Source organism: Nerophis ophidion, linkage group LG01 (genome assembly GCF_033978795.1).
Source record: "Nerophis ophidion isolate RoL-2023_Sa linkage group LG01, RoL_Noph_v1.0, whole genome shotgun sequence".
Taxonomy (NCBI): Eukaryota; Metazoa; Chordata; class Actinopteri; order Syngnathiformes; family Syngnathidae; genus Nerophis; species Nerophis ophidion.
Genome location: NC_084611.1, coordinates 29,738,842 through 29,810,930, shown reverse-complemented (window position 1 = coordinate 29,810,930; position 72,089 = coordinate 29,738,842). Strand labels below are relative to the sequence as shown.

General features: G+C 40.0%; 2 protein-coding genes and 1 long non-coding RNA gene across 6 annotated transcripts in view; 2 read left to right on the top strand and 1 right to left on the bottom strand.

The window, feature by feature from the left end:
• LOC133568150 (uncharacterized) overlaps window positions 1-5,484 on the top strand; it is a 23,544-nt gene extending 18,060 nt beyond the window's left edge. The window contains exons 2-3 of the long non-coding RNA XR_009809544.1: window positions 5,144-5,188; window positions 5,404-5,484. This is a non-coding gene — a long non-coding RNA (uncharacterized LOC133568150). The remainder of the gene's footprint in view (window positions 1-5,143; window positions 5,189-5,403) is intronic.
• A 13,537-nt stretch (window positions 5,485-19,021) lies between these two features.
• On the bottom strand, window positions 19,022-57,512 carry hsd17b3 (hydroxysteroid (17-beta) dehydrogenase 3). 3 transcript variants are annotated; one of them, XM_061900470.1, is made up of 11 exons: window positions 57,269-57,512; window positions 39,071-39,117; window positions 33,017-33,092; window positions 32,840-32,947; window positions 27,700-27,767; window positions 27,393-27,437; window positions 26,249-26,283; window positions 25,904-25,985; window positions 22,034-22,099; window positions 19,419-19,568; window positions 19,022-19,338 (listed from the first exon to the last, which is right to left on the bottom strand). In XM_061900470.1, the coding sequence occupies exons 1-11, from the start codon at window positions 57,306-57,308 to the stop codon at window positions 19,213-19,215; spliced, it is 843 nt and encodes a 280-aa protein (XP_061756454.1). In that variant the 5' UTR covers window positions 57,309-57,512; the 3' UTR covers window positions 19,022-19,212. The 3 variants fall into 3 exon arrangements, with proteins under 3 accessions (XP_061756454.1, XP_061756437.1, XP_061756446.1); XM_061900453.1 differs by having other exon boundaries at window positions 57,155-57,508; XM_061900462.1 differs by lacking the exon at window positions 27,393-27,437 and having other exon boundaries at window positions 57,155-57,509.
• Window positions 57,513-67,555: 10,043 nt separating this feature from the next.
• The window catches only part of ipo11 (importin 11), a 240,467-nt gene continuing 235,933 nt past the window's right edge, over window positions 67,556-72,089 (top strand). For both annotated transcript variants that reach the window (XM_061900443.1, XM_061900433.1), the window contains exon 1: window positions 67,556-67,701. The gene's annotated coding sequence lies outside the window, so the exon portion shown is untranslated. The remainder of the gene's footprint in view (window positions 67,702-72,089) is intronic.

The following is a 72,089-nucleotide window of genomic DNA, read 5'->3' as shown; positions in this document are numbered from 1 at the left end:
CCTCTATATGACTGAAATATTGTCGGTTCTAAGGGCCAATAGCAAAAATGCAAAACAAATATCCGTTATATGACAGGAGCATTGTTGTTTTGTAGGATCTACTGCAAAAATATAAGACTAAGATCCTCACTATGACAGAAACATTGTTGTTTTGCAGGACCCACTGCACAAATTCAAGACAAAGAACCTCTGTATGACTGAAATATTGTCGGTTTTAAAGACCAATTGCAAAAATGCAAAACAAATATTCCCTTTAATGACAGGAACATTGTTGTTTTGTAGGATCTACTGCAAAAATGTAACACTAAGGTCCTCGCTATGACAGAAACATTGTTGTTTTGCAGGACCGACTGCACAAATTCAAGACAAAGATCTTCTGTATGACTGAAATATTGTCGGTTTTAAGGACCAATTGCAAAAATGCAAAACAAATATTCTCTATATGACAGGAACATTGTTGTTTTGTAGGATCTACTGCAAAAATGTAACACTAAGGTCCTCGCTATGACAGAAACACTGTTGTTTTGCAGGACCCATTTCAAAAATTCAAGACAAAGATCCTCTGCAAGACTGAAATATTGTTAGTTTAAAGGACCCATTGCAAAAATGCAAAACAATTGTCCTTTATATGACAGGAACATTGTTGTTTTGTAGGATTTACTGCAAAAATTTAAGACTTACGTCCTCGCTATGTAAAAAATTCAAGACAAGATCCTCTGTATGACTGAAATATTGTTGGTTTTAAGGACCAAATGCAAAAATGAAAAATAAATATTCTTAATATGACAGGAACATTGTTGTTTTGTAGGATCTACTGCAAAAATGTAAGACTAAGGTCCTCGCTATGACAGAAACATTTTTGTTTTGCAAGACCCACTGCAAAAATTCTAGACAAAGATTCTCTATGACTGAAATATTGTCGGTTTTAAGGATCAATTGCAAAAATGCAAAACCAATATATTCTTTATATGACAGGAACATTGTTGTTTTGTAGGATCTACTGCAAACATGTAAGACTAAGGTCCTCGCTATGACAGAAACATTGTTGTTTGGCAGGACCCACTGCAAAAATTCAACACAAAGATCCTCTATATGACTGAAATATTGTCGGTTATATGGACCAATTGCAAAAATGCAAAACAAATATCCTTTCTATGACAGAAACATTGTTGTTTTGTAGGATGTACTTCAAAAATGTAAGATTAAGGTCCTCGCTATTTCAAAAATTCAAGACAAAGATCCTCTGTATGACTGCAATATTGTCGGTTTTAAGGAAAAAATGCAAAAATGCAAAAAAAATATCCTTTATATGACAGGAACATTGTTGTTTTGTAGGATCTACTGCAAAAATTTAAGTCTACGGTCCTCGCTATGACAGAAACATTGTTGTTTTGCAGGACCCACTGCAAAATTTCAAGACAAAGATCCTCTATATGACTGAAATATTGTCGGTTTTAAGGGCCAATAGCAAAAATGCAAAACAAATATCCGTTATATGACAGGAGCATTGTTGTTTTGTAGAATCTTCTGCAAAGATATAAGACTAAGATCCTCACTATGACAGAAACATTGTTGTTTTGCAGGACCCACTGCACAAATTCAAGACAAAGAACCTCTGTATGACTGAAATATTGTCGGTTTTAAGGACCAATTACAAAAATGCAAAACAAATATTCCCTTATATGACAGGAACATTGTTGTTTTGTAGGATCTACTGCAAAAATGTAACACTAAGGTCCTCGCTATGACAGAAACGTTGTTTTGCAGGACCCATTTCAAAAATTCAAGACAAAGATCCTCTGTAAGACTGAAATATTGTCAGTTTTAAGGACCAATTGCAAAAATGCAAAACAAATATCCTTTATTTTACAGGAACATTGTTGTTTTGTAGGATCTACTGCAAAAATGTAAGATTAAGGTCCTCGCTATGACAGAAACATTGTTGTTTTGCAGGACCCACTGTAAAAATTCAAGACAAAGATCATCTATATGACTGAAATATTGTCGGTTTTAAGGATCAATTGCAAAAATGTAATACAAATATATTCTTTATATGACAGGAACATTGTTGTTTTGTAAGATCTACTGCAAAAATTCAAGACAAAGATCCTCTATGTGACTGAAATATTGTCGGTTTAAAGGACCAATTGCGAAAATGCAAAACAAATATCCGATAGGCGCCAGCGCCCCCCGCGACCCCGAAAGGGAATAAGCGGTAGAAAATGGATGGATGGATGGATGATAGGAACATTGTTGTTTTATAGGATTTACTGCAAAAATGTATGACTATGGTCCTCGCTATTTCAAAAATTCAAGACAAAGATCCTCTGTAGGACTGAAATATTGTCGGTTTTAAGGACCAAATTCAAAAATACGAAACTAATATTCTTTATATGACAGGAACATTGTTGTTTTGTAGGATCTACTGCAAAAATGTAAGACTAAGGTCCTCGCTATGACAGAAACATTGTTGTTTTGCAGGACCCACTGCAAAAATTCAAGACAAAGATCCTCTATATGACTGAAATATTGTCCGTTTTAAGGACCAATTGCAAAAATGCTAAATAAATATCCTTTATATGACAGGAACATTGTTGTTTTGTAGGATATACTGCAAAAATGTAAGACTAAGGTCCTCGCTATGACCGAAACATTGTTGTTTTGCATGACCCACTGCAAAAACTCAAGACAAAGATCCTCTGTATGACTGAAATATTGTCGGTTTTAAGGACCAATTGCAAAAATGCAAAACAAATATCCGTTATATGACAGGAACATTGTGGTTTTGTAGGATCTACTGCAAAAATGTAAGACTAAGGTACTCACTATGACAGAAACATTGTGGTTTTGTAGGATCTACTGCAACAATGCAAGACACAGATCCTCCATAGCTACTACGGTAATTGCAATGTACTACACGCTTGACATTCAGTCGGTAAGATGCTGGGTAAAAACGTTAGTGTCCTCTGTGACCTTTCAGGAGAGCCAGCAAGATGGAAGGTGGGCGGTGTTGTTTGGCTTTTTCCAGAAGAAAATGCTGTGTTTTCTCACAGGGGTAAACATTGAGCAAGCAGAAATAAACGTACGGAAGAAAGGACGGATTTTCCTAAACTGCAATCTTCTCTGTAGCGCTGCCAAGCGTCCGTGCCTCACTTGATCCATTGTTTAGCGTACGGAGGTCTCGGTAAGCAAGAGGCTGCCTCTGCGCTCCAGCTGCAGCTCCTCCACTGTTTATGTTTGCTGGGCCCTTCGCCTTGAAGTGAGCCTGCACAAGCAAAGCTGAGCCATATGTGAAGTCGCTGGGCTTTTTCTTTAGCCTCTCTCTTCTCTTTCCCTTCCTTTTTCTCCCTTCTTCTACTACCTTCCTGTGCTGTCTCAGTTGAATGGAGAGTTGAAATGATCAGGTTTCAAAGACCTCCATCTTTAAACAGAGACAATTGGTGTAATTTCTCCTTCCCATGCGTAAACAATCATTATACTTTCAGGTTCTATCTCAGAGTGAAGTCAATAAATAAGAGCGACGACGCCCTCATCATGTCACGTAAATACTAATCAGCAAGTCGGAATATTCAAACAATCACAACATTGTGCAAACATCGACCTGCGCTTAAATCGAGGCCGTGTTTCAATGAATCAGTGGGTGTGTTGACCTCAGTGGCACGCTGGGCCACCCCAGGCTAAATTGGGGCCCTAAGCGGAATTTTATTTGAAAGCAAACCCCTCCACATTAAAACATTTTTTCACCATTGTTGTTTTTTTTTAATCAAACTTGAATTTATTTTAACACATTTTGTACAAAAATGAAATAAAGTAAATAAATGGTTCAAAATAATGTATGTTTTTGCGTAGCAAACACATATTTTTAACATCATTAAAACTAGAGATGTCCGATAATGGCTTTTTTCCAATATCCGATATTCCGATATTGTTCAACTCTTAATTACCGATTCCGATATCAACCGATACCGATATATACAGTCACGGAATTAACACATTATTATGCCTAATTTTGTTGTGATGCCCCGCTGGATGCATTAAACAATGTAACAAAGTTTTCCAAAATAAATCAACTCAAGTTATGGAAAAAAAGGCCAACATGGCACTGCCATATTTATTATTGAAGTCACAAAGTGCATTTTTTTTTAACAAGCCTCAAAACAGCAGCTTGGAATTTGGGACATGCTCTCTCTAAGAGAGCATGAGGAGGGTGTGGGGGGAGAGGGGGTTAGGGGGGTGTATATTGTAGCGTCCCGGAAGAGTTAAAGAGTTAATGCTGCAAGGGGTTCTGGGTATTTTTTATGTTGTGTTACGGTGCAGATGTTCTCCCGAAATGTGTTTGTCATTCTTGTTTGGTGTGGGTTCACAGTGTTGGGCATATTTGTAACAGTGTTAAAGTTGTTTAAACGGCCACCCTCAGTGTGACTTGTATGGTTGTTGACCAAGTATGACTTGCATTCACTTGTGTGTGTGAAAAGCCATAGATATTATGTGATTGGGTCAGCACGCAAAGGTTTATTGGCGCTCTGTACTTCTCCCTACGTCCGTGTACCACTCCGTACAGCGGCGTTTTAGTCATAAATTTTACTTTTTGAAACTGATACCGTAAATTTCCGATATTACATTTCAAAGTATTTTTCTACCTTTAATATCTGCAGTTCCATATTATCGGACATCTCTGATTAAAACATAAGTGTATTTACTTTATGAAATGAACTTCAACCGGGACTCAAATCTAGTACCAATGCTGTGCTAGGAATACTTTTGTGGTAAAATTTCATACGATTTGACATTCATATGCGCTTCTTAACGCACAAATTGCAGAGCCCTACACACAGCGCGTGTTTTGCCTATAAGGCAAAACAAAATAAAGACTGAGGTACCACTAAACAGTACTTAGAAGTAAAAATACATTTGTACTAATCTGCCTCCTAATAAATGCCTTACCCTTACTGAAAGCCTACTACTCTCTGCAGTTAAATACTATGTTTATTAGCATACAATTGAATACAAAACACAATGTTGGGGTAGAATGCATTACATTTACATATAAATGTAATACATGTACCAGCACAATCTAGCAACATATTAATTATTGGCTGTTGTTAAAGCTTGTTTTGATGCTTAAATTGATTTTATCTTTCAGATCTGGAGCCATCTTTGAGGAACTACACTTGATGTATCTTCACTGGTAGGTTTCAACTTTATCTGCACTTTTATATTAAGGATATCAACATTGGCACATATTTCTTAGTTTTTGACTTAAAAGTCATGTCTACAGGTAAAAATGCCCTCCCCCCTGAAGGCCCACTTTTAGCTCCACCTACAGAGGACTGGCGGCAATTTCATATTGTGTAGTATGTGTTTAGTGGTATCTTCATCTCAAGTCATGTTATTTTCACACAGAATGTGAAGAAATGAGCACATTACTGTAACGACGGGGTCGCATTTTACTGTGTGGAGTGTTCTCCCAAGATGCAGCAGGAACTCTGGAGGCGAGGTGCAGGTAAGACATTGATTTATTGTTCATGAAATCATGCAAAAATACAAAAAGACCGAAAAGCGTGCCGATAGCGTGGGAGCTTCGGCGGAGCTTAGCACAGGAATCAAAGGCCGTAGAAAATACTTAAAGTAACAGGTCGCATGAAAGCAAATACAAAACGTCGCCACTGTTGCGTAGTGCAAACAAGGAAGCCAGACTGGAATAAGAAAAACAGGAATAAGTAGCTCTGTTTAGTGCCCAGTAGCAGGTGAGTGTCCTGAACACTTATCAGAGGCATGTGAAATTAATCTGCAGTCTTGGCAACTAAAACACAAACCCAGGCATGCTGAAAAGAGAACTGAGCTAGTCAAACTAAGAGAATCAAACATGATGCTACATTTGCTATCTCAGTAGAAGCATTTAAGTCCCATCTTAAAACTCATTTGTACACTCTAGCCCAGTTGTTCTCAACCTTTTTTCAGTGATGTACCCCCTGTGAACATTTTTTAAATTCAAGTACCCCCTAATCAGAGCAAAGCATTTTTGGTTGAATAAAAAAGAGATAAACAAGTAAAATCAGTTTCTGATTTATTAAATTGTATAACAGTGCAAAATATTGCTCATTTGTAGAGGTCTTTCTTGAACTATTTGGAAAAAAAGATATACAAATAACTAAAAACTTGTTGAAAAATAAACAAGTGATTCAATTATAAATACAGATTTCTACACATAAAAGTAATCATCAACTTAAAGTGCCCTCTTTGGGGATTGTAATAGAGATCCATCTGGATTCATGAACTTAATTCTTAACATTTCTTCACAAAAAATAAATCTTTAACTTCAATATTTATGGAACATGTCCACAACAAATCTAGCTGTCAACACTGAATATTGCATTGTTGCATTTTATTTTCACAGTTTATGAACTTAGATTCATATTTTGTTGAAGTATTATTCAATAAATATATTTATAAAGGATTTCTGAATTGTTGCTGTTTTTAGAATATTTTAAAAAAATCTCACGTACCTCTTGGCATACCTTCAAGTACCCCCAGGGGTACGCGTACCCCCATTTGAGAACCACTGCTCTAGACTGTAAATAGACCCCCTTTTTTGACCAATTGATCTGCCGTTTCTTTTCTGGTGGTCAAGGATGAAGTGCTGGCTGTCCAGAATACAAATAAAAAGCAACAATGGGAATAAAATATAACAGGCAGTAACATAAGAAAATGTGGAAAAAGTGAACCACTGTGAATACTTTCTGAATGCACTGTGTGCAAAATCTTCATTTAAGTAAGGCGATCTTTGCCAGTTTTCAATTGTGCACATGGTATTAGTAGATCACACGCAACACACCCGCTAATAGTAGACGCCATTTCATTGGTTGCACATGCTGTTTAGCGTGTGGTGTTTGGATTTGAGTAAATCAGGTCCTAGGTGTTGTACAAGTTTTTGTCACTTTTTGCTGCAGTGGTGTCATAAAGTTAAAGTCCCAACGATAGTCACACACACACACGAGGTGTGGCGAAATTATCCTCTGCATGTGACCCATCCCCATGTTCGCCCCCTGAGAGGTGAGGGGAGCAGTGAGCAGCAGCGGTGGCCGTGCCCGGGAATCATTTTTGGTGATTTAACCCCTAATTCCAACCTTTGATGCTGAGTGCCAAACAGGGAGGCAACGGGTCCCATTTTTATATTCTTTGCTTTGACTCGGCCGGAGTTTGAGCTCACGACCTTCCAGTCTCAGGGCGGACGCTCTAACCACAAGGCCACTGAGCAGGTTCATCGGGACTTTTGCGGTTTCTTTCTGGAGCTGACATACCAGTGCCTATATTATGGAGCCTAGTAGTATTTTTGTATTGTAAATATGGAAGTGTAGGTTCAATTTATGCTCACTGCAGGGGACACCAGCACTCAAAAAGCAGAGAAAAAGAAGATAATCTGGCAGTATTCTAACTTGCGTCCTCGTCTACGGATGTTATATTGCTGGATTTGTACTAACGTAATGATTTGAATTGTGGGTTTGAAAATGATGGGTGAAGGTGTACCTAAAACTATGACCAGAACACTTTTGTAGATTCTGTTTCATTCGGGTAAAATTGTGTCAACAAATAAGGTGAATGAGTTCCTGGCTTTTAAAAAGTTCCCCCAGTGGTCCTGACCTTGTCTCCTGGGTGGGCTTCTGCTGCTAATGCTGGTGCTTGGTGGCTGTGTGCTTGTGTTGGATCATCTCTGGACCGTTGTGTTTACTGAGACAACAAGCAAGGCGCGTCCAGGGAGGGGCGAGGCGTCACACAGGCAGCGGTCCTACCTTCCTCCTCCTCCTCAACACGCCAACACGTGCACGCTCCATCACTCATGTGTCCTTGGACCTGACCACCCACAGGCCCCTGTGCCTGTCCCCCCTTGACACCAAAAGCCACAGTTTCCCATTCCGAGCCCCTTTTGTGTGGCACATTTGTGCTACATTGTGACCTTGTTTAAGGTTGAGCGAGTGTAGAGAAGCCCCCCCATATAGTTAAAACAAACCAAGTGCTCTGATTATGATCAAAGTCACATTTTGACGAGTGCCGGCTTTGAAAAGTCAAACTTTTTAAAGTCTCTGCAACACCAAACCTGAGGTGTGTTAAACCCCTTATCCTTCTTATTGTGGAATTGTGGGGTAAACAACGTTTGATTTCAGCTGAACATCACACACACACACACACACACACACACACACACACACACACACACACACACGCACACACACACACACGTCTAAGTACGTTACATGTAGCTGGAAATTCCCATTAGTGGAGAAATAAGACATTTGTTCAAACACCTATGTATTTTGCTACAATGCTACCTTTAGTTAGGTCAGTTATATAGTCTTGTAATATAACTATTAGAAGTAGGGGTGTGGGAAAAAATTGATTCGAATACAAATTGAATCGTTTACGTTGTGCGATTCAGAATCGATTCTCAATTTTAAAAAATCGATTTTTTTTATTTTATTGTAATTTATTTTTATTTTATTTTATTTTTTTATCAATCCAACAAACCACTACACAGCAATACCATAACAATGCAATCCAATTCCAAAACCAAACCTGACCCAGCAACACTCAGAACTGCAATAAACAGAGCAAATGAGAGGAGACACAAACACGACACAGAACAAACCAAAAGTAATGAAACAAAAATGAATATTATCAACAACAGTATCAATATTCATTATAATTTCGGCATAGCAGTGATTAAAAATCCCTCACTGACATTATCATTAGACATTTATAAAAATAATAAAAAAGAACAATAGTGTCACAGTGGCTTACACTTGCATCGCATCTCATAAGCTTGACAACACACTGTGTCCAATGTTTTGACGAAGATAAAATAAGTCATATTTTTGGTTCGTTTAATAGTTAAAACAAATTTACATTATTGCAATCAGTTGATAAAACATTGTCCTTTACAATTATAAAAGCTTTTTTTCTAAAAAACATCTACTACTCTGCTAGCATTTCAGCAGACTGAGGTAGATCCTGCTGAAATCCTATGTATTGAATGAATACAGAATCGTTTTGAATCGGAGAAATATCGTGTTTGAATCGAGAATTGAATCGAATCGAATCGAAAAAAATCGATATATTATCGAATCGTGACCCCAAGAATCGCTATTGAATTGAATAGTGGGACACCCAAAGATTCACAGCCCTAATTATAAGTGTCTATAATAACTATATTAGCCTACTATCAAAATGACTATGTGTTGCAGGCTGACACAAATATTCATTGAAAGAAATGAATATTTATTCTACACATTTTTACAAGATCGGAACATTTTCGTGGAACGGAGGCTTCTTAGTGGGTGAAATAACACCTGGAAAATACTGACTTTGATGTGTGTGTCCAAGTTAATAGAAACGGCAGGCTGTCTTCTTCTAATAGATTTATTACAATATTTTCAAGCTGGGTAATGTTTGCTGTGGTCTGGAACAACATGGCAGCCAATATTACATACAGATAATGTAAATATAAATGAAATACACAGAGTAAATAAGAAAATGAAATTCAATGAACACAAATACAGCTAGCCGAAATAGCATGTTAGCATTGATTAGCTTGCAGTCATGCACTGACCAAATATGCCTGATTAGCACTCCACATAAGTCCATAACATCAACAAAGCTCACCTTTGTATATTCACGCACATTATAAAACATTTGGTGGACAAAATGAGACAAAGAAGGAGTCTTTCTGTGGCAGCGTCGGAGAAAGTAAACAAACTACTGTGAGATCAAGAACCGCCCAAATACTCTCATCAGTGAAGCATGTTTAATACAAACAGGGGGATTTCTAACATTTAGGAAAGTTTGTGTTATGTTTGTCCTCTTACAGAAACCATACTAAAATATGTATTTCCCCCCCACATTTTTCCATTCTCATACATTTTTTAAAAAGCTCCAGGGAGCCACTCGGGAGGCGCTAAAGAGCCGCATGCGGCTCTCGAGCCGCGGGTTGCTGACCACTAAATTTGGTTATTGTTATTTGAGTATGGAATATATTATTATTTAGATTTTATTGGACCACATTACGGTATTATTATTTTAAATTACCGTATTTTTCGTATTATAAGTCGCCGTTTTTTTCACAGCTTGGTGTGACTTATACTCAGGAGCGACTTATGTGTAAAATTTATAACACATTACCGTAAAATATCAAATAATAATATTTATCTCATTCACGTAAGAGACTAGGTGTATATCAGCAATAGCCACACACACACACGTCAACCAATAAAAATTTGGCGGGGGCGGGTCATGGCAGAAGTGCATTGCGAAAAAAAAGATAATGCTACTACATCCGTACCTATGAAATTGGATCATTTCAACATTGGCGGTAACTTAAAAAAACTGAGAAGGGCTGAACAAAAATGGCACCTGCAGGTTTCAAGCTGGACGTAGTGAAATATGCAGCAGTAAACGGCAATCGAGCAGCAGAAAAAAAGTTTGGAGTAAGCGAAAAACTTATAAGGGACTGGCGAAAAATTTCCCCCCAAAAATTCGACTTATACTCTAGTACGACTTATATATGTTTTTTTCCTTCTTTATTATGCATTTTCGGCAGGTGCGATTTATACTCCGGAGCGATTTATAATCTGAAAAGTACAGTAACACATTTTTTTATATTTACAAACCCTGTTTCCATATGAGTTGGTAAATTGTGTTAGATGTAAATATAAACGGAATACAATGATTTACAAATCATTTTCAACCCATATTCAGTTGAATATGCTACAAAGACAACATATTTGATGTTCAAACTGATAAACAATTTTTTTTGCAAATAATCATTAATTTTACAATTTGATGCCAGCAACACGTGACAAAGAAGTTGGGAATGGTAGCAATAAATACTGATAAAGTTGAAGAATGCTCATTAAACACTTATTTGGAACATCCCGCAGGTGTGCAGGCTAATTGGGAAGAGGTGGGTGCCATGATTGGGTCAAAAAAGGGCTTCCCAGAAAATGCTCAGTCTTTCACAAGAAAGGATGGGGCGAGGTACACCCCTTTGTCCACAACTGCGTGAGAAAATAGTCAAACAGTTTAAGAACAACGTTTCTCAAAGTGCAATTGCAAGGAATTTAGGGACTTCAACCTCAACGGTCCATAATACCATCAAAAGGTTCAGCGAATCTGGAGAAATCACTCCACGTAAGCGACATGGCCGGAAACCAACATTGAATGACCGTGACCTTCGATCTCTCAGATTGCACTGTATCAAAAACCGACATCAATCTCTAAAGGATATCACCACATGGGGTCAGGAACACTTCAGAAAACCATCCATCGATCCATCCATCCATCTTCTTCCGCTTATCCAAGGTCGGGTCGCGGGGGCAGCAGCCTAAGCAGGGAAGCCCAGACTTTCCTCTCCCCAGCCACTTCTTCCAGCTCTTCCCTGGGGATCCCGAGGCGTTCCCAGGCCAGCCTGGAGACATAGTCTTCCCAACGTGTCCTGGGTCTTCCCCGTGGCCTCCTACCGGTTGGACGTGTCCTAAACACCTCCCTAAGGAGCGTTCGGGTGGCATCCTGACCAGATGCCCCAACCACTTCATCTGGGTCCTCTGGATGTGGAGGAGCAGCGGCTTTACTTTGAGCTCCTCGCGGAGAGCCCCGCCACCCGGTGGAGGAAACCAATTTCAGGCGCTTGTACCCGTGATCTTGTCCTTTTTGTCATGACCCAAAGTTCATGACCATAAGTGAGGATGGGAATGTTGATCGACCGGTAAATTGAGAGTTTTGCCTTCCGGCTCAGCTCCTTCTTCACCACAACGGATCGATACAGCGTCCGCATTACTGAAGACGCTGCACCGATCCGCCTGTCGATCTCACGATCCACTCTTCCCTCACTCATGAACAAGACTCCGAGGTACTTAAACTCCTCCACTTCGGGCACGGTCTCCTCCCCAACCCGGAGATGGCACTCCACCCTTTTCCAGGCGAGAACCATGGACTCGGACTTGTAGGTGCTGATTCTCATTCCGGTCGCTTCACACTCGGATGCAAACCGATCCAGTGATCATCATCTGCAAAAAGCAGAGACCTAATCCCGCGGCCACCAAACCGGAACCCCTCAACGCTTTGACTGCACCTAGAAATTCTGTCCATAAAAGAATCGGTGACAAAGGGCAGCTTTGGCGGAGTCCAACCCTCACTGGAAACGTGTCCGACTTACTGCCGGCAATGCGGACCAAGCTCTGACACCGATCGTACAGGGAGCGAACCGCCACAATCAGACAGTCCGATACCCCATACTCTCTGAGCACTCCCCACAGGACTTCCCGGGGGACACGCTCGAATGCCTTCTCCAAGTCCACAAAACACATGTAGACTGGTTGGCCAAACTCCCATGCACCCTCAAGAACCCTGCCGAGAGTATAGAGCTGGTCCACAGTTCCACGACCAGAACGAAAACCACACTGTTCCTCCTGAATCCGAGGTTCGACTATCCGGCATAGCCTCCTCTCCAGTACACTCAATCAATCAATCAATGTTTATTTATATAGCCCCAAATCACAAATGTCTCAAAGGACTGCACAAATCATTACGACTACAACATCCTCGGAAGAACCCACAAAAGGGCAAGGAAAACTCACACCCAGTGGGCAGGGAGAATTCACATTCAGTGGGACGCCAGCGACAATGCTGACTATGAGAAACCTTGGAGAGGACCTCAGATGTGGGCAACCCCCCCCCTCTAGGGGACCGAAAGCAATGGATATTCAGTACACCTGAATAGACCTTACCGGGAAGGCTGAGGAGTGTGATCCCACGATAGTTGGAAAACACCCTCCGGTCCCCGTTCTTAAAGAAAGGGACCACCGCCCCGGTCTGCCAATCCAGAGGTACCGCCCCCGATGTCCACGCGATACTGCAGAGTCTTGTCAACCAAGACAGCCCCACAGCATCCAGAGCTTTAAGGAACTCCGGGCGGATCGCTTCCACCCCCGGGGCCTTGTCACCGAGGAGCTTTTTAACTACCTCAACAACCTCACCCCCAGAAATAGGAGAGCCCACCACAGATTCCCCAGGCACTGCTTCCTCATAGGAAGATGTGTTGGTGGGATTGAGGAGGTCTTCGAAGTATTCCTTCCACCTATCCACAACAGTCGACCGCAGTCGAGGTCCAGAATCGCTTTGAAGCCGTCCGGAAGTCGTTTTCCATTGCTTCTCCGAACTCCTCCCATGTCCGAGTTTTTGCCTCCGCGACCGCTGCAGCTGCACACCGCTTGGCCTGTCGGTACCTGTCCACTGCCTCCGGAGTCCTATGAGTCAAAAGAACCCGGTAGGACTCCTTTTTCAGCTTGACGGCATCCCTCACCGCCGGTGTCCACCAACGGGTTCGAGGAATTACCGCCACAACAGGCACCAACTACCTTACGGCCACAGCTCCAGTCAGCCGCCACAACAATAGAGGTGTGGAACATGGTCCACTCGGACTCAATGTCCAGCACCTCCCTCGTGACATGTTCAAAGTATTTCAGTAGGTGGGAATTTAAACTCTCTCTCTGACAGGACACTCTGCCAGACGTTCCCAGCAAACCCTCACAATGCGTTTGGGCCTGCCAGGTCTGTCCAGCATCCTCCCCCACTATCGCAGCCAACTCACCACCATCGGTTGAAAGCTCCGCCCCTCTCTTCACTCGAGTGTCCAAAACAAGAGGCCGCAAATCCGATGACACAACTACAAAGTCGATCATGGAACTGCGGCCTAGGGTGTCCTGGTGCCAAGTGCACATATGGACACCCTTATGTTTGAACATGGTGTTCGTTATGGACAGTCTGTGATGAGCACAAAAGTCAAATAACAAAACACCACTCGGGTTCAGATCCGGACGGCCATTCTTCCCAATCACACCTCTCCAGGTTTCACTGTCGTTGCCAACATGAGCGTTGAAGTCCCCCAGTAAGTAGGACAAGGGAATCACCCGGGGAAGAACTTTCCAGTACTCCCTCGAGTGTATCCAAAAAGTGTGGGTACTCTGAACTGCTGTTTGGTGCGTAAGCACAAACAACAGTCAGGACCCGTCTCCCCACCCGAGGGCGGAGGGAGGCTACCCTCTCGTCCACTGGGTTGAACTGCAACGTACAGGCCTAGAGCCGGGGAGGCAACAAGAATTGCTACCCCAGCTCGTTGCCTCTCACTGCCAGCAACGCCAGAGTGGAAGAGAGTCCCGTCCCTATCGAGAGAAGTGGTTCCCGAGCCCTTGCTGTGCGTCAAAGTTAGTCCGACTATATCCAGCCGGAACTTCTCTACCTCGCGCACTAGCTCAGGTTCCTTCCTCCCCAGTGAGGTGACGTTCCACTTCACAAGAGCTAGCTTATGGAGCCGAGGATCGGACCGCCAAGTGCCCTGCTTCGGCTGACGCCCAGCTCACACTGCATCCGACCTCTCTGGCCCCTGCTATGGGTGGTGAGCCCATTGGAGGGGGGACCCACGTTGCCTCTTCGGGCTGCGCCCGGCCAGGCCCCATGGCAACAGGCCCGGCCACCAGGCACTCGCCATCGTGCCCCAACTCCGGGCCTGGCTCCAGAGGAAAATCTGAGTCCTTTTGTTGTGTTGTTCATAGAGGTCTTCGAGCTGCTGTTTGTCTGATCCCTCACCTAGGACTAGTTTGACTTGGGAGACCCTACCAGGGGTCATGGAAGCCCCCGGAAAACATAGCTCCTAGGATCATTGGGACACGCAAACTCCTCTACCACGTTAAGGTGGCAGCTCAGAGAGGAGTTTCACAAAGCCACTGTCACTAAATACAGTTCGTCGTTACATCTGTAAGTGCAAGTTAAAGCTCAACTATTCAAAGCGAAAGCCATTTATCAACAACATCCAGAAACGTCGCCACCTTTTCTGGGCCCGAGATCATCTAACATGGACTGATGCAAAGTGGAAAAGTGTTCTGTGGTCTGACGAGTCCACATTTCAAATTGTTTTTGGAAATATTCAACATCGTGTCATCCGGACCAAAGGGGAAGCGAACCATCCAGACTGTTATCGACGCAAAGTTCGAAAGCCAGCATCTGTGATGGTATGGGGGTGCATTAGTGCCCAAGACATGGGTAACTTACACATATGTGAAGGCACCATTAATGCTGAAAGGTACATACAGGTTTTGGAACAACATAAGCTGCCATCTAAGCACCATCTTTTTCATGGACGCCCCTGCTTATTTCAGCAAAACAATGCCAAGCTACATTCAGCATGTGTTACAACAGCGTGGCTTCGTAAAAAAAGAGTGCGGGTACTTTCCTGGCCCGCCTGCAGTCCAGACCTGTCTCCCATCGAAAATGTGTGGCGCATTATGAAGCGTAAAATACGACAGCGGAGACCCCGGACTGTTGAACGACTGAAGCTCTACATAAAACATGAATGGGAAGGAATTCTACTTTTAAAGCTTCAACAATTACTTTACTCAGTTCCCAAACGTTCATTGAGTGTTGTTAAAAGAAAAGGTGATGTAACACAGTGGTGAACATGCCCTTTCCCAAGTACTTTGGCACGTGTTGCAGCCATGAAATTCTAAGTTAATTATTATTTGCAAAAAAATAAAAATACATTTTATGAGTTTGAACAAATATCTTGTCTTTGTAGTGCATTCAATTGAATATGGGTTGAAAAGGATTTGCAAATCATTGCATTACGTTTATATTTACATCTGACACAATTTCCCAACTCATATAGAAACAGGGTTTGTAATAGAAGCAGCACCCACAACATTTTTGAAGAAAAAAACAGTTTTCTATATATTAGCCACACTGGGTTATAAGCCGTAGATACTGTATATATGTTGTGAACTGAATTGTTTATACAGAAGTATTTTGTCAATGTTTATTTACATACCTTACTTGTTGTCAAACGGTGTCTGCGACACAGCAGTAAAACGGACAAACAAAAGAGAAGTCGTCGTCAGATTAAATATCTGAAATAACGGTGATATTTGCTTATTTTCTGTCTGATTTTGATTTGATTTTTATTTTTATTAAGGATCCCCATTAGCTGGTTGCCACAACAACCCACAAATCTTCCTGGGGTCCACAACTCAACACAATTAAAAGTAAAAGCATATAGTTGTAACTACGCAATACAGACAAAAAATAAATAAATAAATAAAAACATCAATAACAAAACAGGCAAGATAAGATAATTCTTCTCACAATGCGGATTTGATGTTAGTTTTTTACTTGTTTTAAGGGTTTTGGTCCTAAATTATCCGACTATATGGAGTAAAACATGCTTGAAACTAAAATATCAACTGTTGCAAAGCTGTGTCATTGACACTCACAAGTATAAAACTACTTTTTTAAAGTAATCATTTCTTACTTCAAGCATGGACAAAAAAAATCATGATGCCGAGCGCATATCATTATGTCAAGATAATGGCACTAGCATTTACTTAATTTAAGAATATTTTTTCAAAGATATTAAGCAAGAAGGTCCCATATTTTTTTTCTACCAAGAAAAGTGCACTTGTTATTAGTGAGAATATACTTATTTTAAGGTATTTTTGGGTTCATTGAGGTTAGCTAATTGTATTTGTTTTGGAAAGTCTTGACAAGCCAAATTGTCTTGTTCTATTGCCAGATAATTTTGCTTAGTTCAAACAAAATACCCCTAATTTTTGTATTGTTTTTCTTGTTTTCAACACTGACTTTTTGCAGTGTAGCTCTCCAAGGACCACCATAGTGACCAATATGAACTAATAGGCCTACGTTTTCATTAACACGAAGGCAGGGTTTTATTCAACAAGTATATTTAATAGTTTTGGCCACTGTAAAATTACACACAGTTTGAACAGTAACACTGTGTTTGAATATTTAATTAAGTGAATGTTGTCTGTCTATCTGTGCTGACCCTGCGATGAGGTGGCGACTTGTCCAGGGTATACCCCGCCTACCGCCCGAGTGCAGCTGAGATAGGCTCCGGAACCCCCTGTAACCCCAAAAGGGACAAGCGGTAGAAAATGGATGGATGGATGGATGATTCTTCGGCGTACCATTAGATAGAGGTAAGCGTACCACAGTTTTAGAATCACTGAAAATGCTATACTTAACCAAAAATGCATACATACATTTTCCACTAGTCACTTATTTAATTTGCAATATATTTCAAAAAGACAATCCAGCGACTACAGTCACAAATAAGCAAATCGTTTACAAATATTATTTTGACCCCATGTACACTTATTATGGAAGTGACAGTGATAAATATATGTAATATTTTGCACTGCATCGTCTTTAACAAATAAACTAATACATTAAAAATAATCAAACAATGATAATACACTTTTTTCATTATTTATTCTAAATTGCAAAAAAATGTTTTTCAGGGGTTACATGTTTGGAAAAATTGCCTTTTTTTTTTTTTTTTTAATATAGTGGGCTTCTTTTAAACAGAACAAAAAAAATAATATTCAATATGTATGTACATTTTCACACACAGCCAACAACATAAATAAACAAAGCACAAAATTAAAAAATGCACACTTTTTAAAATAGATGACTTTAAAAATTAATGTCGTGTTGTAGTAGTTGATACAGACTAGTCTAATGGTGTTATTGATGCCACATAGTCCATGTAAAACATGCACTAATGAAAGGTATGGTTGGAAGACTACAAATGACAGCACCGATCAGTAAACCCTGGCTTGTTGCGCTCTCTGGTGGCCGGATTAAGTACCTGCACTCTACAATACACTGTATACTGTACACACACACACACACACACACACACACATATATATATATATATATATATATATATATATATATATATATATATATATATATATATATATATATATATATATATATATATATATACATATATATATATATATTAGTACAGACCAAAAGTTTTAACACACCTTTTCATTCAATGTGTTTTCTTTATTTTCATGACTATTTACATTGTAGATTGTCAATGAAGGCAATGAATGAACACATGTGGAGTTATGTACTTAACAAAAAAGGTAAAATAGCTAAAAACATGGTTTATATTCTACCTGTGAAGTGAAAACCATTCCAGGTGACTACCTCTTGAAACTCATCGAGAGAATGCCAAGAGTGTGCAAAGCAGCAATCAGAGCAAAGGGTGGCGATGTTGAAGAAACTAGAATATAAAAAAAGTTTTCAGTTATTTCACCTTTTTTTGTTAAGTACATAACTCCACATGTGTTCATTGAAGTTTTGATGCCTTCAGTGACAATCTACAATGTAAATTGTCATGAAAACAAAGAAAACACATTGAATGAGAAAGTGTGTCCAAAATGTTGGCTTGTACTGTATTTATATATATATATATATATATATATATATATATATATATATATATATATATATATATATATATATATATATATATATATATATACATATATACATATATACATATATATATGTATATGTAGGTGTGGGAAAAATCACAAGACTACTTCGTCTCTACAGAACTGTTTCATGAGGGGTTCCCTCAATCATCAGGAGATTTTTTTTTTATATATACATATATATATATATATATATACTGTATATATATACATATATATGTATATATGTATGTATATGTATGTATGTATATATATGTATGTATGTATATATATATATGTATGTATGTATATATATAAATGTCTGTATATATATATGTGTATGTATATATATGTGTATGTATGTATACATATATATCTATGTATATATACATAGTATATGTATGTATGTATGTATTTATATATATATATATGTATGTATATATATAGTGTATGTATGTATGTATGTATTTATATATATATGTATGTATATATATACTGTATATATATGTATATATATATATATGTGTGTGTATATATATGTGTATGTATATATTTGTGTGTATGTATATATATTTATATGAATATGCATATATGTTTGTGTATATATATATATATATATATATATATATATATATATATATATACATATGTTTGTGTGTATATATATTTATACATCATTTAATTGCAGACAATTAAGTGATAATTCATTGCATATACTGTAATAGAGTCAACGTTAACAAAAACATGACCAAACAGTCCATAACTAATAATTTGTCATTCATACTGTACTGTTCTTCAGCTTTACTCACAAACTTTTAGTATGAACTACTGTACTTCCCTAACTACTCCTTGACATTTTATTGGTCTACAAAGTGTGATATGATCAAGCTACGCTTAAAGTCGAGATGGATCTCGTCTTGGCTTGTTTCTTCTCCACGTACTCCTGAAGGCCGTTCAGCACAGAGTCTGCGTAGAGAATCTTTCGTGGGGTAGACCTGATCAGCCAGCCCTGTTTGTGTGCACAAGAACAACAAGATGAGTCTCCACGTTGAACTCACTTAACCAATCGCTAATGTTGGTGATCCTTACCAGGAACATGTGACAGATGCTGCCGTATGTTCTGTCCCCAGCTCTGAGGTACTGCAGGGAGCTCTTCACAAAGTCACGCGGGGACAAGGTGACCATGTCCGTCGCCTGGTAGCCAATCATGCGAGTGGAGACCCCAAAGGGAGTGACTGCCTGCAGAGTAATACTTGGAGCTACAGATTTTGCACATGCATTTTCTTGACTTAGAGCAGGGGTGTCAAACTCATTTTCATTGAGGGCCACATGGCAGTTATTGGGCCATTCTTCAGAGAATATTTGAATGTATTTATTGGCAAAAACCTGTGTTTACTCTTTTTAAATCAAAATGACAGGAGAAAGTACCCAAATGACCCTGATCAAAAGTTTACATACCCCAGTGACTTTGATCTGATAACATGCACAAAAGTTGATACAAACAGGTTTGAATGGCTAATCAAGGTTCCAATCCTTACCTGTGACCTGTTTGTTTGTAAATAATGTGTGTGTGTAAAAGGTCAGTGAGTTTCTGGGCTTCTGACAGACCATTGCATTTTTCATCCAGTGCTATACAGATGTTTCTGGATTCTGAGTCATGGGGAAGGCAAAAGAATTGTCAAATATTCCACGAGAAACGGTAATTGAACTGCATATAGGTATAAAAGCATATCCAAGGAATTAAGAATGCGCGCCAATCAGCAGTGTTCAAACGCTGATTGAGAAGTGGAAAATGAGGGATTCGGGTAGACCAGCAAAGATTTCAGCCACAACAGCCAGGAAAATTGTTCGAGATGCAAAGAAAAATCCACAAATACAGGACCCTCTGAAAAAATGTGGTGTGGCTGTTTCAAGATGCACAATAAGGAGACACTTGAAGAAAAATGGGCTGCATGGTTGAGTCGCCAGAAGAAAGCCATTTCTGCGCAAATGTCAGAAAATATCTCGCTAACATTACGCCAAACAGCACAGAGACAAGCCTCAAAACTTCTGGAACAAAGTCATTTAGAGTGATTGGACCAAAATTGAACTTTTTGGCCACTCTGCCAACTTTTGATCAGGGTCATTTGGGTAATTTCTTTTGTCATTTTGATTTAAAAAGAGTAAACACATTTGTTTACCAATGAATAGCTTCACACAACCATTAAGCATGAGTGGAAGAAAGGTTTTTGTGTTATCATTCATATTCTCTGAAGAATGGCCAAGAAATCATAAATTCTCCATTATATACATAATTTATTTATAATATATAATTCATAAGCTGCAAAAAAAAAATATTTTAATTTTACTTTAAAAACTGGCAGCTCAGTCACCAGAATGTTACAGTAAAAGCAGTGTTTTTTACAGCATTTAGAAAAATTTAATAGATGGAAAAACAATACCACTGTTTTTAGTGGTAAAATTCAGGCAACGGAGCTGCCAGGTTTTTTTTTTTTTTACTGTAAAATCTTGTTGTTTTAATTTTAAGTTTGTTTTTTTATGTTTTAGTGTCTTATTGTATATGGGGGAAAAACAGTAATAAAGTTGTTTTTACGGTTAAAAAAAACAAAAAACTCAGTCGGCGGAATTTAACCATCAATCAATCTATCAATGTTTACTTATATAGCCCTAAATCACCAGTGTCTCAAAGGGCTGCACAAACCACAACACAAACCACTACAACATCCTCGGTAGGCCCACATAAGGGCAAGGAAAACTCACACCCAGTGGGATGTTGGTGACAATGATGACTATGAGAACCTTGGAGACGACGAAAGCAATGGATGTCGAGCGGGTCTAACATGATACTGTGAAAGTTCAATCCATAATGGATCCAACACAGTCGCGAGAGTCCAGTCCAAAGCGGATCCAACACAGCTTGAACAATAATTTGTTTTGAAATCACAATTCAAGTAGATATTTAAGTACAGCATTTAGCTTTATTTTAACTGAAAATATTTTTGTAATACATGATCATATAATATTTTGATTTTGATGATACTTGTCATGATCCGTGGTCCGGATCATGTTTGGTTATGTTCTGTTAGTTTTAGACTCCCTTAGTTCCTGTTTCTGTACACCCTTGTTTGTTTTGGTTACCGTGGTTATGTATTGTTTCCAGCTGTCTTGGATTGGTGTTCACCAGCTCAGCTGCTGCCCGAGCACTAATCAGGCACTATTTAAGCCTGCCTTTTCTGATCACTCGGCCTAATGTCATTAGTGGTCATTGCTTGTTACATGCAATACCATAGTTCATGCTGTTTTATGTCCTACGTTTTTTGCCTTAGCTTCCGCTTGCAAAAGGGACGCTTGCCTTCGGGTTGTTTTCCGTTTTGTAACTATTTTGTAGTTAGATTAATAAATATGTTTCTACCAGGAAGCCTTGTCCAGAATAGTCCGTTTGCATCCCGGGAGAACAAACCTTCCAGTAAGCTGCAAAAACCACGTTCTGACAATAGTGCATTTTAAAAGTTCTGCAATTGCATTCAGTACATGATTTTTAATGTCAAAAGGGAAATAACAAATATATCTAGTAAGAAAAGATTAAGCATTTTATTAACGCGTATTATTTCCAGGCTTTCGCGGGCCATCTAAAATAATACGACGGGCCAGATTTGGCCCCCAGGCCATGAGTTTGACACTTGTGATTTAGAGGGTCTTAGCACCTGTATAAGCATCCCCTTTTCTTTGTATTCTGCCTGAAGACCTTGAGAAAATCTCTCCACAAATATCTGCAAGAGAGCGAAACACACATCACATGCATTAGACATGAGATTACACTAGAGGTGTCGAACTCATTTTAATCCCAATTATCAGAGGGCTGCTTGTAACAGTCATTCTAAACACATTATAGCCGTGTTATACAATTTGTATATGCAACTGTTTTTGATTATTCTACAAATTCATGATAACTTGCTTTGAAATTGTAGGTCAAGATGACAAGTAGATATTGTATTATTTATTTCTGACAACCAAAGTATGAATAATAATTGCTTGGAACATCTTCTGGCATGATCAGATGATATTCAAGTGAAGAACATGCAGTACATTTTCTGTCAAAACTGAAAGAACAAACACGTTTAGCCAAAAAAGTGCTTTATTATTTCCAGCCTTTTGCAAATTATGCGACAGGCCACATGAGGGATCTGTCTGGCTACATTAGTTGATGTGGCGGGGCACAAAAATGATGTGGAGGGCCACTGTAGGTGATGTGTCAGGCCGCTTTAAAAGATGTGTGTGGGGCCAAATTAGATTATGTGTCTGGGGCCACATTAGATGACGTGTCAGCCCGCTTTAAAAGATGTGTGTGGGGCAGAATTAGATTATGTGTCTGGTCACATTAAATGATGTGTCTAGGGCCACGTTAGATGATGTGCCTGGTCACATTAAATGATGTGTCTAGGGCCACATTAGATGATGTGACTGGCCACTCAAGATGATGTGTCTGGCTACATTAAATATGTGTCTGGCCACATTAGATGATGTGGCGGGCTGCATTAAATGATGTGGCGGGGCACAAATATTGCGAGGGCCACATTAGATGATGTGGTGGGCTGCATTAAATGATGTGTCTGGCCACTTTAGATGATATGACGGGCCACATAAATGTTATGTCGGGCCACATAAATGATGTGGTTGACCACATAAATTATGTGGCAGGCCATTTTAATGAAGTGGTGGGCCACATTAGATAATGTGTTGGGCCACATTGGATGATGTGTCTGGCCAATTTAAATTATGTGTCTGGCCACATTAGATGATGTGTCTGGCCACATTAGAGGATGTGTCTGGCCACATTAGATGATGTGTCTGGCCACATTAGATGATGTGTCTGGCCACATTAGATGATGTGTCTGGCCACATTAGATGATGTGTCTGGCCACATTAGATGATGTGTCTGGCCACATTAGATGATGTGTCTGGCCACATTAGATGATGTGTCTGGCCACATTAGATGATGTGTCTGGCCACATTAGATGATGTGTCTGGCCACATTAGATGATGTGTCTGGCCACATTAGATAATGTGTTGGGCCACATTGGATGATGTGTCTGGCCACATTAGATGATGTGTTGGGCCACATTGGATGATGTGTCTGGCCAATTTAAATTATGTGTCTGGCCACATTAGATGATGTGTCTGGCCACATTAGATGATGTGTCTGGCCAATTTAAATTATGTGTCTGGCCACATTAGATAATGTGTTGGGCCACATTGGATGATGTGTCTGGCCAATTTAAATTATGTGTCTGGCCACATTAGAGGATGTGTCTGGCCACATTAGAGGATGTGTCTGGCCACATTAGATGATGTGTCTGGCCACATTAGATGATGTGTCTGGCCACATTAGATGATGTGTCTGGCCACATTAGATGATGTGTCTGGCCACATTAGATGATGTGTCTGGCCACATTAGATGATGTGTCTGGCCACATTAGATGATGTGTCTGGCCACATTAGAGGATGTGTCTGGCCACATTAGATGGCAGGCTACGTTAGATAAGGTGGTGGGCTGACTTAAATGATGTTTCTGGCCACATTCGATGAAACGGCAGGCTACATTAGATGATGTGTCGGGACACAAATATTGTGGAGGGCCACATTACATGATGTGTCTGGATACTTTAGAATAGGGGTCACCAACCTTTTTGAAACCAAGAGCTACTTCTTGGGTACCGAATAATGCGAATGGCTACCAGTTTGATACACACTTTGAAAAATTGCCAGAAATAGCCATTTTGCTCAATTTACCTTTAATAAATAAATCTATGTAACGAGATACATAAAAAAAAATTGTATTTCTGTCTGTCATTCCATCAAACATTTTTTTTCCTTTTACGGAAGGTTTTTTGTAGTGAATAAATGATGACAAAAACACTTAATTGAACGGTTTAAAAGAGGATAAAACAGGGGGAAAAAATGAACATTTTATTTTGAAACATAGTTTATCTTCAATTTCGACTCTTTAAAATTCTAAATTCAACTGAAAAAAGAAGAGAAAAACTAGCTAATTTGAATCTTTTTGAAAAAATTTAAACAATTATTTATGGTACATCATTAGTAATTTTTCCTGATTAAGATTAATTTTAGAATTTTGACGACATGTTTTAAATGATTAAAATCCAATCTGCATATTGTTAGAATATATAACAAATTGGACCACGCTATATTTCTAACAAAGACAAATCATTATTTATTCTACATTTTCCAGAACAAAAATGTTAAAAGAAATTCAAAAGCCTTTGAAATAAGATTTAAATTTGATTGTAAAGATTTTCTAGATTTGCCAGAAATTTTTTGGTGAATTTTAATTATAATAAGTTTGAAGAAATATTTCACAAATATTATTCATCGACAAAAGAGAAGCTAAAATGAAGAATTCATTCAAAATGTATTTATTATTCTTTACGATAAAAAAAGAATTACTTGAACATTGATTTAAATTGTCAGGAAAGAAGAGGAAGAAATTTAAAAGGTAAAAAGGTATATGTGTTTAAAAATCCTAAAATATTTTTTAAGGTTGTATTTTTTCTCTAAAATTGTCTTTCTGAAAGTTATAAAAAGCAAAGTAAAAAAAAATCAATGAATTTATTCAAACAAGTGAAGACCACGTCTTTAAAATATTTTCTTGGATTTTCAAATTGTATTTGAGTTTTGTCTCTCTTAGAATTAAAAATGTCGAGCAAAGCGAGACCAGCTTTCTAGTAAATAAATACAATTAAAAAAATAGAGGCAGCTCACTGGTAAGTGCTGCTATTTGAGCTATTTTTAGAACAGGACAGCGGGCTACTCATTTGGTCCTTACGGGCTACCTGGTGCCCACGGGCACCGCGTTGGTGACCCCTGCTTTAGAATGATATGCTGGCCACATGAATGATGTGGTGGCCACATTATATGATATGGTGGGCCACATTAGATGATATGTCTGACCACATTAGATGATCTGGCGGGCCAGATTAGATGATGTGGTTGGTCACTTTAAATTATGTGTCTTGCCAATTTAGATGATGTGGCATGCCACATAAATGTTGTGGCATGCCACATAAATGTTGTGGCATGCCACATAAATGTTGTGGCATGCCACATAAATGTTGTGGCATGCCACATAAATGTTGTGGCGGGCCACTTAAATGTGGAGGGATACATTTGATGATGTAGTGGGCCACATTAGATGATGTAGTGGGCCACATAAATGATGTGTCTGGCCAGTTTAGATGTTGTGGCGGGCCACGTAAATGACGTGGTGGGCCACGTAAATGACGTGGTGGGCCAAATTAGATGATATGGCGAGCCACCTAAAATTATGTGGGGGGCCATCTAAAATCATGTGGCGGGCCAGTTCCGTCCCCTGGTCCTCAAATGTGACTCCTATGTCATACAGGAACGTCCAAAGCCCCTTTAGAAACTCTTACAAATTGGATTTCAAAATACAATCACGCATGTTTTTGTTGTTGTTTTTTTTAAAGTGTGATGACAACCATAGAATCAGAAGCTGCAAGATAGGACAGGGAGAGAGGGCGACGCTGTGGACTCACCTTGGATGCGGCGTACAGTGAGTACATTGGGAAGGGAATGCAGGCAATTCCTGATGAAACGTTTATGATCACCCCTTTTCCCCTACACAGCATGAGTTAAACACACATGCATAAAAGCAAAAACATACACTCATCATTGCCCTCTATATTAGATATGATGCTAAGTGATTGAGCATTATCATCTTCATAAAGACAGCATTTTTTCACTAGTGTACCTAATATAGCGGCCAGAGAGCTTCCAAGCAATCAGAAGCCGAACTAAATAGTTGTAATTAGATGTAAAAGTATCCCACTGTGGTTGTACGTTATATGTTATATCCAATGAAGAAAACGTGGACACGAAACCTGTTTTCCATGCCAGGAAGGAGTGTTTTGCACATCTGTTGGGGGAAAAAAAAATACATTTAGATTTTACACAGAAATGCAAAGAAATGTAAGATATACTGTGTATAATTAAGGATTGGTATCTTTCAAATTAGAACCTATTCCTGGTACATGGGAATAGATACTAAGCGGTACCCATTTTTGGTACTTTTGTGTGTTAACAAAAGTCAGTTGTTTCATAATAAAATCTAGTTATTTTAATGCAACATGCAAAAATGAGCTGATTATGATAACTCTGCTATCCAGATGTTATATCTTGTTTTCTTAATACACTTCTGGGTCTAATATGCAAATAAACATTGCATGCAGTTGCAATTCCGAGACGTTAGATAGCAGTAGTGTAAAGACTAGGGCAGGGGTGTCAAACTCGTTTTAGATCGGGGGCCACATGGAGAAAAATCTAATCCCAAGAGGGCCGGACTGGTAAAATTACAGCATGATAACTTAAAAATAAAGACAACTTCAGACTGTGTTCTGTGTTTAAAAATAGACCGAGCACATTCTGAAAATGTACAAATCATAATGTTGTTGTTGGGTTTTTTTTACACTCACATGTTGTATTCTATCTTTGTCGTTATTTATACTTTCTGAATAGACTATTTGATAATGTTCATCAGTCAACTCATTGGTGTTCTTTTTCAATCTATCAAGATAAAACAAATTATATCAAAATCAAATTACAGGATTTTATTTATGTAGTTTGCTCATTTTCCTGGACTGGTGCGCTAACATCATGTGGTTTATGTTTTTTTTTTACATACGCAGCATCATCTACAAAGATACTAAGAACTGCTTTTGCGACATCTAGTGGACACATTTAGAACAACAGTTTCTTACATTCAAAATATTTCGACTCATTTTTATACTCGGCCAACTCATCGAACGGGCCGGATAAAACCATGTGTTTGACACCCCTGGACTAGGGAGTGTCGCCTCGCTTTTGAAGTAGTGTTTGCCATGAAGTTGACTGTGCAAATGGGACGAATAAAACTCAGTTTAATTTGACCTAAATCTATACTTGGTACTACCGGGTCGGTGCCTACAAAAGAACAAAATTTGGTACCCATCCCTATATTTAAGTTCCAAAGCACATATACGCTCTTACCTTAGCCATAGTTTTCACATTGCAGTTTATCACTCTTGTTATTGTCTGTAAAAGGAACAGACATTGCACTTATTAACATTTACGAGCCTTTATTGATTGATTGATACTTTTATTTGTAGATTGCACAGTACAGTACATACTCCGTACAATTGACCACTAAATGGTAACACTTGAATACGTTTTTCAACTTGTTTAAGCCGGGGTCCACGTTAATCAATTCATGGTAAATACCCAATATAAATAAGTAAAAAGATGTGTATGTATATATTTTTTAAAGTTAAATATTAACGTCTTGGCCACCACTGACCTGATCCAAATCTGTGTCTTCAAGGAATCTCTTGGGGACGTTACTGGGCAGCATGCCGACATTATTAACTGCCATATAATAAGAAAAACATCCAGTCAGGTTACAATTAGACATGTTCGATAATATGGGCCGATAAATGCATTTAAAATGTAATATCGGAAATTATCGGTTTCAAACAGTAAAATGTATTACTTTTTAAAACGCCGCTGTACGGAGTGGTACATGGACGTAGGGAGAAGTACAGAGCAATTGCGTGCTGGTCTAATCACATAATATCTACGGCTTTTCACACATAAGTGAATGCACCGCATACTTGGTCAACAGCCATACAAGTCACACTGAGGGTGGGCGTGTAAACAACTTTAACACTGTTACAAATATGCGCCACACTGTGAACCCACACCAAACAAGAATGACAAACACATTTCGGGAGAACATCCGCACCGTAACACAACATAAACACAACGGAACAAATACACAGAACCCATTGAAGCACTAACTCTTCCGGGAATAAAAAAAAAAATTTACACCCACGCTACCCCCTACCCCCTACCTCCCCACCTCAACCCCGCCTACCTCAACCTCCTCATAGTCTCTCTCAGGGAGAGGATGTCCCAAATTCCAAGCTGCTGTTTTGAGGCATGTTAAAAAAAATAATGCACTTTGTGACTTCAATAATAAATATGGCAGTGCCATGTTGGAATTTTTTTTCCATAATTTGAGTTGATTTATTTTGGAAAACCTTTTTATATTGTTTAATGCATCCAGCGGGGCATCACAACAAAATTAGGCATAATAATGTGTTAATTCCACGACTGTATATATCGGTATCGGTTGATATCGTAATCGGCAATTAAGAGTTGGACAATATCGGAATATCGGATATCGGCAAAAAAGCCATTATCGGACATCTCTAGTTACAATACGATGGTTAACAAACAGCCACGATTGGGGCGGGGGGGTATTCCAAGTAGGTGGCCCAACAAACTCTGAAAGTTTAAAACCTGAAGTCTGAGTTGATTTAAGATGGGAAACTCTGAGTGTTGATGTTCCAGAGAGTCCTATCTGAATGAGTTCAATCAATCCTGAGTATGTTGACTCAGAGATAAGACCATAATAAAAAGATGGATCAATGGGGCGCTGGTTTTATGATCCACCATAGCAACTGGGTTCAGAAGTATTTCTTTACCTGGCTGGCACTGAGAGTCAAACTTTTTTTTAAAAGATGAGCAATAAAGTAAAATAACAACTGACAATTGCTGCCAAAGTCAATGTGTAAATTCAATTTCACTAGTTTATGGATTTGAAGTTTAATCACATTTTCTAACAAGTATGCAGGTAAAAAAAAATATATATAGAAGATTGATATCGAGTAAAATCTCATTTTAATAAAAAAATTATTTTAATTTAGGTTTAGTATACGTATATAAAGTTGGTCCGTCAAATTATTATTTTAATTAAATTAGATTAATCACATATGGAATTTGGATTATTCATGATCAATCCCAGGTGAATACTCGCTTGTGTAGTTAAAATTTGCTAAAAGAAAAGACGCCAATATTTATACACAAATGATATTTCATTGTGAAAATGTCATCCAGGAAAGTTTTATTACATTTTTGTACGGATGTATGCATTGATCTGATCACTCACCGTGTGGTGGTGAAAGAGCTTGTATGGTCAATATAAATTACATGATTACGCTAAGTGTGTTCATAATTAATTAAATATTTTTTGTGATCATTCACATGTAAAAAAAACAACCTGGCAGCTCCGTTTCCTTGAATTTTAACACTAAAAACAATGGTATTGTTTTTCCATTTATTGAATTTTACTATATGCTGTAAAAATAACACTGCTTTGACTGTAAAATTCTGTTGACTAAGCTGTCAGTTTTTGAAGTAAAATTTAAGTATTTTTTTGCAGCTTATGAAAAAAAAAAATATATATATATTTGTATGTATATATATATATATATATGTATATATACATATATATGTATATATGTGTGTGTAAATATATATATATATATATATATATATATATATAAATAAAACCTCCTTTTAAGCTATGATTTGATTAACATTTTTATTACTCTGATTTAAAAAAAAAAAATCTTTGGACAGCACTAATATACAAACTATAGCTATATATGTTAAATATTTTTTTCTAACTCTGGAATTTCTGTGAGAGCAATTTGCAAGTTTTTGCTTATAAGCTTATACATCTGAAATATACTTCTTAAAATAACAATGACATAAAATATCAGCTCTTGTTATTTTGCTTATTGTAATTTATACAATAATATTGAATACACAACAATACCCTCAAAATATATATTTCTTAATAATTTTTTATTTATTTATGACAATGACAGATTACATATCTGAAATCAAGGTAAATAAAATACATTGACTTATAATTACTTGTCCAGGGTGTACTCCGCCTTCCGCCTGAATGCAGCTGAGACAGGCTTCGGCACCCCCGCGACCCCAAAAAAGGGACAAGCGGTAGAAAATGGATGGAACTTATAATTTCTATAACAGATTTAGCACAATTTTTTATAATTTGTTTTATTATTTTGACCATAATAAAAAAATAAATAATGTTTGTTTTTCTTCATTAAATATTTTTTTAATTCAAGCAAATAACTAATTGTGTATGTATGTATATATATGTATATATATATATATATATATATATATATATATATATATGTCTGTGTGTGTGTGTATATATATGTAAATATATGTACAATTATGCATATACATATATATGTATATATATATATATACATATACATATATGTATATTCTTATATATGTATATATATATATATGTATGCATATGCACATGCATATATATATATATACTGTGTATATATATATATATATATATATATATATATATACACAGGTGCTGTTCATATTATTAGAATATCATGAAAAAGTTGATTTATTTCAGTAATTATATTCAGAACGTGAAACTTACATATATCAATTCATTACACACATAGTGATATATTTGAAATGTTTATTTCTTTAAATTTTGATGATTAGTACTGACAAATACTGAAAATCCCAAATTCAGTATCTCAGAAAATTAGAATATTAGTTACGACTAGTACCAAAAAATATTTTTTAGAAATGTGGGCCAACTGAAAAGTATGAACATGGAAAGTTTCAGCATGTACGGCAATCAATACTTAGTTGCAGCTCCTTTTGCCTGAATTGCTGCAGCAATACAGCGTGACATGGAGTCGACCAGTCTATTGCACTCCTCAGGTGTTATGAGAGCCCAGGTTGCTTTAATAGTGGCCTTCAGCTCTTCAGAATTGTTGGGTTTGGCATCTCGCATCTTCCGCTTCACAATACCCCGTAGGTTTTCTATGGGGTTAAGGTCAGGTGAGTTTCCAGGCCAATCAAGAACAGGGATACCATGGTCCTTAAATCCAGGTACTGGTAGATTTGGCTCTGTGTGCAGGTGCCAAATCATGTTGGAAAATGAAATCTTCACCTCCATAAAATTGGTCCGCGGCAGGCAGCATAAAGTGTTCTAAAACTTCCTGGTAGACTGCTGCATTGACTCTAGACCTCAGGAAACACAGTGGACCAACACCAGCAGATGACATGGCACCCCAGACCATTACCGATTGTGGAAATTTGACACTGGACTTCAGGCAACATGGATTCTGTGCCTTTCCTGTCTTCCTCCAGACTCTGGGACCTTGATTTCCAAAGGAGATACAAAATTTACTTTCATCTGAAAACATAACTTTGGACCACTCAGCAGCAGTCCAGTCCTTTTTGTCTTGAGCCCAGGCGAGACGCTTTTGACGTTGTCTCTTATTCAAGAGTGGCTTTACACAAGGAATGCGACAGCTGAAGCCCATATCTTGCACACGTCGGTGCGTGGTGGTTCTTGGAGCACTGACTCCAGCTGCAGTCCACTCTTTGTGGATCTCCCCCAGATTTTTGAATCGGTTTTGTTTGACAATCCTCTCCAGGGCGCGGTTATCCCTCTTGCTTGTACACTTTTTTCTACCACATCTTTGTCTTCCCTTCGTCTCTCTATTAATGTGCTTGGACACAGAGTTCTGGCAACATCCAACCTCTGTGGCAATGACCTTTTGTGTCGTGCCCTCCTTCTTTAAAGTATCAATGGTCATCTTTTGGACAGTTGTCAAGTCAGCAGTCTTCCCCATGATTGTGTGTCATACAGAATCAAAACGAGAGACAATTTAAAGGCTTTTCCAGGTGTTTTGAGTTAGTTAGCTAATTAGAGTGTGGCACCAGGTGTCTTCAATATCTGACCTTTTCACCATATTCAAATTTTCTGAGATCTTGAATTTAGGGTTTTCATTGGTTGTCAGCTATAATCATCTCCTTTTTGGCAAAAAACACTTGAAATGTATCAGTCTGTTTGGAATGAATGTATACATTCTACAAGTTTGACTTTCTAAATGGAATTAATTAAATAAATCAACTTTTTCATGATATTCTAATAATATGACCAGAAGCTGTTTATATATATGTATAATATATAAATAAATGATAATTAAATAATAGATAAAATAATAATTAATAGTAAATATCTAAAATTAATAATTTAAAAATTTTTGGGAAAATAATATATTTCTATATAATGATAGTATGGCTAACGGACCATAAAACTCAAAATTCTCTCCCAACTTAAATCATCAATAATTAATTTGGTTTTAACACATACCGGTTAAAAAGTGACAGACAAATCATGCCTGACAGCTTGATTCACTTTTATCAGGAGGGAGGAGACCGACTCTGTCTTTGACATATCTTTCTTATTTGGAACGGAAAACCATGAATTAGGCTTTACAAGAGGTTTTACTTAATCTGCCTTCGAAAATACATTGCGTACAAATTCACTTATTCCACATTTTGTTATGTCTCAGCTTATTCCAAAATAAAATACATGTTTTCCCCTCAAAATTCTACACACAATACCCCATAGTAACAATGTGAAACAGTAAATTTTTTTTTTTTTGCAAATTTATAAAAAAAACTAAGAAATCACATGTGTACTCCTTTGTAGTTCGTTGTGTGTTTTTTTTTTGTTAAAAAAGAAAAACAGTAATTAATCAGGTGTTTTGTAAACACTGTACCTAATACTCCGATGTTGAGGTCCTTCAGTTGCTCCTCAATGTCACCGAAGACTTTGTCCTCGGTGAAGTCTGCCACCAGCACTTTAACCGTACGACTTGTAGCTTCACCTGTGCAAGAATAACAAACATCAATAATGGTACTCAACCCGATGTAACAATTAGTAGAATAGTCCTAACCAATTTCCTTGGCCAGCTGCTCCAAAGTGGCTTTGGTTCTACTCATGATGACAACGTTCATTCCTTGTTCGGCGAGCTGATGATGCAGGAAGGGTGGGGATAGTAACCAAATAATCGTTCATTCCTTCATGCATTGTGTAGAATTGTTGATTTGAGACAAAATGGAGCCCCTCACTTCTATACTAGTGACAAATAGTGACAGCGTGAACAATTAAATGCTCTTCCACTAGATGGCAGTACATACATAATTGACCTGTTTCCATTCATTCCACATTATTGTTCGATTGTGCGCCTTGAGAATTTTTCCAACAGCTGTACCTGGGTTTTAAACGAAAATCTTCACCCACATTTGGCCACCTGTTTTTGTACACCGTCTCAGTTATCGTACGGCCAAACATTGCGCGTAACAAACTATCTTTACGTGGAATCCAGAGCTCCAACAAAGAATCCCATGGGTCAGGGACTTTTTTTTTTCGTAGAGTAAAACTGCAAAATAAACCACCGTGGGGCCCCAAAAAATTGTGAGTGCTGGCACTTTGATCAAGAAGGTGAGAAACACTATTGAAGACCTCGTAATAAAGTAAGAATGTATAGGGATGGGTACCTTTTCACATTTGAATCGATACATTTTTCGGTATTTTGTTTTAATAAATGTTGATTTATTGATAAATTAACCTGCGATGAGTTGGCGACTTGTCCAGGGTGTATCCCGCCTTCCGCCTGATTGTAGCTGAGATAGGTACCAGCTCCTCCCGCCACCCCAAAGGGAATAAGCGGTACAAAATGGATGGATGGATGGATGTATAGGGATGGGTACCTTTTCACATTTGAATCGATACATTTTTCGGTATTTTGTTTTAATAAATGTTGATTTATTGATAAATTAACCTGCGATTAGGTGGCGACTTGTCCAGGATGTACTCCGCCTTCCGCCTGATTGTAGCTGAGATAGGCACCAGCTCCCCCCGCCACCCCAAAGGGAATAAGCGGTAGAAAATGGATGGATGTATAGGGATGGGTACCTTTTCACATTTGAATCGATACATTTTTCGGTATTTTGTTTTAATAAATGTTGATTTATTGATGAATTAACCTGCGATGAGGTAGCAACTTGACCAGGGTGTACTCCGCCTTCCGCCTGATTGTAGCTGAGATAGGCACCAGCTCCCCCCGCGACCCCAAAGGGAATAAGCGGTAGGAAATGGATGGATGGATGCATAGGGATGGGTACCTTTTCACATTTGAATCGATACATTTTTCGGTATTTTGTTTTAATAAATGTTGATTTATTGATGAATTAACCTGCGATGAGGTAGCAACTTGACCAGGGTGTACTCCGCCTTCCGCCTGATTGTAGCTGAGAAAGGTACCAGCTCCTCCCGCCACCCCAAAGGGAATAAGCGGTACAAAATGGATGGATGGATGGATGTATAGGGATGGGTACCTTTTCACATTTGAATCGATACATTTTTCGGTATTTTGTTTTAATAAATGTTGATTTATTGATAAATTAACCTGCGATGAGGTAGCAACTTGACCAGGGTGTACTCCGCCTTCCGCCTGATTGTAGCTGAGATAGGCACCAGCTCCCCCCGCGACCCCAAAGGGAATAAGCGGTAGGAAATGGATGGATGGATGCATAGGGATGGGTACCTTTTCACATTTGAATCGATACATTTTTCGGTATTTTGTTTTAATAAATGTTGATTTATTGATAAATTAACCTGCGATGAGGTAGCAACTTGACCAGGGTGTACCCCGCCTTCCGCCTGATTGTAGCTGAGATAGGCACCAGCTCCCCCCGCGACCCCAAAGGGAATAAGCGGTAGGAAATGGATGGATGGATGTATAGGGATGGGTACCTTTTCACATTTGAATCGATACATTTTTCGGTATTTTGTTTGAATAAATGTTGATTTATTGATAAATTAACCTGCGATGAGGTGGCGACTTGTCCAGGGTGTACCCCGCATTCCGCCCGATTGTAGCTGAGATAGGCACCAGCTCCCCCCGCCGCCCCAAAGGGAATAAGCGGTAGAAAATGAATGGATGGATGATAAATTAACATTTGGCACTGTCCAGCTGATATCTTGTTTTCTATCTTGCCTTTGGGGGAACGTAGTCTTTGCCATTATAGTCAATGTTATGCCCTACATAGTGTTTATACTGTAAATAATGTACTTATTACACACCAGTTGTTTGATTGAAACAGCAGTTAGGTTGTGGCATTTATTACCATATTTCGAACTGTTGGAATCCATCCATCCATCCATTTTCAACCGCTTATTCCCTTTTGGGTTGCGGGGGGCGCTGGTGCCTATCTCAGCTACAATCGGGCGAAAGGCGGGGTACACCCTGGAGAATCGCCATGTAAAATTGCTAATGCTAATTTAATGGCATATCTATGGGAAACCCAATGGAAATTAGTGGACGCTTACTGTACTTTTTAGCACCTTGTTATCTCTAAGTTGGCATGGAAAATGATAAAAATTACCAAAAGGTACACTGAATGCTTGACTGCTTGTTTCCTGGCCAAGTACTTGAACCGGCGCCAAATCTGCCACCAGACGTGACGTCACGTGCAAAAAAGGTTTTGAAATGTGGCACAGTTTGATTTTTTGTTAACCGGTACTCGGGAGTACCGACAGAGTTTGGCCGGTACCAATAAATATCAGCTCAGTGGCCTTGTGTTTAGAGTGTCAGCCCTGAGACCGCAAGGTTGTGAGTTCAATCCCCAGCAGAGTCATACCAAAGACTATAAAAAAAAAAGGAACCTATTGCCTCCCTGCTTGGCAGTCAGCATCAAGGGTTGGAATTGGGGGTTAAAAAAAACAAAACACCAAATGATTCCTGAGTGCGGCCACCGCTGCTGCTCACTGCTCCCCTCACCTCCCAGGGGGAGGAACAAAGGGATGGGTCAAATGCAGAGGACACATTTCACCACACTTAGTGTGTGTGTGTGACGATCGTTGGGACTTTAAGTTTGACTTTAACTTTAATAAAAGTACCGAAATCTTACCCTGATGTGGGATCTGAGTCGTTGTAGCTTGTGCAGCCAGTCTCAATCAATCAATCAATCAATCAATCAATCAATCAATCAATCAATCAAACCATGTGATCAACTTTAAAATTGCTCCAATTATGTTTAGGGCATCCCAAAACTCTCTACCATCCAATCTACAGAACCTATTCCAGGATAGAGATGCTCACTATAGTAAACAAACAAAGAGGAAACAACAAATTATCCATCCATCCATCCATTTCTACCGCTTGTCACGTTCGGGGTCGCAGGTAAATTCATTTGCCTAAATGTAGAACAACTTTAAAATCAATGTGCATTTCAGTGCGTGGAGTCACTCTGTGCAAAAACTTAGGGGATGAGTTAAAAATGTGTTCAAACATGATTCAATTTAAAACACTGTTTAAAAAAGGTGTACTGCAGAAGTATGAGGAGGAAAGAGAGAGAGAGAGAGAGAGTGTGTGTGTGTGTGTGTGTGTGTGTGTGTGTGTGTGTGTTTTGTCTCATCTTGTCTTGTCTCCTACTAACAGTGGTACTATTGCACTGTCAGTGTACAGGAGTTTTTCTTGTTTTTGTTTGTAAGGTATTTTTCTTGTATTATATTGTTTATGGTAAATGTGGAATGAGTGAGAGGGGTTGGGATATTATAAGCATATGCTTCATCCAACTAAGGCTGGGCGATAAGGCCTTTTTTTAATATCTCGATATTTTTAGGCCATGTCACGATACACGATATATACCTCCATATTTTGCCTTAGCCTTGAATTAACACTTGATGCATGTATTCACAGCAGTATGATGATTCTATGTGTGTACATTAAAACATTCTTCTTCATACTGCACTAATATATGCTCATTTGGAACTTTCATGCAGAGAGGGAAAGCCCAACTAAGTCAATTTACCAAAACTGTATTTATTAAACAGTTATTAAAGAGTGGCACAAACATTCATATAATTTCCAAAACAGAAAGTGCAAGATTGTCAGAGACATTTCAAAACAAGCTATTGGTGCACTTTTGTGCATGATGTCACTAAGATGACATATCAAAACAGCACTAAATTAAAGTGAACTTTTTGTACAGAACGCCACTATAATAATGTAAAACAAATAAAGTGCACTTTTGTGCAGGATGTCACACTATATATTTCAATAACTGTCAAATAAAAATGAGCTGTATAATAGGAAATCAAATCATTATGTGGTAGGTTACTGAGGTATCTCTTTATGTTGTTGACTCATTTTTTCATACGGTGTTGATGTGAAAATAGTTTTTGTTGGTGTGGCACCGAATGGAGATGTTGATTTGCGGAGTAAGCACTCTCCATTCTCTATCGGGTGACTTTTCAAATGATGCTACATATTAGCAGTAATTCTACTTTTTGTACCAACGCTTTTGCCCCACACTTGACAAATTATGGCCAAATCTAGATGTTGACATGCGGAGTAAGCACTCTTCATTCTCTAGCAGGTGACTTTTCAAATGATGTCACATATTAGCAGTAATGCTACTTTTGGTAGCAACGCTTTTGCCCCACACTTGACAAATTACGGTTGTCTGTTCGACATATTCCCACTTGAAGCCAAACCCACGCCGGACGATGGGAATTAATTCTTCCTTCATTTGTTTCCAGGTTCGCACCTTCTTTATCTCATATTACCACTCACGTTACCCATGCGTGAGAACGTATACTCGAATATCACGATGTAGTCATTTTCTATATCGCACAGAGACAAACCTGTATATATCGCCCAGCCCTACATCCAACCCATTTTCAAGCCTTGCACAAATGTCTCTGCCAAGATTTAAAAAAAATAAAGTGTTGTTGTACTGTGCAGGTTTGAAATAAATACTTCAATTCAATTCAATTCTAAAATGCAAAATTTCTTATGGTCTTTGTCCGAATTTTTGTAACAGATTACTAATACATTGTGTCCTTGGGCAAGACACTTCACCCTTGCCTCTGATGGGCCCTGGTTCGCGCCTTGCATGGCAGCTCCCGCCATCAGTGTGTGAATGTGTGTGAATGTGGAAATACAGTCAAAGCGCTTTGGGCTCCTTAAAAAGGGGTAGAAAAGCGCAATACAAGTACAAACATTTACCATTTAATAACAACCGAGGTACCAATATAAATTTGTACAAACCCCGTTTCCATATGAGTTAGGAAATTGTGTTAGATGTAAATATAAACGGAATACAATGATTTGCAAATCATTTTCAACCCATATTCAGTTGAATATGTGGTCTGACGAGTCCACATTTCAAATTGTTTTTGGAAATATTCGACATTGTGTCATCCGGACCAAAGGGGAAGAGAACCATCCAGAGTATTATCGACGCAAAGTTCAAAAGCCAGCATCTGTGATAGTATGGGGGTGAATTTGTGCCCATGGCATGGGTAACTTACACATCTGTGAAGGCACCATTAATGCTGAAAGGTACATATAGGTTTTGGAACAACATATGCTGCCATCTAAGCGCCGTTTTTTTCATAGACTCCCCTGCTTATTTCAGCAAGACAAGTGTTACAACAGCGTGGCTTCGTAAAAAAAGAGTGCGGGTACTTTCCTGGCCCGTCTGCATCCAGACCTGTCTCCCATCGAAAATGTGTGGCGCATTATGAAGCATAAAATATGACAGCGGAGACCCCGGGCTATTGAACGACTGAAGCTCTACATAAAACAAGAATGGGAAAGAATTGTGTTGTTAAAAGAAAAGGTGATGTAACACAGTGGTGAACATGCCCTTTCCCAACTACTTTGGCACGTCTTGCAGCCATGAAATTCTTAGTTAATTATTATTTGCAAAAAAAACAAAGTTTATGAGTTTGAACATCAAATATCTTGTCTTTTTAGTGCATTCAATTGAATATGGGTTGAAAAGGCTTTGCAAATCATTGTATTCCGTTTATATTTACATCTAACACAATTTCCCAACTCATATGGAAACGGGGTTTGTATATTACAATGATGCACTCATTACAACAAGAAGGAGACACTGATAAATGATAAACATTGTTATAATCATAAACTTACCGCAAAGGCGTATTCTCTTCCTATGCCCTCTGATGCACCCGTCACCACTGAAACCAAAACACTTCCAATTAGTTGGCAACATTTACTGCAGTTGCCATTTCTCTCCAGCGGGGGCAACGCGTGTGATGTCACCACACAGCCGTTTTGTTTACTTCTTCATCTTGTTCCGACCAGCAGTACTTCCAGCACGTACCTCAGCTCTGATAAAGAACATGTGGGGAACAGACGGGATGTACTGGTGTCTCATCCCTCCCTACCCCCACTCAGAAAACAGACAATGAAAGAGCAAAATGAAGTGACAGTTACAGTGAAATTTAAGGAAAGGAAAGCTTTAGGCCAGATGCAATGTGTTGGAAGTGTAAAGGCAAAAGAATCCAAGTAATTGAAGTCGTCATATTTTTGAAAATATATACGCACAATCGATTGTAACTGATCTATCACAAATGGTGTCTTTACAACTATAATAATGCTCATTTGATGTCATAATTGGACTGTATTAATAATTTTGTGACTGTAAATTGTAGCACTTAATATTATTGTGTTACTATTCATAGACTGTTAGTTACTTTAGGGCTACATATTTTAAAAATGGGACCTTTGATGATTTTAATCTACGTTTAAAACTAGAGATGTCCGAAAATGGCTTTTTTTTACCGATATTCCAATATTGTCCAACTCTAAATTGCCGATACCAATATCAACCAATACCGATATATACAGTCGTGGAATTAACACATTATTATGCTTAATTTTGTTGTGATGCCCCGCTGGATGCATCATACAATGTAACAAGGTTTTCCAAAATAAATCAACTCAAGTTATGGAAAAAAAAATGCCAACATGGCACTGCCATATTTATTATTGAAGTCACAAAGAGCATTATGTTTTTAACATGCCTCAAAACACCAGCTCGGAATTTGGGACATGCTCTCCCTAAGAGACCATGAGGACGTTGAGGTGGGTGGGGTTGGCGGGGGGGGCATACTCGGCAACCCTGAGAAATCCGAATTCTGGAGCTTGGGGGGAGGGGGAGGGGGGCGGATTGGGGTTGAGGTGAAGGCACCATACCCCTTCGCTTTCGGGCTGTCCTGGATGAAATTAAATTATTTTTTGCAAGCATATTTCTTATTCTTACTCGTCGTCGCCGTGTCTTCTTCGTTCTCCTGCCTCGTCTCCTTCTTGTGCACTGAACTCCAAAAGCCGTAGATGTTATTGTAGCGTCCCGTAAGAGTTAGTGCTGCAAGGGCTGCTGGGTATGTGTTCTGTTGTGTTTATGTTGTGTCATCCCACAATGTGTTTGTCTTTCGTGTTTGGTGCAGGTTCACAGTGTGGCACATATTTGTAACAGTGTTAATGTTGTTTATACGGCCACTCTCAGTGTGACCTGTATGGCTGTTGACCAAGTATGCTTTGCATTCACTTGTGTGTTTGAAAAGCTGTAGATTTTATGTGATTGGGCCGGCACGCAAAGGCGGTGCATTTATGGCACACCCCCAATATTGTCGTCTGGGTGGAAATTGGGAGAAATTCGGGAGGGGTACTGAAATTCGGGAGTCTCCCGAGAAAATCGGGAGAGTTGGGAAGTATGACTGGGGGACGCAACTGTTCTGTACTTCTCCCTACGTCCCTACTTGTACCACTCTGTACAGCGGTGTTATAAAAAGTCATACATTTTACTTTTTGAAACTGATACCGATAATTTCCGATATTACATTTTAAAGCATTTATCGGCCGATATTATCTGACATCCCTAGTAGCGTACAGCTCTAACCTATATCTGTAGATACGCTATGGAAGCGCTGAAACTACAACATAGATAGATGGCTGTGAGAAGGCGCAGTCAAAGTGGAGCCACGTGAATAAGACCGCCCAAAAATGGCGCATCCTGAAGAGACGGTCGGAAAGGGGCTCAAAAGATGGTCTGTAAAACATAGTCTATGCTAAATTTGGACCCCAAAAAACACCATTACATGTTATGCAGACCCCAAAGAAATGTTTAAATGTATAATTTTTTTTTATAATATAAGCCCCTTTAACAAAAACATGACCAAATAGTGTTTGAAATATACAATATATCTTGAAGACCAACATTACACAGTTTATCTTGAAGACCAACATTACACAGCATATCTTGAAGACCAACATTATACAGTATATCTTGAAGACCAACATTACACAGCATATCTTGAAGACCAACATTATACAGTATATCTTGAAGACCAACATTACACAGTATATCTTGAAGACCAACATTACCGCTATTATTTTTTTAGACACGGTCGAAAAATAAACTTCACAAGACATTAAAACATTTATCCATCCATCCATTTTCAAACGTTTGTCCCTTTTTGGGGTCGCTGGATCCTATCTCAGCTACATTCGGGCGGAAGGCGGGTTACATCCTGGACAAGTCACCACCTCATCGCAGGGCCAACACAGATAGACAGACAACATTCACACCCTCGGGACCATTTAGTGTTGCCAATCGACCTATCTCCAATGTTGGGGATTTGTTGAATTACCGTATTTTTCGGACTATAGGTCACATTTTTTTTCATAGTTTGGCCGGGGGTGCGACATATACTCCGGAGCGACTTATGTGTGAAATTATTAGCACATTACAGTAAAATATTAAATAATATTATTTATCTCATTCGCGGAAGAGACGAAGAAAATGTCAGCAATCGTCACACACGTCAGCAATCATCACACACACGTCAGCAATCGTCACACACATGTCGACCAATAAGAATTCGGAGGGGGAGGGTCATGGCAGAAATGCATTGCACTTTCATCGTTGGCGGTAACTTATAAAAACTGAGAAGGGCTGAACAAAAATGGCACCGAAAAGGAAATCATGTACTGCCGATTACAAGCTGGACGTAGTGAAATATGCAGCAGAAAACGACAAGAGGAAGCGACACATACTTTTGGAGTTGGCAGAGTTGTTTAGAAAAGATATAGAGAAAGAAGATTTCATTGGATTTATCTATTAGGAGTGACAGATTGTTTGGTAAACATATAGCATATTTTATATGTTATACTGTAGTTATTTGAATGACTCTTACCATAATATGTTACTTTAACATACCAGGCACCTTCTCAGTTGGTTATTTATGCGTCAAATAAAGTACACTTATTCAGCCTGTTGTTCACTATTCCTTATTTATTTTAAATTGCCTTTCAAATGTCTATTCTTGGTGTTGGATTTTATCAAATAAATTTCCCCCAAAAATGCAGCTTACATATGTTTTTTTACTTCTTTATTATGCATTTTTGGTCGGTGCGACGTATACTCCGGAGCGACTTATAATCAGAAAAATACGGTAGGTCCTGATGTTGAGCAACTCAAACATAACGTTGAAAAACGTGCTTTTTGACACCGTTTAATCAACTAAAATGATCTGTCCGGTCGTATTATCTTATTACTTTTGACAGCTCTGTTTTGGAATTTCACTGGGATTGAGTGGCAACCAGTCAAGACCTCTTGACGGGTAACCCCAGCTCACTTGTGACCCGGATGAGGACAAGCAGTACATAAAATTGATGGATGTATTTAAAAAAATCAAACCCTGCGTTTCTTTGGTTAATGTACCAATGTTAATTCTATGGGTTATTAGCATAGATCACTCGAGAACATAACAAGCTGACATTGACGGGAATATGTAAATGCTCAATTGTAGCGGTACTGAGGCAATTGTTCAGCCTAGAACAGGCTGTCCCTCCCTTGAGTGTGTTAGTTTTTATCAAGAGACTGAGGTGAACTTAGCAAAGAAAAGGAAAGAGCAGTTCCGCCTTGATTTGTGTGTGTTTTTTCCCTAAGGATTCTTTCAGTGCTATGGGAACGTGAAGTATGTCTCCTGATGAGGCCAAAGGAAATGTTTTAAAGTCGACAAGAGCTCTCCGGGAGTATAATCCCCTTGTAATGTTCATGCTGGACTAATAGGGACAGCATTGCTGCATCATCATTGTCGTTTTGCAAGAAATGAATGCAAAGTGAATTCTTGTTATTATTAGAGTTACTGGTGTTATAGTAAACATGTACAGACAGGAAATGCCAGAGTGATGTTCAACGAACATACCATGAATTGACTTACGTGGACCCCGACTTAAACAGGTTGAAAAACTTATTCGGGTGTTACCATTTAGTGGTCAATTGTACAGAATATGTACTGTACTGTGTCATCTACTTTAGTCAATCATTCAATCAATCAAAGAATGCAGGTATAAATGTTTTTGTGGTGGATTGTTTTTTTTTTTTATGAATATGTTGTAGTAAATTTGATTTGTGTTCCTTACAATTAGTGAATGTCAAGACGAGGACTATGGTGCGGTTTGTTTTGCCGTGATGCAAAGCGACTGGACCGGACATGGCGTGAAGGTAAAAACATGATTTTAATCTTAACTCGAAAAAAGGAACAAACGAAAGGCGCTCACAGCGGAGGTTCAAAACTTGGCTAAGAAAACAAAAACTACCACAAAGGCAAAATTATGGACATAAAACAAAACTTGCAAACGATGACATGGATAAAGAAAACTCACTTGGAATGAGAAAAGAGCATCAAAAAGAGCGGCATGAATAACAAGGGTGTGTGGAGGGTGATGTCGCCAGGCTGACTGCCTGGCAACTACAGGCTCAAATAGTGCTGTGGTGATTAACAGGTGCATGAGTCCAAATGAATCAGGTGCGTGACATGACAGGTGAAAACTAACGGGTTGTCACGGAAACAAAGTAGGGAGTGAAAAAACAGGAACTGACAGAGTGCAAAAACCAAACAGAACATAGCCAAACTAAACAATATCACCAAGACATGACAGTGAATCTACAATGTTATAAATCATTACATATTTCAGTACAGTAGGTCTCTGTGACCAAAGTTCTAGTTTGGATCTTCAGTCACAACTTCCATATAGAGTAGGCTGACCATATTCTGAAATCCCAAAAAGAGGACACATATATGCGTGCCAAGGCGGGCAGCACGCCAAGGCCGGGACTACGTGGAAATTTGCCAATGATACTTGAACTTGCTTTATAAATAACATATTTATTTAAACAAAGCATTTTTTCTCCTCTGATGACAGCTGTGTTGGCGCTAGGAATTTTCAAGATGGGGTCCAGGCCCATCAAGTGATAAAAATGGGGTCCCACAGTAAATTTTTGGGGTCCCACTTTTTTGTAAGCGTTTTGAAAACAAATGATAAACGTATGCATTGTCCTGTTATATCTCTCATTCACTTTCTTCTTTCCTTCATGGATCAAAACTTTACCGCTGCTTGTAGTTTTTTCTATGTTTTTATTTAATAAGTTGTAGGTGTATTCATTTCAGTATAAAAGTGTAAAAAGTGTTTTGCTTCGGTCATGAAATGATGATAATGGTGTGCGAGGGCATACATACATTTTATATTCAACACTTAAATCTCTGGAGTTTACATCACTTTCAGATCTACCGTATTTTTCGGACTATAAGTTTTCATAGTTTGGCCGGGGTTGCGACATATACTCCGGAGCGACTTATGTATGAAATTATTAACACATTAACGTAAAATATCAAATAACATTATTTATCTCATTCGCGGAAGAGACGAAGAAAATGTCAGCAATCATCACACACACGTCAGCAATCGTCACATACACGTCAACCCATAAGAATTTGGCGGGGGAGGGTCATGGCAGAAGTGCATTGTGGTTCATGGAATGCTAACTGCTATACGCTATATGCTACTGCCGCAGCTATTAAATTGGATCATTTCATCGTTGGCAGTAACTTATAAAAACTGAGAAGGGCTGAACAAAAATGGCACCGAAAAGGAAACCATGTACTGCAGATTACAAGCTGGACGTAGTGAAATATGCAGCAGAAAACGACAAGAGGAAGTGGCGCATACCTTTGGAGTTGGCAGAGTTGTCTAGAAGCGACATCAAGGAAAAAGATTTCATCAGATTTATCGATTAGGAGTGACAGATTGGTAGACGTATAGCATGTTCTATATGTTATAGTTATTTGAATGACTCTTACCATACTATGTTACGTTAACATACCAGGCACCTTCTCAGTTGGTTATTTATGCGTCATATAACGTACACTTATTCAGCCTGTTGTTCACTATTCTTCATTTATTTTAAATTGCCTACTAAATTGCCTAATCGCTACTCTAGTGCGACATATTTATGTTTTTTCCTTCTTTATTATGCATTTTCGGCCGGTGCAACGTATACTCCAGAGCGATTTATAATCCGAAAAATACGGTATTCCTCATTTCAAAATGTTTTAGTTTTTTTTATATAGTTTTTTTTTGTTTGTTTGTTTTCCGCCCTTTTTTGTCAAACAAATCTAAGCACACAAAATATGCAAAATCTTCCACCAAAAATATTTTTCAAAGTGGAATATTTGATGTGACGTAATCGGGGTTGAGGTGTATAGTTAGTGCTGCAAGGGGATCTGGGTATTTGTTCTGTTGTGTTACATACAGTGCAGATGTTCTCCCGAAATGTGTTTGTCATTCTTGTTTGGTGTGGGTTCACAGTGTGGCGCATATTTGTAACAATGTTAAAGTTGTTTGTCCATCCACCCTCAGTGTGACCTGTATGGCTGTTGATCAAGTATGCTTCGATTCACAATCTACTTTTAACTTCCTCGCTCTATCTCTGCCCCTCCCTCACAAATATTGATGCGTTCGCAACCCTTCACAATTGGTTTTGTTTTTAACCCTCTTTCACCCTGTACGTACATTGAAAACACACGCAACCTTGACACAAAATTACGGACATTTAAGGCATTTAAGAAACCCCGCCCTGATACCCCGGACAGTCCCGCAAAAAAGGACATGTCCGGGGAAAAGAGGACGTATGGTTAGTCTAATATCGACAGAACCTCAGGGCATTCAATCGATCACAAAAAAATGCCCTGAGATTGGCATGAGCTGGATGAATGGGAACATTCACAGACATATAGACCGAACATCTGCGGTCCTCTCTTAGGTTTCTCATTTTATCCCATTGGGTTGATTTTTTCCTTGCCCTGATGTGGGATCTGATGTCATTGTGGCTTGAGATAATTGTGATTAAGGGTTTGTTATGTTCCCAGATGGCTCAGAGTCGAGGGATTGTAGGAGAACGCAACTTAATAGTGTATCAAAAAAATGAGTTGTAAATTAAAGACACCGAAACCAAGAATTGAAAACAAAAACTAGTGTTATTGAAAAATAACCATGGGGGGGGTTACAACAAGACACAACACTAGCCTAGCTTGGGAATACAGATGTTGTTGAAGAAATGAACAAAACATACTAATATACACCTCTAAAAAAGAGACATAAGCTGACTAACTATCCATCCATCCATCCATTTCCTACCCCTTATTCCCTTTGGGGTCACGGGGTTGACTAACTAAAGATATTTAATTAGCGTAAACCAAAAACAAACCTACCTACTCCAGCCAAAGAGGGGTTCCAAAACATACAAGGGTGACAGCCACCACTAAGTCTGGTGTCTCTATACACAAACAAATCCTACGTGTGTAGTGTAGTTTGTCTAACCTTTCCCTAGACTAGGCTGCAGATACTGACAAAAGTTGAAAGGTAAAAAAAAATGAAGACAAAAATAAAAACAAGTGGCACAAGTTTAGCAAAGAGCCTAACAAAAAGTATTACAAAACAAAGTAACAGGGCTATATAAAGAAACGTTGATTGATTGAATCACTGGTATGGATTAGGGTTGCATGTTCATACCAAAGACTATAAAAATGGGACCCATTACTTCCCTGCTTGGCACTCACTTCGCATAAATTGACAGTCAACATTGTTGGTTGTTCTAGGGCTCGGGGGTCTCTAACTCACTCCACCTGTGGGCCACTGGATGCAGAGTCTGGGTAAGGCTGGGCCGCAAGAAGAGATTTCCCTAAAAAAATATTGCATACTCCTCAGCATGTCTAGCTGTATAATGACGTTTCAAATTGTATCCCTTGTGCACCGCAACTTTCTCTGTGCGAATAAGACACGTTGGGGGGCCCCTGTGCTCAACAAAGAAATATTGCATCTTCCACTTTGAATTGTCTTTGTTCATCACGAACCTTTCTCTTCACTGCAGGCTTTGAAAAATACATGTTTGGGGTTGTGGAATATATTTGTATTCCGCAATGTGTGTCGTTCCGCTTTTCATCCCTACAGCAAAACGGTGGTCGGTGGATAAGTACCGGGATAGCGAGCACAAAAAAGTGACAGCTCCCGCAGTGTTATCTGGCGTCATATAGAAATCTATGTAGTGTTCATCAAGTGAGGCAATGCAAATTAAACAATAATAAAACAAATAACGGTTTGAATTGGTCCAGGTTATCGGGGACTGTTATTACTGACGGACAGGTGTCGCGGTGTGACTGCAGTCAGGCATGTAAGAAAATCATTGTTTCCATGGCAACGTCTCTTTCGCTCATTTGCCGCTTTTCCACTAATGCAGGGGTAGGCAACCCAGAACGTTGAAAGAGCCATTTGGACCCAAATAACACAACGCTGTCAAGTGCCATTCATATAAAACTAGCGGGCCGCACTAACATGAAACTTTCATATTAAAGTGGGGGCCGCAAAATAACGTCTTACAGGCCGCGTGTCTGAAATCCCCGTCCTCGGGTTATCGTCTCACTTTTCCTCTTTGCCATCACTGGTTTGGTAGCGGCACCACAAAAGTAAAAAAAAAAAAGACAAAATGATAATGGTTTATTTGTTTCGCAAAGTTTGGACACACCTACCCATTCAATGTGTTTTCTTTGTTTTCCTGACTATTTACATTGTAGATTGTCACTGAAGGCATCAAAATTAAGAATGAACACATGTGGAGTTATGTACTTAACAAAAAAAAGGTGAAATAACTGAAAACATGTTGAATATTCTAGTTTCTTCAAAATAGTCACCCTTTGCTCTGATTACTGCTTTGCACACTCTTGGCATTCTCTCAATGCGCTTCAACAGGTCGTCACCTGAATGGTTTTCCCTGTCATAGTTTTGATGCCTTCAGTGACAATCTACAAGGTTAAATAGTCATTAAATTTAATTAAAAAAACCAACATTGAAATAAGGAGGTGTGTCCAAACTTTTGGCCTATACTGTACTTAAAAGTTGCATGAATTAACATCACATGATTTCATTGACATAATAAACATACTTGAAAAGGGCAGCCCTTTTTCCATATCTACAACTGATCATGTATATCTTCGACATGTTCGTTTGCTTACATTTTGTCATTTATAGTGTGTTCACTACCTGTTTAAGTGTTACTATTTCCAAATTGAAAAAAAAACGCATAAAGAATAGATGTATAGCTTTACCAGTGATTAAGGAAATACAATATGTTAAAATAATACAATACTAATGAGCAAAAATATGACTTTAAAGAACGAAAAACTCCTCAATGTACCCAAGTTGTACAATATTAAAAGGAAATAAAGAAATATAGATGTTAGAATAAAATAAAACCATTTTATTGTTATGATAGTTAACACTGAATTTAAGTTCCATCCATCAGTGCAATAAAAAAAAGACCCAAAATCTAACTACCGGTAATCATTAAAAAGTCATGAAAACCGTCACACGCACTTTCTCTCATTCAAATAATTGCATGTTACCATATTGCATACATTTACAAGACATGTGGCAAAGTTGTACAGAATTTTAAACACAATGTTAAAATTAGGATAAAAAAATATTAAGGGTATATTAATAAACGCTAGAAACAGGCCTAAACATGTTAATAAAAACACACAATAAATAATTTACAAAAATTGCATTGGGGAATTAAGATTAAGCAGTAACGAAGGAAGCAAGAACAAAGGAAAAGTGTTAATAGAATAAACTAGTAACAAAAAAGGACCAGTATAGCTTGTGCTGTGTTAAGGAAAAATAATAAATAAAAATGTACAAACAATATAAAATAAAAGTGTATAAGTGTAATAGAATATGTTACCATATGTTACATTTTAAGGCAGACTTTTCAAAGAAAATAAAGATGAAGTCAATAATTTATTTAGAAAAAAACATTTATGATACTTACTACCTACTGGAAAGGTGGAAAATGTATCTACGCTCCTGCGATGAGGTGGCGACTTGTCCAGGGTGTACCCCGCCTTCCGCCCGATTGTAGCTGAGATAGGCGCCAGCGCCCCCCGCGACCCCGAAAGGGAATAAGCGGTAGAAAATGGATGGATGGATGGGTATCTACGCTCTCACGAGTATATTTTGATTTGTTTATTTATTATTCTTATTTTGTTTTTTTTCTTGCTGCAGGGCCGTTGTCCCAGGAAGGCTGACAGAGAGGACACAGCATGAATCGAACAATGACGCCAGTCCGACTGAATGGCAAAGACAAGCCTAAATACTGCCTCTGACTAGTGCTCGGGAAGCAGGTGAGCGGGCGAGCACTAATCAGAGACAGGTGAACACAATGAATAACCATTGCAACCAAAACAATCAGGAAATAAAGGAGTCCAAAACTAAAAATAAAAAAACATGATCCGAACCATCGATGATGACACTTTTGACCCAGCAGATTTGCTCACATTTTCAGTAGACCCGTAATAAATTCATAAAGTTTCATGAATGTTTTTTGTGACCAACAAGAATGTGCTCCAATCACTCTATCACAAAAAAATAAGAAATTTAGAAATGATTGGAAACTCAAGACAGCCATGACATTATGTTCTTTACAAGTGTATGTAAACTTTTGACCACGACTGTATATATATATATCCATTTTTTTTTTTTAAATCAAGTACGGTATTTCTCGGATTATAAGGCACTCCGGAGTATACGTCGCACCGGACGAAAATGCATAATAAAGAAGGAAAAAAACATATATAAGTCGCACTAGAGTATAAGTCACATTTTTGGGGGAAATTTATTTGATAAAATCCAACACCAAGAATAGACATTTGAAAGGCAATTTAAAATAAATAAAGAATAGTGAACAACAGGCTGAATAAGTGTACGTTATATGACGCATAAATAACCAACTGAGAAGGTGCCTGGTATGTTAAAGTAACATATTATGGTAAGAGTCATTCAAATAACTATAACTTATAGAACATGCTATACGTTTACCAAACAATCTGTCACTCCTAATCCATAAATTCCATGAAATCTTCCTCCTGGATGTCGCTTCTAAACAACTCTGCCAACTCTAAAGGTATGCGCCGCTTCCTCTTGTCGTTTTCTGCTGCATATTTCACTACATCCAGCTTGTAATCTGCAGTACATGATTCCTTTTTGGTGCCATTTTTGTTCAGCCCTTCTCAGTTTTTATAAGTTACCGCCAACGATCAAATTATCCATTTTAATAGCTACGGCAGTAGCATATAGCATATAGGAGATAGCATTCCATGACCTACAATGCACTTCTGTTATGATCTTCCCCCGCCGAATTCTTATGGGTTGTTGTTTATGTGATGATTGCTGACATTTTCTTCGTCTCTTCCGCGAATGAGATAAGTAATGTTATTTGATATTTTACGGGAGGGTCTCAAACTCAATTTACCTTGGGGCCACTGGATGCAGAAACTGGGTGGGGCTGGGCCGCAAGAAAAGATTTCTTAAAAAATCCAACATGCACTTTTTAATGAATTCACCTTCTATGAATAGCTTTCCCGCCCTAGCAACATACTTGCCAACCCTCACGATTTTTCCGGGAGACTCCTGAATTTCAGTGCACCTCCCAACAATCTACCGGTGCAACCATTCTCCCGAATTTGTCCCAATTTTCACCCGGCCGACATTATTAAGGGCTGCTGTGACTGCACTGCCTTTAACGTCCTCTACAACAGTGGTTCTCAACCTTTTTCACTGTGAACTGTGAAGATTTTTTTAATTCAAGTACCCCCTAATCAGAGCAAAGCATTTTTGGTTGAAAAAAAGAGATAAAGAAGTAAAATACAGCACTATGTAATCAGTTTCTGATTTGTTAAATTGTATAACAGTGCAAAATATTGCTCATTTGTAATGGTCTTTGTTGAATTATTTGGAAAAAAACATATAAAAATAACTAAAAAACTTGTTGAAAAATAAACAAGTGATTCAATTATAGATTAAGATTTCTACACATAGAAGTAGTCATCAACTTAAAGTGCCCTCTGGATTCATGAACTTAATTCTAAACATTTCTTCACAAAAAAAGAAATATTTAACATCAATATTTATGGAACATGTCCATAAAAAGTCTAGCTGTCAACACTGAATGTTGGATTGTTGTATTATTTCATATTTCATTGAAGTATTATTCAATAAACATATTTATAAAGGATTTATGAATTGCTGCTATTTATAGAATGTTTTTAATAAATCTCACTTGTCCCTTTGCATATACCTTCAAATATCTCCAGGGGTTCACGCACCCTCTAAAAGAGGACTACTGCTTCACTATATGTCATCGCGCACGCTTTTACATCACACAACCAATGTGCCAACTCCATAACATGTTGTGTGAGACTTGTGCAGAACAACGTACGTGGTTGCAAGACGTACTTGGTCGACAGCCATACAGGTCACACTGAGAGTGGCCGTATAAACAACTTCAACACTGTTACAAATATGCGCTACACTTTGAACCCACACCAAACAAGAATGACAAACCCTTTTTGGGAGAATCTTCGTTCCTTAACACAACTTAAACACAAGAGAACAAATACCCAGAACACCTTGAAGCCCTGAGTCTCCCGGGCTACAATATACAACACCTCAACCGACGAAAGTAGGGAGCGTGGGGGGCATACTTGCCAACCCTCCCGGATTTTCCGGGAGACTCCCGAAATTCAATCGCCTCTCCCGAAAACCTCCCGGGACAAATTTTCTCCCGAAAATGCGGCGGAGTTGGAGGCCACGCCCCCTCTAGCTCCATGAGAACCTGACTCAGTAATTTCGTGACCCTCTTAAACAGGACAATACTGACATTGTCCTCCCCTCTTAACCACGCCCCCGCCTAAACCACGCCCCCAACCACGCCTCCGCCCCACTTCCCGAAATCGGAGGTCTCAAGGTTGGCAAGTATGGTGGGGGTTGGGGGATTGGTGGTAGCGGGGCTGTGTATATTGTAGCCCGAAAGAGTTAGGGCTGCATGGGATTCTGGGTAAATGTTCTGTTGTGTTTATGTTGTGTTACGATGCGGAAGTTCTCCCAAAATGTGTTTGTCATTCTCGTTTGGTGTGGGTTCACAGTCCGGCACATATTTGTAACAGAGTTAAAGTTTTTTTTACGGCCACCCTTAGTGTGACGTGTGTAACTGTTGATCAAATATATTTTGCAATACCACACGTGCGTCTTGCATGGCCAGATGCAACATACAACTGGACTTGCACGCTGTCAGTTCAGGATGTAGGGGGCGCAAAAGGCAGTGCCTTTATGACACTCCCTAAATATTGTTGATTTGGTAAATATCGACAGGGGCTTCGATAGAATTGGTGCCCTAAAATTCAGGAGTCTCCCGGGAAAATTGGGGACGTTGGCAAGTATTATGCTGTCAAGTGCCGTTCACATTTAACTCGCGGACCGTACCAACATTAAATTGTCGTATCGAAGTGCGGGCCGCATAATAACGTCTCGCGGGCCGCAATTGGCCTGCTGGCCGCATGTTTGAGACCCCTGTTTTACGGTAATGTGTTAATAATGTCACACATAAGTCGCTCCGGAGTATATGTTGCAAACTATGAAAAAAACTGCCACTTATAGTCCAAAAAATACGGTATATGTATATTTCTTCCCTCTAAAAATGTCAATAAAAATAAGTAACACAAAAAAGGAATTGAAATAAATAAGTTAGAATGAGAAAGGACATTAAAGTAAAAAGGAGAATAATTCAAAGACTGGAGTAAAATTTTAACAGCATGCACTTAATTGTTGAACTTGGTGTAATGCAGTGGTTCTCAACCTTTTTTCAGTGATGTACCCCCTGTGAACATTTTTTTCATTCAAGTACCCCCTAATCAGAGCAAAGCATTTTTGGATGAAAAAAAGAGATAAAGAAGTAAAATACAGCACTATGTCATCAGTTTCTGATTTATTAAATTGCATAAAAGTGCAAAATATTGCTCATTTGAAGTGGTCTTTCTTGAACTACTTGGAAAAAAAGATATAAAAATAACTAAAAACTTCCATCCATCCATCCATCATCTTCCGCTTATCCGAGGTCGGGTCGCGGGGGCAGCAGCCTAAGCAGGGAAGCCCAGACTTCCCTATCTCCAGCCACTTCGTCTAGCTCTTCCCGGGGGATCCCGAGGCGTTCCCAGGCCAGCCGGGAGACATAGTCTTTCCAACGTGTCCTGGGTCTTCCCCGTGGCCTCCTACCAGCTGGACGTGCCCTAAACACATCCCTAGGGAGGCGTTCGGGTGGCATCCTGACCAGATGCCCGAACCACCTCATCTGGCTCCTCTCGATGTGGAGGAGCAGCGGCTTTACGTTGAGCTCCTCCCGGATGGCAGAGCTTCTCACCCTATCTCTAAGGGAGAGCCCCGCCACCCGGCGGAGGAAACTCATTTCGGCCGCTTGTACCCGTGATCTTATCCTTTCGGTCATGACCCAAAGCTCATGACCATAGGTGAGGATGGGAACGTAGATCGACCGGTAAATTGAGAGCTTTGCCTTCCGGCTCAGCTCCTTCTTCACCACAACGGATCGATACAACGTCCGCATTACTGAAGACGCCGCACCGATCCGCCTGTCGATCTCACGATCCACTCTTCCCCCACTCGTGAACAAGACTCCTAGGTACTTGAACTCCTCCACTTGGGGCAGGGTCTCCTCCCCAACCCGGAGATGGCACTCCACCCTTTTCCGGGCGAGAACCATGGACTCGGACTTGGAGGTGCTGATTCTCATTCCGGTCGCTTCACACTCGGCTGCGAACCGATCCAGTGAGAGCTGAAGATCCCGGCCAGATGAAGCCATCAGGACTACATCATCTGCAAAAAGCAGAGACTTAATCCCGTGGCCACCAAACCGGAACCCCTCAACGCCTTGACTGCGCCTAGAAATTATGTCCATAAAAGTTATGAACAGAATCGGTGACAAAGGACAGCCTTGGCGGAGTCCAACCTTCACTGGAAACGTGTCCGACTTACTGCCAGCAATGCGGACCAAGCTCTGACACTGATCATACAGGGAGCGGACTGCCACAATAAGACATTCCGATACCCCATACTCTCTGAGCACTCCCCACAGGACTTCCCGAGGGACACGGTCGAATGCCTTCTCCAAGTCCACAAAGCACATGTAGACTGGTTGGGCAAACTCCCATGCACCCTCAAGAACCCTACCGAGAGTATAGAGCTGGTCCACAGATCCACGACCAGGACGAAAACCACACTGTTCCTCCTGAATCCGAGGTTCGACTATCCGGCGAAGCCTCCTCTCCAGTACACCTGAATAAACCTTACCGGGAAGGCTGAGGAGTGTGATCCCACGATAGTTGGAACACACCCTCCGGTCCTCCTTCTTAAAGAGAGGGACCACCACCCCGGTCTGCCAATCCAGAGGTACCGCCCCCGATGTCCACGCGATGCTGCAGAGTCTTGTCAACCAAGACAGCCCCACAGCATCCAGAGCCTTAAGGAACTCCGGGCGGATCTCATCCACCCCCGGGGCCTTGCCGCCGAGGAGCTTTTTAACTACCTCAGCGACCTCAGCCCCAGAAATAGGAGAGTCCACTACAGATTCCCCAGGCACCGCTTCCTCAAAGAAAGACGTGTTGGTGGGATTGAGGAGGTCTTCGAAGTATTCCCTCCACCGATCCACAACATCCGCAGTCGAAGTCAGCAGAACACCATCCGCACCATACACGGTGTTGATAGTGCACTGCTTCCCCTTCCTGAGGCGCCGTATGGTGGTCCAGAATCGCTTCGAAGCCGTCCGGAAGTCGTTTTCCATGGCTTCCCCGAACTCTTCCCATGTCCGAGTTTTTGCCTCCGCGACCGCTAAAGCTGCACACCGCTTGGCCCGTCGGTACCCGTCCACTGCCTCCGGAGTCCTATGAGCCAAAAGAACCCGATAGGACTCCTTCTTCAGCTTGACGGCATCCCTCACTGCTGGTGTCCACCAACGGGTTCTGGGATTACCGCCACGACAGGCACCAACAACCTTGCGGCCACAGCTCCAATCAGCCGCCTCGACAATAGAGGTTCGGAACATGGTCCACTCGGACTCAATGTCCCGCACCTCCCTCGTGACATGTTCAAAGTTCTCCCGGAGGTGTGAATTGAAACTCTCTCTGACAGGAGACTCTGCCAGACGTTCCCAGCAGACCCTCACAATGCGCTTGGGCCTGCCAGGTCTGTCCGGCATCCTCCCCCACCATCGCAGCCAACTCACCACCAGGTGGTGATCGGTAGAAAGCTCCGCCCCTCTCTTCACCCGAGTGTCCAAAACATGAGGCCGCAAATCCGATGACACAACTACAAAGTCGATCATGGAACTGCGGCCTAGGGTGTCCTGGTGCCAAGTGCACATATGGACACCCTTATGTTTGAACATGGTGTTTGTTATCGACAAACTGTGACGAGCACAAAAGTCCAATAACAAAACACCACTCGGGTTTAGATCCGGGCGACCATTCTTCCCAATCACGCCTCTCCAGGTTTCACTGTCGTTGCCAACATGAGCGTTGAAGTCTCCCAGTAGGACAAGGGAATCACCCGGAGGAGCACTTTCCAGTACTCCCTCGAGTGTACCCAAAAAGGGTGGGTATTCTGAACTGCTGTTTGGTGCGTAAGCACAAACAACAGTCAGGACCCGTCCCCCCACCCGAAGGCGAAGGGAAGCTACCCTCTCGTCCACTGGGTTGAACTCAAACGTACAGGCTTTGAGCCGGGGGGCAACCAGAATTGCCACCCCAGCCCGTCGCCTCTCACTGCCGGCAACGCCAGAGTGGAAGAGGGTCCAGTCCCTCTCGAGAGAACTGGTTCCAGAGCCCTTGCTGTGCGTTGAGGTGAGTCCGACTATATCCAGCCGGAACTTCTCTACCTCGCGCACTAGCTCAGGCTCCTTCCCCCCCAGTGAGGTGACGTTCCACGTCCCAAGAGCTAGCTTCTGTAGCCGAGGATCGGACCGCCAAGTGCCCTGCCTTCGGCTGCCGCCCAGCTCACAATGCACCCGACCTCTATGGCCCCTCCTATGAGTGGTGAGCCCATTGGAGGGATGACCCACGTTGCCTCTTCGGGCTGTGCCCGGCCGGGCCCCATGGGAACAGGCCCGACCACCAGGCGCTTGCCATCGTGCCCCAACTCCGGGCCTGGCTCCAGAGCGGGGCCCCGGTGACCCACGTCCGGGCGAGGGAAATCTGGGTTCATTTCGTTGTAACTAACTAAAAACTTGTTGAAAAATAAACAAGTGATTCAATTATAAATACTGTAAATATTTCAACACATAGAAGTAATCATCAACTTAAAGTGCCCTCTTTGGGGATTGTAATAGAGATCCATCTGGATTCATGAACTTAATTCTAAACATTTCTTCACAAAAAAATAAATCATTAACATCAACATTTATGGAACATGTCCACAAAAAATCTAGCTATCAACACTGGATATTGCATTATTGTATTTTTTTTCACAGTTTATGAAATTGCATTCATATTTTGTTGAAGTATTATTCAATAAATATATTTATAAAGGATTTTTGAATTGTTGCTGTTTTTAGAATATTTTCTAAAAAATCTTACGTACCCCTTGGCATACCTTCAAGTACCCCCAGGGGTACGCGTGCCCCCATTTGAGAACCACTGGTGTAATGTGTTATTATTGTACAGTTGTAGATTGTTGATGACCGTGTGTGTTATGTTTTCCTGTGGTGAAGACGTAGTCAGCGTCTTTAAAAGCAAGTACTATGGCTTCTTCAGGTAAAAGTTGCTTTAAAAAGTTAACACTTCATACGTCCACTAAGATGAACATTTGATCATGATGGTTTGCATTGTGCAAGTTTTGGGCTGTTTGACTCTGGATTTTCCACTTTAACAATTAAAAAAAAAAATTAAAAATACTATGCAACGATTCTAATAGGCGCCCTTGTGATGTTCAGTGTCACTGAAGTAATCGGATACATTCAGCTGACAGAAAGCTTACCTGCCCATTCTCCCATTGACGAAAAGAAGGACTTTGGCAGCGGGAACCACATTTTTGGATAAAGCATTTTGGTGACAAGCAGCAGCTTCACTCCATAATAAACAACAACCGCACCTCCAAGGCTGGTGAAAAACACTTCCAGTAAACTCTTCATGTTAGTCCGGCGTGTCTTGTGTGCTCTTGGAGAACGTTGGTCAGTGATTCACCCAGGAACACATATAAACAGAAAGCAGTGATAATGCTGTCAGAGGACACTCCCCGTTTAAGGATCAGTACGCTCGCACCCTCCCTCCGACCAACACCGAGCAGCCAATACGCCGCAACGGGAGCCTGGCCTTTACTTCAATGAGCATGTCAGCCTGAATCGTGTCTGTCTTTGCAGAGAGAGGCACAACTTGAAAAACTGCTTTTAACAACACGAGTAGGAAGATTGCTTTTGGAGCACCAGACACACACACGTCGACACACATCCCGCAAGTACAGTCAGCCAGTGATTTATGTTAAAGTGCATCGCATCACAATGACAACTGTTTTCTATTTTTTTGTCCTTCGAGTGTAATCTAATGAGATAGCCAATATATCAAAAACAGTTCTTAGCGGAGACCCAGGGCAGGCCTACAACGCTGCAAACGACAACACTGACAAATAGATACTTTTAATTTAAGTGGATGTGGTGGCGACTTGTCCAGGGTGTACACCGCCTTCCGCCCGAATGCAACTGAGCTAAGCTCCAGTACCCCTTCCGGTGACCCCAAAAGGGACAAGCGGTAGAAAGTGGATGGATGGATGGATGGATGTCATTACATTGTGTAGGCGGTATGGCGTAGCGCAGTGGTTCTCAAATGGGGGTACGTATACCCCTGGGGGTACTTTAAAGTATGCCGAGGGGTACGTGACATATTTTTTTAAATATTCTAAAAATAGCAACATATGGAAACATGGTTTGTAAGCCAACAAAGGCTCCAAATTTAGTCACAAAAAAAACAGGTCGGGTATTGAGAAACTTACATTTATCAATATATAACTTAGCTCAGTGGTTCTCAAATGGGGCTAGGCGTACCCCTGGGGGTACTTGAAGGTATGCCAAGGGGTACGTGAGATTTTTTTTATATATTCTAAAAATAGCAACAATTCAAAAATCCTTTATAAAGATATTTTTTTAATCATACTTCAACAAAATATTAATGTAAATTCATAAACTGTGAAAAGAAATACAACAATGCAATATTCAGTGTTGACAGCTAGATTTGTTGTGGACATGTTCTATAAATATTGATGTTAAAGATTTATTTTTTTTGTGAAGAAATGTTTGGAATTAAGTTCATGAATCCAGATGGATCTCTATTAGAAATCCCCAAAGAGGGCACTTTAAGTTGATGATTACTTCTATGTGTAGAAATCTTTATCTTTAATTGAATCACTTGTTTATTTTTCAACAAGTTTTTAGTTATTTTATATCTTTTTTTCCAAATAGATAAAAAAAAGACCACTACAAATGAGCAATATTTTGCACTGTTATACAATTTAATAAATCACCGGGTGTGAGTTTTCCTTGCCCTTATGTGGGCCTACCGAGGAGGTCGTAGTGGTTTGTGTTGTGGTTTGTGCAGCCCTTTGAGACACTAGTGATTTAGGGCTATATAAGTAAACATTGATTGATTGATTGATTGATTGAATAAATCAGAAACTGATGACATAGTGCTGTATTTTACTTCTTTATCTCTTTTTTTCAACCAAAAATGCTTTGCTCTGATTAGGGGGTACTTGAATTAAATAAATGTTCACATAAGGTACATCACTGAAAAAAGGTTGAAAACCACTGACGTAGCCAATAGTATAATGAGGTTGCACAGCTAAAATTAATGGTCAGATTTGTTCTCATACTTTGTAAATCCAAATAGCATATCTTTAAAACCATACAGTACTTGCCAACCCTCACGAATTTTACGGGAGACTCCCGAATTTCAGTGCCTCTCCCGAAAATCTCCCGGTGACAACCATTCTCCCTAATTTCTGAGTGACCTGAGTGAGGACAGCCTGTCGTCACGCCCACTTTTCCTCCATATGTGTCGGCCCAGTCACGTTATAACATCTACGGCATTTGGAGAGTGCACAACTGCACACACGAAAAGAAGGAGACTATTTTATATGCCTCCATTATCCACAGGTTTATCTATAACCCATAAAGTAGGCAAGCACGGAGCTATTTCTCAGCGTGTGTTTATTCCAGACGGCACGTTAATACACTAACACACAACATCCGGAATCTCATCCTACATTGTTTCAAAACTACAGCAAGTAGTAATGTCCAAAAAAAGATAGTGACAGAGAATAGAACGAGGATGGACAAGTCAACCCTAAACTCACTCCTTTCCTGCTAATTAAATGTCACGGATGTTGCCCATACCTATGTTCCTTCAAAGGCTTTGCTACTGGCTGCAAAGCTTTGCACTTTCAAATACAACAATGAGTAGAGAGGAGTGTTAAGTGTCTATATGTGTGTAATTTCAGTGAATTCTAGCTATAAATATACTGCTACCCCCACTAAACCCGGCCTGCCCCGCCCAATCCCCCAATCTCCCGAATTCGGAGGTCTCAAGGTTGGCAAGCATACTTTAAAACAAAGCACAAATTTGTCATGAAAATTGTCCAGGATGAAAGGAGAGGTGCTTTCACAAGTCCAAAAACAGGTGGTAAACAGTCTCTGGATGCATGTTGCATAAGGTGCAGGTACCATTAATGTCCTTCTTTTATCGAACCATCACAGTCTTTACAGGGTAATAACCATGAATGATTGTTGAAAGAATCAATCAATCAATCAGTGTTTATTTATATAGCCCTAAATCACAAGTTTCTCAAAGGGGCTGCACAAGCCACAACGACATCCTCTGTTCAGAGCCCACATAAGGGCAAGGAAAAACTCAACCCAGTGGGATGTGAATGTGAATGACTATGAGAAACCTTGGAGAGGACCGCAGATGTGCGTGCGTGCCCCCCCGCCCCCCCAACACACACACAGGGAGACTGGATGCAATGAACGTTGAGTGGGTCTAGCATAAAATTGTGAAAGTCCAGTCTATAGTAGCTCTTACATAATAGTGAGAGTCCAGTCCATAGTGGGGCCAGCAGGAGACCATCCCGAATGGAGACAGGTCAGCAGCGCAGAGATGTCCCCAACCGATGCACAGGCAAGCGGTCCACCCCGGGTCCCGACTCTGGACAGCCAGCACTTCATCCATGGCCACCGGAATTGTGCCCCCCCTTCCACAAGGGGGAGGGGGGCAGAGTAGAAAAGAAAAGAAACGGGAGATCAACTGGTCTAAAAAGGGGGTCTATTTAAAGACTAGAGTATACAAATGAGTTTTAAGATGGGACTTAAATGCTTCTACTGAGGTAGCAACTCTAATTGTTTCCGGGAGGGCATTCCAGAGTACTGGAGCCCGAATAGAAAACGCTCTATAGCCCGCAGACTTTTTTGGGGCTCTGGGAATCACTAATAAGCTGGAGTTCTTTGAGCGCAGATTTCTTGCCGGGACATATGGTACAATACAATCGGCAAGATAAGATGGAGCTAAACCGGATTCAGATGTAATTGTCAGGCTTGCCCCTGACAGTTTGTTTGTGTTTTAGTTTTTCCTGTGTGTGTGTAGTAGTTCCTGTCTTTAGTTCCTGTCAGCGCTCTTATTTTGTCTGTTTCCTGTCTTTCTCCCTGAGTGCTGTGTACCCTCAGCTGCGGCTGATTAGCACCTGGCCACACCTGGTGTCAATCAGCCCGCTCCTATTTAGACCTGTCTTCCCATCTAGTCAGTGCTGGATTATTGTCACTTCTCTATTGTCGATGTCACTTCCGTATTGTCGCTCCTGTCGTGTCATTGCAGCGTAGCGGTAAGCTATATTTCGGTATCTGTTTGTAGCTTACCGTCTTTTGTTCCCTGCTTCCGTTTTGTTTTCATTCTACAAGTAACCACTTATGTTTTCCTGCTCGCTACCCGCTTGCTTCCACGCTAAGCCCTTTTGTTTTTGCTAGCTTCCATGCTAAGCTCCTTTTGTTTTCTAGCTCCCATGCTAGCTCTTTTAGTTTTGTTATCCGCCTCGTGCCTGCTTTTTTTTTTTTTACCCCTTTTGTTCTTGTTGTAGTATTTTAATTAAAACATGTTTACCTGCAAAATGTCTGCCTCCTTCTCTGCATCTTGGGGTTCGTCACAAACTAACTCTGACAGTAAAACCATCCACTCCAGGAGATTTGTTATTTTTTAAGCTATTAATTGATTCCACTACTTCCTTGAGACAGATTGGACGGTCACAGAATACTTGGTCAGCGGTGCCGATTAATTTAGTTTCAGTTAAGGCATCCATAAACGAAACAGCATCACTCTCACGATACTGACCATTGTATAATTTTTCTTTTGTAAAATTGAGAACAATAATTTGCAATTTGTTTTGCATCATTGCAAACAATATTGTTTATTTTCAGTTGATAAATGGTGTTATTTTGGGCCTCCGATTTTTCTAAACGAAAGAAATACGCAGAATTGTGTTAAGTTAAAGTACCACTGATAGTCACACACACACACGAGATGTGGTGAAAATTGTCCTCTGCATTTGACCCATCCCCTTGTTCACCCCCTGGGAAGTGAGGGGAGCAGTGAGCAGCAGCGGTGGCTGCGCCCGGGAATCATTTTTAGTGATTTAACCACCAATTCCAACCCTTGATGCTGAGTGCCAAGCAGGGCATTAATAGCTCCCATTTTTATAGTCTTTGGTATGACTCAACCGGGGTTTGAACTAATCACCTCCCTCCAACCATTGTTTTCTAGATCTTACAAAGGCTCCTTGTTAAGATCCGCTTTTCTGATCGCCACATATTATTGTTTATTCTTCCAGTTTTTGTATCACTCCATCGTTCCACCTTTGTTTGTTTCCCTGGTTACATATTAGTTTCACCTGCTCCTCGTTTTCTACACACACCTGTTTCTCCTTGATTACTGCCATATATAAGCCAACCTTTACTGTTTTTGTGAATTATATTTTATATAGCGCTTTTCTCTAGTGACTCAAAGCGCTTTACATAGTGAAACCCAATATCTAAGTTACATTTAAACCAGTGTGGGTGCCACTGGGAGCAGGTGGGTAAAGTGTCTTGCCCAAGGACACAACGGCAGTGACTAGGATGGCACAAGCGTGAATCAAACCTGCAACCCTCAAGTTGCTGGTACGGCCACTCTACCAACCGAGCTATACCACCCCCCAATTTAGATGAATAATACAAGAGATGTTGACAACACACACGTCACGTGATCCAATTCAACATTTTGTGAGGACTGGATCATTGGTACTTGGGACTCGTCTCGGAGAGAAAGGGTGCAATATTTCTGGGTTCGTAATTTGCTTTGGTGACGGTACGTCTGCTACACTTACTTTGCTTACATGCAATTCTTTATTGTTCTCGCAAGCTCTCAAGCTATGCAGTTTTATTTCATGTTTAGCTCTCATGCTAAATGTTTTGTTTTTCCCTTTTATGGGCCTACGTGCAATTTTAGTTTTCATTTTGTATAGCCTAGCTTTCATGCTAGCGTCATTTGTTTGTTTGCCTTTTCTTAGCTCCAGTGTTTTTTGTTCTCGAGCTCTTTTGTTATTTAAATAAATCCTTAAATCTTACCTTTGTTGTGTTCATCGCTTTGACGCATCCCCGAAGGGATCGAATCCGGCAGCACCATGCCGCACAGGCGTAATACTGCTTGTGCTTTCGATTGATACATTTTGTCTGATTTATTTTGGCTTTCCAAGAGCATTTCTTTTTTTTGTGCTGACATATTATCTGGACACATGATGGAAATCACATTTTCTTCTTCAGATTGCTTTTTCTTAACTAGATTATGGCAATATTTTCTAAGTAATTTATCTACCTCATACACTATACTGCCAAAAGTATTTCGCCATCCATGCAAATGATGACAATCAGGTGTCAGAATCACTTGTCCCGGTGCCACAGGTGTACAAAATCAAGCACTTAGGCATGGAGACTGTTTCTACAAATATCTGTGAAAGAATGGGCCGCTCTCAGTGATTTCCAGCGTGGAACTGTCATAGGATGCCCCGTGGGCAACATATCCAGTCGTTACATTTCCTCCCTCCTAAATATTCCAAAGTCAACTGTCGGCTTTATTATAAGGAAATGGAAGAGTTTGGGAACAACAGCAACTCAGCCACCAAGTGGTAGGCCACGAAAACTGACAGAGAGGGGTCAGCGGATGCTGAAGTGCATAGTGCAAACAGTTTCTGCACAGTCAGTTTCTACAGAGCTCCAAACTTCATGTGACCTTCCAATTAGCCCACGAACAGTACGCAGTGAGCTTCATGAAATGGGTTTCCATGGCCGAGCAGCTGTATCTAAGTCATACATCACCAAGTCCAATGCAAGGCGTCAGATGCAGTGGTGTGAAGCACGTCGCCACTGGACTGTAGAGCAGTGGAGCTGCCTTCTCTGGAGTGATGAATCACACTTTTCCATCTGGCAATCTGATGGACGAGTCTGGGTTTGGAGGTTGCCAGCAGAACGCCTCATTTCGGACTGCATTGTGCTAAGTGTGAAATTTGATGGAGGAGGAATTATGGTGTGGGATTGTTTTTCAGAAGGTGGGCTTGGCCCCTTAGTTCCAGTGAAAAGAACTTTGAATGCTCCCAAACACCAAAACATTTTGGACAATTCCATGCTCCCAACCTTATTGGAACAGTTTCCTCTTCCAACATGACTGTGCACCAGTGCACAAAGCAAGGTCCTTAAAGACATGGATGACAGAGTCTGGTGTGGATGACCTTGACTGGTCTGCACAGAGTCCTGACCTGAATCCGATTAGAACACCTTCGGGATGAATTGCAACGGAGACTGAGCCAGGCTTTCTCGACCAACATCAATGTGTGACCTCACCAATGCGCTTATAAGAATAATAATGGTTTAGATTTATATCGCGCTTTTCTATTGTTAGATACTCAAAGCGCTCACAGAGAAGTGGGAACCCATCATTCATTCACACCCGGTGGTGGTAAGCTACATCTGTGGCCACAGCTGCCCTGGGTAGACTGACGGAAGCGTGGCTGCCAACTTGCGCCTTTGGCCCCTCCAACCACCACCAATCATTTATTCATCATTAATTCACCAGTGTGAGCAGCACCGGGGGCAAAGGTGAAGTGTCCTGCCCAAGGACACAACGGCAGTGATTTGGATGTCAATAGGTGGGAAGCGAACCTGCAACCCTCAGGTTTCTGGCACGGCCGCTCTACCCACTACGCCATGCGGCCCATGGCGTAGTGGAAGAATTATTTTGGAAGAATGGTAGAAAATTCCTATAAACACACACCGCAACCTTGTGGACAGCCTTCCCAGACGAGTTGAAGCTGTAATAGCGGCAAAAGGTGGACCGACATCATATTGAACCCTATGGATTAGGAATGGGATGGCAGTTCAAGTTCGTATGTGAGTCAAGGCAGGTTTCCAAATAATTTTGAAAATATAGTGTATTTAAGTAGTTCCCAATTACTACAATAAATGTTTTGGATTTTGGCTTTATTCCAAAAAAGTTATATTAAATCTTTAATCCTCATTTTAAGTGCTCCATGTCATAAATCCGAACTATTGAGTTTCCAGTACCAGTTTTTTTTTAAACTAAATTAAATTAATACTTTCATGACCAAAGCAAAACACTTTTTACGCTTTTATACTGAAATAAATACACCTACAACTTCCATCAGTCTTCTTCTGCTTATCTGAGGTTGGGTTGCGGGGGCAGCAGCCTAAGCAGGGAAGCCCAGACTTTCCTCTCCCCAGCCACTTTGTCTAACTCTTCCCGGGGGATCCCGAGGCGTTCCCAGACCAGCCGGGAGACATAGTCTTCCCCCTAGCCTCCTACCGGTCGGACGTGCACTAAACACCTCCCGAAGAAGGTGTTTGGGTGGCATCCTGACCAGATGGCCAAACCACCTCATCTGGCTCCTATCCATGTGGAGGAGCAGCGGCTTTACTTTGAGCTCCCCCCGGATGACAGAGCTATATCTAAAGGAGAGCCCCGCCACCCGGTGGAAGAAACTGATTTGGGCCGCTTGTACCCTTGGATCTTGTCCTTTTGGTCATAACCCAAAGCTCATGACCACAGGTGAGGATGGGAACGTAGATCGACCGGTAAATTGAGAGCTTTGCCTTCCGGATCAGCTCCTTCTTCACCACAACAGATCGATACAGCGTCAACATTACTAAAGACGACGCACCGATCCGCCTGTCGATCTCACGATCCACTCTTCCCTCACTCGTGAACAAGACTCCTATAACTTATTAAACAAAAACATAGAAAAAACTACCAGCAGCGGTAAAGTTCAGATCCATGAAGGAAAGAAGAAAGTGAATGAATGTTTATAACTGAATACATTTACAAACCCCGTTTCCATATGAGTTGGGAAATTGTGTTAGATGTAAATATAAACGAAATACAATGATTTGCACATCCTTTTCAACCCATATTCAATTGGATGCACTACAAAGACAAGATATTTGATGTTCAAACTCATAAACTTTATTTGTTGTTTGCAAATAATAATTAACTTAGAATTTCATGGCTGCAACATGTGCCAAAGTAGTTGGGAAAGGGCATGTTCACCACTGTGTTACATCACCTTTTCTTTTAACAACACTCAATAAACGTTTGGGAACTGAGGAAACTAAATGTTGAAACTTTGAAATTGGAAATCTTTCCCGTTCTTGTTTTATGTAGAGCTTCAGTTGTTCAACAGTCCGAGGTCTCCACTGTCGTATTTTATGCTTCATATAGCACCACAAATTTTCGATGGGAGACAGGTCTGGACTGCAGGCGCGCCAGGAAAATACCCGCACTGTTTTTTTACGAAGCCACGCTGTTGTAACACGGGCTGAATGTGACTTGGCATTGTCTTGCTAAAAAGACGGCGCTTGGATGGCAATATATGTTGTTCCAAAACCTGTATGTACCTTTCAGCATTACTGGTGCCTTCACAGATGTGTAAGTTACCCATGCCTTGGGCACTAATGCACCCCCATACCATCACAGATGCTGGCTTTTGAACTTTGCGTCGATAACAGTCTGGATGGTTCGCTTCCCCTTTGGTCCGGATGACACGATGTCGAATATTTCCAAAAACAATTTGAAATATGCACTCGTCAGACCACAGAACACTTTTTCACTTTGGATCAGTCCATCTTAGATGATCTCAGGCCCAGAGAAGCCGGCGGCGTTTCTGGATGTTGTTGATAAATGGCTTTCGCTTTGCCTAGTAGAGCTTTAACTTGCACTTATAGATGTAGCGACTAACTGTATTTAGTGACAGTGGTTTTTGAAGTGTTCCTGAGCCCTTGTGGTGATATCCTTTAGAGATTGATGTCGATTTTTGATACAGTGCCATCTGAGGGATCGAAGGTCACGGTCATTCAATGTTGATTTCCGGCCATGCCGCTTAAGTGGAGTGATTTCTCCAGATTCTCTGAACCTTTTGACGATATTTTGGACCGTAGATGTTGAAATCCCTAAATTTCTTGCAATTGCACTTTGAGAAACGTTGTTCTTATACTGTTTGACTATTTGCTCATGCAGTTGTGGGCAAAGGGGTGTACCTCGCACCATCCTTAGGGACGCCTTGGCGCAGTGAGAGAGTGGCAGTGCGCAACCCGAGGGCCCCTGGTTCAAATCCCACCCAGTACCAACCTCGTCACGTCCGTTGTGTCCTGAGCAAGACACTTCACCCTTGCTCCTGATGGGTGCTGGTTAGCGCCTTGCATGGCAGCTGCCTCCATCAGTGTGTGAATGTGTGTGTGAATGGGTAAATGTGGAAGTAGTGTCAAAGCGCTTTGAGTACATTGAAGATAGAAAAGCGCTATACAAGTACAACCCATTTATCCTTTCTTGTGAAAGACTGAGCATTTTTTGGGAAGCTGTTTCTATACCCAATCCTGGCACCCACCTGTTCCCAATTAGCCCGCACACCTGTGGGATGTTCCAAATAAGTGTTTGATGAGCATTCCTCAACTTTATCAGTATTTATTGCCAACTTTCCCGACTTCTTTGTCACGTGTTGCTGGCATCAGATTCTAAAGTTGATGATTATTTGCAAAAAAAAAAAAAAATGTTTATCAGTTTGAACATCAAATATGTTGTCTTTGTAGCATATTCAACTGAATATGGGTTGAAAATCATTTGCAAATCATTGTATTCCGTTTATATTTACATCCAACACAATTTCCCAACTCATAATAAAACGGGGTTTGTATGTGTCCTCTTTTTGGGGATTTCAGAATATGGTCAGTTTAAATACGTTTTATATCTCCAGCCTAAAACAAAAAAGAATGATGTAATGACAACAGATGCCTCGACGTGACGTCATCAACACGCGCCAACCGTGTCGCAGGCGCCATCCTAACAAGCGTGTGTTCCAATCCTCCCTCCAGACTAGCACTCATTACACGGCTTTAGTTGGTCCTGTCACAGGCCAACATTCGGCTTTTCCTTCACCTGCCGCCCTTCATTCAGGTGAGCTCTGTCGGATTCTGTCGCCTCTCTTACCAGAACAAGGGCTCAAAATCGCTTTTTAAATGTCTGCCTCACTGAATAAGTTTAGCTTGCTTGTTAGCCCCAAAGTTAGCTCGGCTGTCGTTCACATATCTTTTTTTTAAAGGGGGAATTCAATTAAATCTGCGTGCCTTGTTTTTTTTTTTGTGATTGACACCAAAAAAGGGAATAATCTCACCGTCTTGTGATCTGCTTGACGCTATGTCAAGTGTTGATATTTTGCATGCAGAGGTGTCTGTGGCTGCATGCGTCAAATGCAGTTCACTAAAAGGCCAAATATTGTAATCATGATGTTTTGGTTTATGTTGGGCTGTTATAAAAATGGGTCTGCTGTTGCCTGCTCGCTCGCACTATGCCTGTACTTGATCATCTCAGGGCTGCAGAAATTGTAGAAGGCATGCAATGGTGCAAGCAAACTACTGTTTGTTTGTGCAGTAAATGTTCTTGGTTTGGCCTAGAGATGTCCGATAATGGCATTTTTTGGCCGATATTCCGATATTGTCCAACTATTAATTACTGATATCAACCGACACCGATATATACAGTCGTGAAATTAACACATTATTGGCCCTAATTCAGTGATTCTTAACCTTGTTGGAGGTACCGAACCCCATTAGTTTCATATGCACATTCACCGAACCCTTCTTAGTAAAGATGCGCGGATAGGCAATTATATCATCCGCAACCGCATCACTAAAGTCGTCATCCACCCGCCACCCACCCGAACCAACATTTCATCAAACCCACACCCGCCCGTTGTTATATATCTAATATAGATAATGCAAGGCATTAGTGAGGTTAGAAAGTTTAACTCCCTCCAAATAGCACAGACACAATGGCTTTCTTGAACTGATTTATATAAAGCTTTACTTTCCCTTCAAATTCACCAATTTCACCATTAATTATTGTTGCTACTGTTTCAAAGAGTGCTGCTTGTTTTTCGTATGTGGGTAACAACATTTAACTATTTATAAATGGTGGATTTCTATAGGCTAGTAAGGTAAAGTGTTCAACCTGACAAGTTTGGGCTACCTTGCTTCTGCAGCCTTCATCAGAGGTGTCACGTGATGTTAGCGTGACGTTGTCTGTGACGTGATATATGGATTGTACCATCAAGAGTTGTCAGGTACAACACTTTACATACTAGTCTATATAAATCAACCATTTATAAGTACACGTCAGTAGGCTAAATGAACCTCTTCAACATAACATTTAACTATCTATAATGTAGCGGATGGCTACAGGGTGTTAGCCAATGACTTTGACTGGGGGGCGGGACTTCCGGGAGAGATAGGGAAGTGACGTAATCGACAGGAAGTGAGAGTTCGAGTTGTCCCTGGAAAAGCGTTAGAGACATGAGAGCTGTTGTGTGGTTGCAATACATCTTGTGCAATAAAGACAAGACAAACAAAGAAGTTTTATGAGCCTACATTCCTGGGATTATTACAATATATATTTCCGAATTGGTTCAACCGCCACCCGCCCGAATCTATTTAAAATCTATTTTTTCGTCATGTCACCCGCCCGACCCGCGGATACTCCGCGGTTGTGTCCGCAAACCGTGCATCTCTACTTCTTAGTGAAAAAAATATATATATATATTTTTTTTAATTCAAGACAAAGTTATGTGTTTTGGGTAACACTTTAATATGGAGAACATATTCTAAGTAACAAAGACTCAATTTAGAGTTATTTGGTTAGGGTTGGGGCCAGGTTTAGAGGGTTAGGGTTATAATGAGGCCATGCCGAACAAGGCATTAATAAGTATTTAATAATGACTAGTTAAGAACCAATATGTTACTAATTTGCAGGTTAATAAGCAACAATAATTAATGGTGAATATGTTCCCCATGACGGTGGCAGAGAAGAGGACTGTGGACAAACTAGTGAGCATCCTGGATGATGCCAGTCACCCTCTGCATAGCGTTATCAGTAGCCAGAGGAGCCTGTTCAGTGCTAGACTGCTTCATCCCAAGTGCAGGACTAATAGACTCAAGAACTCCTTTGTCCCACACGCCATTAGACTGTACAACTCCTCTCTGGGACGGGGGGCGGGGGGTACTAGGATGACAGGGGATGCAAAACATTAACAGTGCAATACGTTTTCATAACATGGTCACTACTGCCTACTTTGTCTTGTTATATTCTTATTTTACTGTTATATTGTTATTCCCATTGTTTTTATTCTTTTTGTAATATTTCTCTATTTTGTTTCCTTTTAAACCCCCATTATTTACTTTCTACTTTTTTTTTTTTTTAAATTGATCTCAACTCTGTACACTGCTGCTGGAATTTTAATTTTCCTGAAGGAACTCTCCTGAAGGAATCAATAAAGTACTATCTATCTATCTATCTTTCTATCTATCTATCTATCTATCTATCTATCTATCTATCTATCTATCTATCTATCTATCTATCTATCTATCTATCTATCTATCTATCTATCTATCTATCTATCGTGTTACCATGTTACCATGTTTTTTTACTGGTGCACAAAATGAACTTTGCATGAACATCACCTTGTTCAAAGAACAAAACCAACACAGTGCATAAACTCACAACAAATTACACACCTGCAATTCAGTGTTACTTCTGCTGTTGCTGTATCCGTAATAAGCCGATAGGGAGAAGTTTTTATTGAGACAATGAGTCGGGTGTGTTTTGACCTCTGCCGAACCCCTGAGGCCGACTCACCGAACCCCAAGGGTTCGATCGAACCCAGGTTAAGAACCACTGCCCTAATGTCTGTCCATCTGTGTTGGCCCTGCGATGAGGTGGAAACTTGTTCAGGGTAGGGCTAAAGCCATATTGTGATATACGATATATGTTACGATATTTTGCCTTAGCCTTGAATGAACTCTTGATGCATATAATCACAGCAGTATGATGATTCTATGTGTCTACATCAGGGGTCACCAATCTTTTTGAAACCAAGAGCTACTTCTTGGGTACTGATTAATGCGATGGGCTACCAGTTTGATACACACTTAAATAAATTGCCAGAAATAGCCAATTTGCTCAATTTACCTTTAATAATTAAATCTAAATATATAAAAAATGGGTATTTCTGTCTGTCATTCCGTCATTCCATTTTTTTTCCTTTTACGGAAGGTTTTTGTAGGGAATAAATAATGAAAAAACACTTAATTGAACGGTTTAAGAGAAGAGAAAACACACAAAAAAATGAAAATCAAATTTTGAAACATAGTTTCTCTTCAATTTCGACTCTTTAAAATTCAAAATTCAACAGAAAAAAATGAAGAGAAAGACTAGCTAATTCATATCTTTTTGAAAAAAAACAATTATTTATTGAACATCATTAGTAATTTTTCCTGATTAAGATTAATTTAAAAATTTTGATGACATGTTTTAAATAAGTTAAAATCCACTTTGAAATAAGATTACATTTGATTCTACAGATTTTCTAGATTTGCCGGAATAATTTTTTTGAATTTTAATCATAAGTTTGATGAAATATTTCACAAATATTCTTTGTCAAAAAAACAGAAGCTAAAATGAAGAATTAAATTAGAATGTATTTATTATTCTTTACAATAAAAAAATAAATACATTTACTTGAACATTGATTTAAATTGTCAGGAAAGAAGAGGAAGGAATTTGGGTAAAAAGGTATATGTGTTTAAAAGTCCTAAAATAATTTTTAAGGTTGTATTTTTTCTGTAAAATTGTCTTTCTGAAAGTTATAAGAACCAAGTAAAAAAATAAATGAAGTTATTTAAACAAGTGAAGTACAAGTCTTTAAAATATTTTCTTGGATTTTCAAATTCTATGTGAGTTTTGTCTCTCTTAGAATTAAAAATGTCGAGCAAAGCGTGACCAGTTTGCTAGTAAATAAATACAATTTAAAAAATAGAGGCAGCTCACTGGTAAGTGCTGCTATTTGAGCTATTTTTTGAACAGGCCAGCGGGCTACTCATCTGGTCCTTACGGGCGACCTGGTGCTGGCGGGCACCGCGTTGGTGACCCCTGGTCTACATTAAAACATTCTTCTTCATACTGCATTAATATACCGTATTTCCTTTAAAAGCCGCCTATGTGCTAATTAATTTAAAACCTCTTCTCACAAATTTTACCCGGCGGTAAAAGTAAGCATGCGCTTAATAATTTGGTGAGCGAGTTTTGCCCGGCAGTAATTCAAGGCAGGCGCATATTACACGCCCAGCGGCTATTCAAGGAAATACGGTATGCTACTTTTAAACTTTCATGCAGAGAAGGAAATCACAACTAAGTCAATTGACCAAAACTGTATTTAATAAAGTTATTAGCAGGTGACTTTTCAAATGATGCTACATATTAGCACTAATGCTACTTTTGGTAGCAACACTTGT

Bases quoted from the DNA above. Each gene is read 5' to 3' on its own strand.
- hsd17b3 (XM_061900453.1), bottom strand. From the start codon at position 57,308: ATGAAGAGTTTACTGGAAGTGTTTTTCACCAGCCTTGGAGGTGCGGTT. The intron at 22,100-25,903 runs GTGAGTCCACAG...GCTCTCTTGCAG, and splicing joins CACTGTACGCCGCATCCAAG to ATATTTGTGGAGAGATTTTC. The intron at 19,339-19,418 runs GTAAGGATCACC...GCACACAAACAG, and splicing joins GCATCTGTCACATGTTCCTG to GGCTGGCTGATCAGGTCTAC.